Below are 64,407 nucleotides of genomic sequence, written 5' to 3' on the forward strand. Positions count from 1 at the left end.
ATGGAGGTGAATTCCTCCAGTCACAATAGTTTCCCAAATAACATCCACTCAGCGTATTTCTGCCGGCTGACTTGCCTTTAATCCCCGCAACTCCGGCAATGATGAAATGAGTCAGTACGGTCATGTGGGATGAAGGATGGTTAGTAGTTAATGAATGAAACTGTTGTACCTACGCCTCTGCATCAACATCATCGTTAAGAAGCAGCAGTGTTGATTTTAACACCAAATATAGAAGCAATACACAACGTAATGTGCCCGCTTTAGAAACCGCCGTTTGAGGTCACCACTGTGACGACGGGGTGGTATGACATCTTTGCCAGCCAACCGGTTTCAGCAGATTCTCTTTTTTTTTCTGCCCAATATGGCCAATAGTGAAAGAAGGGAAGGCTGTGAAACTATGATCTCACTGCGCTACTGTGTAGTGTTTCAGCAGCCTTCGCCAACGCACTCAATGGTTAAAAGGGGAAGTCTACTGTATCTCCTTAGTAACACTTCCTGCTAAATAACGTAAAACAAACAGCTGAATGACAATGTGGTGGCAAAGAGACCAAATACTGGACTGAAATCTGCGACTGGGACACAAACATGCGCGTTCTCTTTTAAGTGTCTCGTACTTGCACACAATGTCCAAAGTCATACCGTGTTCCTAAAGTACTGTTTCACTTCACTTCCTCAATTCACACAATTGTTTATAACCGTCGTCACCGTAGCAACCGCATAACAATCACACCAAAAACAAGCAAACACACACACACACACACACACACACACACAAGAAATAAGATGCAAAAATATTCTTTGCATTGTAAGTGAAACAAGTCCCCTGGAATGAGCAGCTCAACAACAGATGTAGCCCATTTGATATTCAAAGCTGCTTCTTGTTCAGGTGTTTATGTCCCGTCCAGAAACAAAGGGCAGTTTGCACTTGACATTTTACAGGCCAGACAGCCCCTCACAATTTTAACAGGGAAGGGACTGAGGAGAATTTCAGTCTGGCTCTCTTCCTAGTGGTGACTCAGACTGAGGGAAGTAGGAGTGGGGGTTTCCCAGTCCATCATCTATGTTGTTGTTTTTTCCCCCCTCTTTATGTTAATGTTACTTTCTGTCATTCTTTAAAGATTTCGTCAGAACCCTTTCGGTTCTATTTTCTCTCCAAGCCCTCTGTGTGTGTGTCCCTACTGGTTTTCCTCAGAAGTGGGAGCCAGCGGGGGTCTGTCCTTATATAGCCTTGTAAGGGGTCTGGTGACAATATGCCTGCTGTTGACATTTACTCCCTCTCCTGGGGAGTGGAGCAGTAGGTGTTTCCCGACGCTCTCGCTGACAGATGCAGACACGGGAGTGGGTAAACAGGAAGCAGATAAAAAAAAAAAAAAAAAAAGCTGAGCTCCCAGGGTTGACATCATCATCTGTTTTCCAGTTCTTTTCTAAGGTTGAAGGAGTTGAAGGAGTTGAAGGAGTTTTGTCTGCTACAGCAGTCTGGAGAAAGGCGCTTGCACAACAGAAAGGTGACCTGCTCAGTAGAATGGGTCTGTTATCAACACAGATAACACACACACATTATCCCAGTTTTCCTTTCTGGATTCTATCATTGTTTTAATATTGTGCCTGCCAGATGTTTCTAAATCATATTTCCATCATAGTAGTCTCATTTTCCATTTTTCACTCCAAGGTCTCAAAGTCTCACATTTCCAGGTTTTTTCAGGTCTCCATATGAATTTGATGTTACCATTTTTGCCCAGTAATCCCAGTAATACACATATTACTGGGATTTTCAGTAGCTTTTAAAAGGGAAAACCTGCCTTTGTTTTCTCCTGAAAGCTGAATATCAACTTCAAGGCCTGAAGTTATATACAATGCCTTTCAAGATCTTTAATTTAAGTTTTCATGTTCAAGCCTGACACACATGCCTCCCATATTATAAATATTGATATGCAAAACCCAAATATCTTAGTGTATAATATCCCTAAGAAATCCCTTGATTCCCCTTGATTATATTTCCTTTGTTCCCTCAAGGTTGCATAAAGCTAAGTAGAGAAGATGAAAGAAGCTCCTCATCTATTGTATCTCCCATCGTATTAGGAGATGCTTTGTTTTATTTTGTAATGATAACTTACATATTTTATAAGTATAGTTGGTCGCTAAAATGAAAGACAAATTATTGCCACTGTGTTTACAGTGCAAAGTTGCATAGCATTAAAGTTCCACCTTTTATCATGAACCTGTGTTCAGAGTTGCTGTATCCAGCAAGAACTCAAACCCATGCATCCATCAATCAAGTGGTTCTTGCTTTTCCCAGTTTGACCACAGTCTGTGTGAGCATTTGGAATTCAGTCAATAACTCACCTTTAAGATATGACAGTGTAATGCTCGGGATTTATCATTTTGCATAGCTATTGCATCAACTTTGCAGCTTAGAGCAAAGAACAGTGGCGTACCAAAAGAAAAACTCACAAACAAGACGTGTGAGAAAATGAGAGAGGGCAGGGAGAGAGATACAAAGTGTGATGAGAGCACAGAACATGCAGTCTTAGGAAGTAGAAGAGATATGTTGTTATGTTGTGTTTCACAGTAACAGGGGTGATTTCTTAGATGTTGTGTGTCCTGTATTTTTTCTTAGAAACAATGGAACCTCCCTACATTTGCTTTACGAAGTTGAGCCACCATGAGTACATACAGTTGCCATGGAGCAGCATGGTGCTGTTATTGGTAACCAGACTTGTAGAGTAAAACAGTGTCTGAGTCATACTTACAGTGACTCTCTTATCCTTCCCTGCCTACAACAGAGATGAAGAAATGATTCCACAATCTTCATTTGAATGTTCTCTGCACAGTTTCTACTCTGACAAGTTATAGTTACCATAGTAACGGCTGTAATTACACCACCGTAGTGTTTTTTTGTGGTTTCTTTGATATATGACGCCTGAGTTGAAGTGTGACGCCGGACTTCGGATTTCATTATACAATGAATAATCTTGTCCAAACACACCTCACTTATGCCAAATAATATCTAACAATAAATGATTGATTAGTATTGTAATAACTACTAATATTAACTACATTAATTAGTTTAATTGTTTTAATAACTAAATTAAGTTGAACGATAACAATATAAAATACACCCAATAAAGGCCAGCAAAGCATTACACAAAAAACTTGCCAGTCATCAGTGGTGAACACAGTAAACGGAGCCAGATGGCACTGACAACATATTTCAGCATGTGCAGCAACTGGCACCGAAACAAAACTCTCAACGACACAGGTTAAATTTTCTTACAGTTACTGCAAAGCTGCATCTGCAGTACTTGAACGCATGCTGCTTAGCTTTGCCAGGGATGTGTCCACTCCTGTTTCAGGAGTCTGTTTCGTGTTTACTAAGGACTAGTCAGCCTGCCACCATGTATCATGTTGAGGTGAAGGCCATATGGTGCACAGTCACAGCTGTGACACTGGTGCCATCACAGCCTCGTGGTGTACTGCAGCACTGTCTCCTTAAAGGAAGCTCAGTGGCTGTGGTCTGCTGAGCCAATGTAGGGCAATGTGCTAGATTACATAAGCTGTTGTGTAGTGAAAAAAAAAAGGAACTGCTCATGTTGTTGAATTAACAACCACTGGAAAGAAATGTTTCATTCTGTTTTGCAGACAGCGGAAGAGGATTCTTTCCCAAGGAGAGTTACACAACACAGCATGCATTTTTAATTTGCATTTCATTGAAATCTTGGAACTGTCTTTCTACTTGATTATGTCTTGGCATGTAACATTTCTGTAATCTGTCATTCTGTCAGCATCGTTTTAAACATGCAAATTTTTACATTGGTCCTCTGCACCATTACAACCATCAAAGGAAACTGCATGATTTATGTGGCATGGGAAATTATCTGCAAATACAAAATCTAAGAATTGGTTTTGTGAATGGTAATAATAAAGAAACATACAGGAATTAGTTTTCTATTAGTTGGCAGAACAGAGACAGACGTATATGGTCAGTCTCAGTGACTGTGATATATGAGGATGGCCGGATCACTGCTTGTGTGATTACCTAATTACCCATTCCTTTCTCCAAAACTAAAAAGAACAGAGATTACACATCCTCTTTTACAAACCCTGTATTTTCTCACACCAACCATAGTAATCCTGTTGCATGTTTAGTGCCAGACATTACCTTTGCATATTTGCATTCCCATCTGTTTGCAGTCAGACATGCCACACACAGGCAAAGGCCTGCTCAAGGCCATGCACTCTGACAAGTGTGTCTGGTATATATCAAGCAGCAGTCACACATATGCATGCTCATCTCAGCGAGCAGGTGTATTTTGTTTGGTTAAGAAAATGCTTTCTGTACCATTTAGGATTATGCACTACACGTTTTGTTATTTTACCAAAAGATTATTTTGCAAACTAAATCTACAAGCAGCTGGAAGTATAAAACTGTTCAGTTGAGATGAATCATTTCCTTATCACAAACTGATAAGGTGATGAACATAATTTTACATGTAGATATGTTCCCAAAGCATAAATGATCACTGGTAAATGATCTATATAATGATTTTTGATAATTGTAGTATATGGTAAATTGTACATTAGAATAATAAAGTGCAGCTCAGGGAAAAAAACTACAGTATGTGCATCATGCATTGCATGTAATTGTTAATGTATGTGTGTAAATACTATTAGAATGATAACATGTCAACACAATCTCACATTCTAATAAAATCTCTCGAATGAGTCTGTGTAGACAATGACCAATTTAGTGTCTCTATATTTAAGTGTACGCAGTTTGAGGATATCTGTGGTATTCTGAGTGGAAGCACTGAACACATCCGCAGAAGTAATACATCACATCACAAACGAACCCAGCTCCATGACTCAAGGTCGTGTTTCAACCATGACAATTACCATCCTGTGACAAACCAAAAATTAGCTTTGTAGCAACTGTATCATGATGTAATGGAATGTATTTTTGGAATGAATGAAGTAATAAATATAGTAACAGAGAGCGAGTGACAAGGAGGCGGTTGAGGTGAATGCAGATCATCTAGTGTGCTTGACTGACAAGCTACACACCTGGGTTTGAGTCCACATTCCTGAGCGAGTAGGTTTAGGCAGGAAAGTACTAGGGTTAGGGTTTTGGTTTAAATTTTAATACAGATGTTGAATGTGAAATACAACAGAGTTTTCTCTAGGAGAAGTATTAACAAATCTGCAGCTTGACATTTAAGGTTGTGATCAAATGGTCATATTTATAGAAGACGTAATCCAGTTGCAATTACGTGTATGTATGTATTTGTGAATGTAGTAGTAGTTGTATATAAACATCATTTTTAGGAGACTGCGTTACATGTTTTATATATAGATGTGAGCTCGTTTCCTTTCCTGTTTGGTACTAGGCAACCATCCCGCCCATCTGTAAAGCAAATCGTCTCAAGAGTGATCATGTGTAGCAAGTAGATCTTTTGTTGACGCCACTCTGTATGTCTGTCTGCACATACAAGGAAAAAAAGATGATGTGAAATAGAGCCCGGTTGTTGATGAGACGCCCACGGAAAAGAGAAATCATCCTGGGACAACCAGTGCAAACAAGTGTGTCAGTGTTTAGATTCCTTTCCTTTATCCACACCTAGTTTCAGTGTGCGACATTAAGACATAACTCACTCTCTGCCTGGGGGTGGGCTAGTTTTGGACTAATGACTGAAACACGGTTGACTCCTAATTTCCTTTCATCTACCACATCTCTCTGTCACCAACTGTGTTTGTGTGTCTCAGATCTCCATGGTAACAGCAGTAGAGGGAAACCCATAATCAAGAGACTAATTCTGACTAAGAAATTCCTCTGCTGCTCAGCAAATCATCAGTGTCCCAGAATAGAAGCCGTTGAGCCCAAAGGCTTGGTTTGTTCCCTCCTGTACTGAATCACAGAGTGGGAAAGGGAAAGGAGCGAGCCGTGGTGTTGAGCTGTGACACTTGGACATGGGTTTATCGCACACTTTTTCCCACGCCTCTAACAGGGGGAGAAATTTAAAAAAGAGAAGGAAGTGGGTCACGCCCTGGTCAGCTGTGGAAATCCAACTTAGAGCAGATGTGTGTCAACAGGAGTCCTGGCACGGTTTCTTTCAATAGAAAAGCTGGACAAAGTTGATACACACTCAGTGCCGGGTGGCCTTTGTCCAAAGAGTGCTGGTGGCCAGAAACAAAGTAATTCCTTTGTGTAGTTAAGACAGCGGGGAGGTGTGCTCGGCTGCATTAAAACACCTTGATTTTTTGCAGGCAGCAAGAAGACAGGTGGATTCTGACAGCTGCTATGCAGCACAGCACAGACCTTGTTGCATAATTCGATGTTTAGGCACTAGCATTGCTTCTGTCGATCTGTAAGAACAGCTCAAATAAGTGCAATATGGTCAGGTGAAAGAACCTAAAGTAAATACAATTCAGATAAAATTTACAATATGTAAAACCATCCCAGTAGATATTTAATGTAGCATTTGTTGTGTGTGTGTGTGTGTGTGCGCACATATTGTGGCTAATAAAACCCATGTTATTGTTGTCAGTGTTGACAATGCCATGTTTTAACATCACTAAGGCAGAGTTATTTCATTTTCTGTGCAATTGGTAATAAAAAAGCTCATGTCAAACCAAACACGCACAGACATATGTCAGCTTATGACACATGACAGCTTATCTCTCTCTCTCTCTTTCTATATATACATATATGTGTGTGTGTGTGTGTGTGTGTGTGTGTGCGACGTTTTTAATTAAACTCTGAAGAAGGCATGTTAAATGTCACCTTACGTAATAGTGTTTGCTACCTAGCTGTCAAAAGCACTCCTGTCTCGTTGCTACTAATTTTGTTTGCTGCCTGCAGAGTAATTCCACTTATACAAAGTGAAACAAGCAAATGGATTACCTCTATTACTGCAAAGAACCTATGATGAAGACAACGCTCCTCAGACTGGGGTCAGAAGTGTGTTATACAATAAAGTAGGAAAATGCAGTGGATTTACTTAATCTGTAATAACCCTGGAGTATAGTTGAGACGGGGCTAACGTCTGCAGCTGTCTAAATAGCCAGTGAGGCCTTGAAGCGTCAGTGAGGGCAGTCTCCCTCTGTGTACCACTGCAGGGAAATTTACAAAGCTGCAGCCTGCATGGGAAACACAATACATAAACGTACCACCATTTCTTGCTTGCATAAGCTGACATGAACTCTCTTGTCCTGCGTGTGTGACGGTAACAAACACTGGGAAGTCTTTTAGTAGATTTCTGGTAAAAACATAATTACTCATTCCCGAAAAGCGGTGAAATCGCTCTCCAGAGAAAGTTGGATCAAGCAGTGTTACATCACAATGTGACGATCAAAGACTGGCAGGTTGGTAAATATGTCATGTGCAATATGCAATTTACTGTACTGGTGTCGCAGAACATGGTTTTGGGGTTTTAAGGGCCTTAAATTTCAGACGATTAAACTGTCACTCTTGTTTTGGGCCACCAACATGCAAAACACTAGCGAGGTTTAAAATTAACCTGTAGCATTTTTTGAAATTACAGATCGCTGCCTTTCTTGAGAGAAGATTAAGCCCTGCTAGACCAACAGACCAAAGGCACGGATGAAATGCTGGGTGTTCTTCTTTGCAAAGAATTATGGGATTTCCCTCAGTGCCGGGCTACTCCTGAAATCCCTGAAGAGGAAAGAAGAGACAGTCCAATAAGATGTCTGAATTTTCTATAATGTTTCTATTGATGTTAGTTTGAGAGTATGAAAATTGTGTCAAGCTTCAATTATATAATTATTAAACTATACAATTATAGAGATTATAGTCACAAAATGTGTTGAACAATGCAGTTTAGTTACATTTTAACTTTTCATTATTATAGCAAATCAGATTTTATGCTTCAAATTCAGTTGTTAACAATGTATTTTGAGACAAATGAGTCACAACTGGTTTGCATGAAAACATAAAAGAGCCATGTAATCATCACACCCATACCCAGATCTAGCTGGATCTGGCAGCTTTAGCTGTGCCAAGCAGGTTAAGCGTATTGACAGCTGGTAGTGATGCAAGTTGTTCCTTCAGCGGCCAGAGACCGAAAGGTGCACGCTAAAGCCCCAACACCACCAGTCTCTGACAAGCTCCCCACTAGTGTTGAAGCCAGTCCAACAGCCTTGTTCATTTGACTAATCCTCACAGCTTCACAAGCAGAAATAGAAGCTCTTATATAAGGAGGATGTAGTCTACTCTACTCTACTGTTTACCCTGAATGTTTCACAAAAGGATCATTAGTTATTTTATAGTAAAATATGACTAAACATGGCGTACAGAGAACAACAAGCCCATACGGTTTGTTGTTCTCTCCCTTTTCTCACAGAATAAGATTCCCACTGCATTCCTGCAACAAAATCCTATTTGTTGTTTTGGTGACCAAAGCCAATGCTTCACTTGTTTTATTTGTGTCCTTTTTTTTGGTTGTTTATTTGTTTGTTAAGACAAAGCAACATTTCATGCACAATCAGACAGTGAGTCATCTTAGCTTACGTAATGGTATCTTTAAGTGGGCATGTGACATTATCGGACAGCTAGCAGCACCTCCCAACAACGCAGTCACAGCCGGGATGAACAAGAGCCTCCACTGTTGCATTATGAAGGCACTCCTACATAAGCACAGTCCAATAACATGCAATGCCATTTTGAACAAGGGTCGCATTCTCTGTGTGTGCGCGCTATGACCGCATTTTGTCTGTGTCGTGACAACTTTGCATCAAGTCCCCGCATCTTCGATGTGGCTCACAACAAACCAGTTTCCATAAGGATCATTTTCCCAACAGCTCTCTGAGAGTGTCGGATTCTGCAGTTAATTATACGGTGGAGTAAAATGAGAGGTGAACTTAATGAGAAATAAGACGTTTACTGCTGTTCAGGCGGTGGCACACAAACCGTTTTACTGAGTACATGTTGGATCCAAGACCAGATTTAGATTTTCGTAAAAAAAAAAAAAATCTGTTTTCTATCAGTTCAGCCGTTGTTTTCATTCACTGAAAAGGCACAGTATATAAATGGCCCACATAGTTTGACACTGTGAGCTTATTTAAGTCTGGTGTCATCATTCAACATCTGTTGTGTTAGTTTTAGCAACCAACAAAGTCATTTAAATGAATGCTCATGCGTTCAATGCCAAATGAAACCATACTTTCATATGACAGGTTTATACACATGACCAGAGTCAATTAACCACGACTGGTTAAAAACATTTACAACACTTGTGACGTTTTGGTGTGTTAGTGCTCAGTCTACAGTTCTAATTGCTGCACAGTACTGCACCATGGGAAAGTGTCACGGTTATTTACAAAGTAACTTATTTGCAGCAATACGCGCATTTGAGCGCCTTACACCGGTCTTAGAGAGAGATAAACTTTGTGCTGATCCGCTTTCAAGTTTTCATTTGGATTATACCCAACAGCACAGAATGCTGGGAGTTTAATTCTTCTATACCAGCGTGTACTACTGCCGCCCAAAAGCAGTGAACCTCAAACCAAAATCTGCTGCTTAACATCTGACCTGTACAAAGTAGTCAAAATGTTTGCTTTACTTGGAGTCTGAAATGAACTTTGTTCGTTTATACAGTTATTCTCATCCAAAAGTTTTTCTCACTGTGATTTTGCAGCCCGACTTTGGCTGTATTACAGATTTGAACCATTATGAAAAAGCACAGGCGTGTCTGTGACTCCAATTTCTTCCTTTGAACAGAGCAATAGGAGATGTTTCTGCTGGTTGTCAGTCTTATCGCTAAGCTAAGCTGAGTGTCTGCTGGCTGTGTTACACTGTCACCGAGATTCAGTGTTTTTTGAGGAGAGACCGTATCACCGTCAGAGGCAGAGGCTCTGCAGCAGATACAGGAAACATCTGGGCCCTAAGCCTACTCTACCTCGACTGCATTACGATTGGGCGTTAACCCACTCTTCACCGGCTGACCGGTGCGGTGACAGCTGAGAGGAAGACTGGTGATCCTCCCTGTCCAACGTACAGCAACACCAGTCCCTGTGGCTGCACAAGAGAAAAGACAAAGCATATTTGTTTTGTCAGTGAGCCAGAATAGCTTTCCCTCAGGAAACTCCTTGAAATGCAAACTCAGACCTGGACAGCGCTCTGTGAGTCCCACAGCTCAGCTGAGGCAGCACGAGAAAAAGCCAGGAGGGTTTCAAATCTTTTCTCATGTTTATTTTCAACAGGAGGAGTAGCTGGTACCATGTCAAGCAAAATGTGACTGGCACCAAGGTTTGAGTCACTGGTGTGATGTGTGAAAGAGAACTGGTCTATTTTTATTATATATATTAATGCATCAAAGCAGACAAAATGTAAAAAAAGTAAGTGAGACTAAAGCATACACACACATACACACATCTCATGGACACACACAAACCCTGCGGCCGGGGACTTGCGTGTAAAGATGCATGCTGTCTGCAGAGCTCTGTCTGCCTCGGAGGTTATGCAACTCAGGCTCGGTCACACCACATGCTGCGTTCTCATTGGCTTCGTGGAACTGGCTGATTTGAATACCCTTCCCCCGTAAGAGCTGATGTTTGGAGTTCAACCGAGACAGTCGAGCAGTTTTGAATGAATGACTGTGCCTCTTCTTCTTCTTCTAAAAGCAGTTAGAAGCAGTTAAAATCCTGAAGAAAAGCAAAAACAGTTGTGAGAGGGAGTGAACCGCATGAACTGAAAGAAGGAAAAAAAAAAAGGGGAAGGAACTTGATGTGGAATAAACAGAGTCGAACATCTTCTGGGTTCTGGTTTCAATAGTGTAATCAAATGTGGGAGGGTTAATTCCAATGCGTGACAAGTCAAAAATGGAAGAAAAAAAAAAAACAGCCTTACATAACAATGTGGACTCTAGCTATGCCTGCTATGAGATGCATGGGAAAGACATTCTTTACCCGTTCGACCTCCTCATTCAAGACCAAATATAGAGCAAACAATGCTAAGCAGGGTCTCAGCAAAACCCTCACCGATGGGAAGAAAAAGTTTGCATGATGCAGACATTTCACATGATTCTTGGAATATGTGCAATTAATCCTGGAATGCATTTGATAGTTTTAGCACTGCATCCTTCCAAAGGATGTAAACATTTTATTTTTCCCTTTTAATCTTGGACTAAAATTAGTCCGATTCTACTTTGCATAGAAAGACATGCTTCGGGTGCAATGGTCTACACAAGTCTAGTGCTGTCCATTAGAGAGGAAAAGAACAGAATATGGTTTCAATTCAAAATCCTTTCACTCAAACACAGTCCCGACACGTGTTGCATTAACCCCATTTTTTTTACGCTTTGAGAAAGGTGTTTAAAAGTCTTCTGTGCTTGGGCTTTGGCACACACACGCGCATCAACGCTGAATCATGCCACGGTTCATTTTCAGTGCAACCGTGAATGTTGCATAAGAAAACATCAACCGTGTAAGCAGATGGCGTTACGGTACATTTCCAAAAGTGTGTTTTTCATGTTGTTTGGACATTGCCACAAAAAAAAAACACAAACATCACTTCTGCTGACAAGTAAAAGACGCAGGCACAGATAGGGTGTAGCACGTACACCAGCCTCCTTCCACCCCTGTCTGACCTTCTGTCCTCGTTCTAGTCAACATGTCAGTATCAATCCACGGCCTGGCTGCAGCCTGCATCACACAGAGAGTAGCACAATGAACCAGACAGCAACATGATGCTTACCTAGCTTCTCTGGATCAAAGGTGAAAACGAATCCAACACTGTCATTAGGGCATCTACACAGCTGTACATGATAGAGTTGGAGGGCAGCGACCTGTCTGGCATCACTCTCTGTACAGGTTGTCTCTGCTGGCGAGGCAATGTTCTTGGAAATGTTTGAAAATTGCATCATATATTGATTTTCTATGCTTAGCGATGGGGTCGTCCAGTGGATTGTGCTCCGTTTGACTGCTGTTAGTTTGACTAGTCTGTCTGTTCCGTCTCTTGCAGCATATAGTTGTTTTTGTCCTATAGTGGACAATATAGAGGTTAAAGTTTTCTACACCAGCCAAGACAATGTGAAACCCGTTATTTCAGACTTAGCTGCATCTTGCCACTTGAAAGTAAACAGGTTGCAGCTTTTAAGTACTTGTCACTGTGAATAGCTGTTAGCTTGTGTTCGCCGTGCTTAACGGCTACTTGAGACGCCATGTGAAAACACTTGAAACAGGCAGTTCTGAAGGGAGCGTTGTTGTGACAGACAGATGCGACGACGCGCATCAGTGCGGGAGACACTGAGGAGTCATCTACTTTGTCACGGCAATGAACACCTTCATGTCATCTGAAGTTGGAAAGAATTCGCTGTGGGGGATAATCGCACACATTTATGTAACCATTGAAGCCTAAAGCATCTATGTGCGTCTCGTTGCGTGCACGTCTGTGATGTGTATTTGAACCAGCAGGCCGTGTGTTTGTTTGTCTTTCAGACTCTGGTTCCGCTGGTTTCGTAAGTGCAGTGTTCCTTCAGTGGATTCCGCCCCACCTCATTAATCTTTTACTGGTTAGTTAGTTTTCTATGTAACTAGAACCATATTCTCAGTATCATATTATCTCAACTGAGGAATATTAAAAATTATTGTGCAAAGAGGCAGCGAACGTCTGCACCTCCTGATCACCTGAACCCAGGAGAACGTGTTTGGATTTGAGCATGTGTGTTTGTGATAATCAAAACAAATGTTCAAAGGTGAAGGTCAGTTCGCGACACCGCAGAAATGAGCTGCGTGCTGGTGACCTTTGTGCATAAGCAACTAATCCAGGTGAATTTTCACCAGCAGGGTCGCGTTTCCGTGTTTGCTTTGTTGTAGGTGTGTAGTTGGGACGTGGTGGTACAGTCGTGTTTGACTTGAATACACTGTTAGTTTATTTTTATTACGCCTATGTTTTCTCCCCTGTTGCCGTGCGTTCGCAAGAATGGCGTCACCTTTCCTGTTTAACTGAGAGCTGACACAGCAGGACGAGTAGACTGGGAGGCTCGGGTTGACCGCAGAAACACTTAATGAAGAAAAGTAAATAACAATGTCATCATCACATTGTTTGTTTGCTTTTGTCTTTTTGCTGAAACAGACATATTGCTGCTGATACTGAGCAGCACAATATACACGTTTTATCTGCATGATTATGTGTCCAACACATTGATCTCAAGATTTCAGTCCCACCTCGGTGTGTTTCAGTGTGAATTGATTGTTCGTTCCCTCTTGTAGTAATAGGGTTTCATTCTGCATTACAGGACTGTGTATTTAAAATTTTAGAGTATATGTGCTTCTTGCGTAAGGATGACTGTCTGCCCCAGAAACAGTTTATCTGTCTGGCCTTCTTTCACTCACACTCACCTGATCCCAAGCAGCTGAGAATGTTGTTTGCTGATGAGCCTCTTCTGCAAATCGACACTTCGTGGTCTCAAAGCTCACCGACACCGCTTGACAACAAATTATTTACAGATCATAGAGGCCGTGTACGTGTGCATGTTTATGACTGGTAAATTACCCAGCTTGAATGACATTTCATTTAAGGCACTAAATCTATTTTTAAAGAACAATTTCTGCTGTAGTTCCAACATCCTCTAAATAACTTTCTTTGCATTTAGCAGGTGTTGTGATTGGCAGTAAAATATCAGAGCAATTGCTCTGAGGGCATCATTTAAAACACAATCAGAGATAAATGCATGCTCTTTAACACTCACAGAGCTTGAGAAATTATGTGGGTGTGTTAATTTGTGTTTGGGCAGCAATGAAATTTGTAATATGTAATAAATGAAGGGTGTAATTTTCAGAACTGCACTAAAGAAAGACACAATCATCTGCGTAAAGTTCAGTTAAGGTAAAGTCATTATATAATTCACAAATTTGATTGAAACTTTGTTTCAACCCTGTATTGTTAATCACTTGTACACAGAATTTAAAAAATTAAGACTAGAAAGATTTAACATGTAAAAATGAATAAGGCGGCTGTCATCACAATTGTACTACAGATGAATGAAAAGTCACATTTTCATAATGCTATGTAATTAGGAAGGATTATAATCTGAAATGATTAATGTCATTAGCCATTAAAATCAAAAGTAGAGGCAAATGCTAAAAAATCTTAATTAAAAGCAAATGCAGATTTTTATGAGAGCTCCAATCAATTCATACAATGTTTAATAGTTTAATTTGGATTTGATTAGATATAGTACACAGTTGTGTGTACCATTTATTATTTTATTATTTTAGTTATGATGACTGGTCTGATCTGAGAAATGAAGAAAACCTTTAGCTTCAGTTGGTTGTTACAAGGTAATAAAATATGGTATGAAGGTGAATGCGTGTCAGTCAGTCATTAAGTTAAACAAACAGCAGTTTAAAGCAAGCTTGAAAAAGACAATTGGTTGGTTGCAATTGAAAAAAAAAAAGAATCATGTATCCCCCAACATAGGAAGATTTTGCACACCACTGAACAGTCCTATCTGATGCAAAGTAGCTCTGCACAGCTGGGGACAGAATAAATGGCTGTAAAGCAACCCTCATAAAGTTCACAACCCCGGAAAACCACAGGAAGCAATAAACCATCAGAACATACTGTTCTGCCATCTAAAAGGTGGCCGCCTCCTAAACTGGAAGCAGAACGGGACAGGTGTGAACTTTAAGGATGCCTCAAACTCCCTTTTCTGTCTGGTACCCAGTGTGCAATTATGATCTAATTATATGTGTCTAGTAATGGGATTCAACTATGTACTGATTCAATATTAACAGGTCATAAACAAATACTGACTTGTTATTCTTACCATGGTGCAACAGCTGAAATATGATCTCTAAGCTAAAGTTAAATCAAATTATATACTGGATATTTAAAACAAGTAAAAGATTGAACATGAGACCACATAAATGTAAAGTATAAATAAAATAGTTTCTACAATTCTGTATGCTGTTAACAATACTGTTACCTAAGCTTAACTGAGTGAATGCTGTGTTGAAAGAAAGTTGGACATGGCCTGTGTCTGGTTCACGATCTGGGACAAGATTAAACTGGATCATTGTGGATGTCAGACTCTATATTGCGTAAGGCTTTGGCATCACCTGGCTGACGTGCATGTTGTCTCTGGAAAGTGGAACATGAAATGTTTTTGGTTGATAGCGTGTCCTCGCTGGCGTGCTGCACCACGCTCTGTCTGCCGCACAAGATCCTGCTCGTGCAACGGCAGGCCACTCGTTTTCATTATATGGTTTGGAAATGTATTTGAGCAAGATGAGTTGAGAAACTGGAAAGCAATGGGAGAGGGAATTGCCGAGTCAGTTCATTTCCCTTGAGGATTTTTAAGAATTTGCTGTGGAAACTTTAAGTTGTCACAAGGCAGCAATACTGACAGGCCACTTAAAAACATAAACCATGAGTAAGAATGAGTCTTCAGATCATGGGGCACACTGAGTAGATACAGTATGATAAAACCGTTTTCTTATTAAATATAAGGGGATAAAAACATGTTTTATACCCACTGTTTTCCTCAAGTAATGTTTAACTGAATTCCACAGATGTTTTTCTAAGTCTGCTAACGAGGAATCTGTGTGAGTGTGACAAAGGACAGGTTGGGGTGGGGCAAGAAAACTGTCCTACTTCAACCTGTGGGAATTGCATAATGGTTTATTGTGCTGACAAGTGAGACTTAAGTAAACACTAGAGAATGAAAATATATCTAGTATCTAGAACAACATGTAGGCTGCAACAAACAGTTAAACTATGAAGAAATATTTGATATCTAGACAGCAAAGTTGCAAAGTCTTTTTTATGGTTGGTTCATAACCCCAGTGTTTGTTTTGCCTAAACCCAACCTCGCACAGGACTCTGGACTCAGTTTAGTTGCACAGGAATGTGATTTTCAGGAGACAGGGTAGGCCAGTTCTAGAACCTGGTATTGTGCATGACTCACTAGCACTCAGTGGAATGAAGCCATGATTTGTGTTATTAGTTCCACCCATCAGGGTGGTATTGTCTGTCTACATTTCTGCCATAAACACTTCATTGAACCACCAATAGCTGTCAGTCTTATAGAAAAAGCTGGCGGATCCATTCTTCATCCTGATGTAGAATCTCTGGTAAGGACAGGGACTGCTGTTGCAGAAGCAACAACTAATATCACAACCAATCACTAATCTCACTCTCTGTTTAATTAAATAAGGATTATAACAGATAACAGCCTGCTTTTATCGACATATTGCAATGGGTGGTGTCTGTAGGGCTCTGCTTCACATTACGTTCATCACATGACTAGCATCACGTGACTGGATTACAACCATGCAAACAAAACAATATGGTTTTGATTAGGAGTAAAAGCATCTGGGTTAGGTTTAGGCACTAAACAAACTTGGTGATGTTACTAAAAATGTAGTCTTTAGACTTAAAAATATCTTTCACACAACATTCATCTTCTACTATTATGGAAATGTGTTTTTCCATGCTGGCATGCCACGTGCCAACAAAGTAATGGTTCTGCTTATTACTTTTCCTGATATGACTTGTGCTGTGGCCACCTAGCCACTCCTACCCCACAGCACACAATAAAAAGAGACTAAATGTGGATTTGGGAACATTGTGCTGATGTCAAGAAAGTATAACAGCTCATGAGCGCTGTAATCCCACTAAAGGCTCCACATTAAAATGTATCAAACTTCTCAGTTGGATCTGATTCACTTCATAATCTTAAAATCTGTCTACCTCAAGGGTGATATATGAGCATGTTCATGTGTAAGAGATGGTTTTATCACATTATTAGTCAAGTGAACAGCCATTGTTCAACTGTGTATGATTGGCCTAAGAGGAAAGTTTCTTTATAACACAAATCTTTTCCCAAGGTTTTACAGATTTCATGCGGCTCTGTTTACATTGCAAACTTCCTTCATCGCACTGGCAGCTCTCTTCAGATGGAGCAGAGGATGAGGGATGTTTACCACAGTTAAACCACAGCAGAGGAGGGACTGTTGCATAATGCCTCACAAACGCCACAAGAACTTTTATCTGTGCTTCTGCCTTTAAACAGTCATACAGAACAACCCGCCTCCCAAATCTGGGGATGTCTGACCATCTCTCTCTGCGGCCAATTCCAGAATACATCCCCCTCAGAAGAAGTACCGGGCTAGCCATGAAAACTGTCACAATCTGGCCGGAGGGAGCACTTTGCCAGTTGCAGGACTGCTTTATAACCCCTGAGTGGACATAAAGTCATGCACTGACGATGTCCACAGTGGATACGTGCAACAGGGTTTAGAGAAACCATGAAAATCAGCAGAGGTACAGTCTCTCCTGAGAGCCAGAAACTCTGCCTTCAATGCAGGTGACAGAAACCAATACAGTGAGGCCAGGGCAAACCTGAGGAGAGGCATTAAGGCAGCCAAATAGAATTACAAATAAAAGTAGAGAATCATCACACATCATCATCTGGCAGTAACCCGAGGCAGGTGTGGCAGGGACAGTGAGTACTGAACTGTAAGGTGGACGCTTTGTTGTTACAAGACCTGACCCGTTGGCTCTGACTGGCTCTGAACGGCCTTCAAACCTCCACCCACTCACCCTGCAGAAGCATCAAGTGAGAGCTGTTTTAAAGGCTGTGAACCCAAAGGAGCTGCAGGACCTGACGGAGTACTGGGGCAGTTAGTGGAAGCCTGTGCTGACCAGTTACCAGGAGTCCTGACAAGGATTTTTAACCCCTCCCTGCAGTTGGCTGGTGTTCCATCGTGCCTGAAAGCAACTACAATTATCCTAGTCCCGAAGAGAACAGCCATAACTAGCCCAAGTGCTGTTCTTATTACCCTCTACAATACATAGACAAGGTCCGGCTGTCTCAGCAGAGCCAGGAAAATTCTTAGGGACGACTCTCACCCCAGACCACTTCTCTTCACTCTTCTGCCCCCGGGAAAGAGATACAGAAGTATAAAAAGCCGGACTAACAGGCTGAAAAATAGTTTTTATCCATTGGCTGTCAGACTCCTAAACACCACATATCAGAGACTCTGTTATGACTCTGTTATACAGATCTGTACAATATGTATGTGTGGGACTGAGTGATTAATAAATATGTGTCTATTGTATGAATCTATTATTGTATTGTATTATTAGTTCTTTATATATATATATATATATATATATATATATATATATATATATATATATATATATATATATATATATATATATATATATATATATATATATATATATATATATATATATATATATATATATATATATATACATTGGTTTGCACCAGTGGAGCTCAACCTATTTCATTGCATACATCATGTACAATGACAACAAAGGCTATTCTATTCTATTCTATTCTATCTGTGCTAGAAAGAAAAATGACCATTAAAACACTGAAGCCTTAGCTGCCACCCACATGTTTAATCTTTCATTTGCAATCGAATAGCTTCTGTCATATTTACAAGAGTTTAATTATAGATCAAAGAGCCTTTTCCACTCTTACAGCTTTAAGTCACTGTATTGCAGTGTTTAAAAGAACAATGTGGCTCTTCTGTGTATTGCAAATGAATTCAATTTTCCAATTACTACAACTCTTTACAATTGTGTGTAAATAAAGTCACACCCAGTAACCATAAAGAAATACAGGCTTTGCACTAGCACCTCATGGTTTTTTAAACGTTCTTCATTTCAGCTACTCCAAAAACTATTTTAATCAAACCACAAACTTTTATTATAGTAGAGTCACAGCAGCAGTAAAATTCTCCTTATTATACAAATGAAAAAGTGTCCATGTGTTAAGAAGACAATCTTGTGATTGGTGGTTATTGTTATGAAGAAACTTGGGAAATACTCGTTGTTGTGTAGATTATGCAATCATGTCTTTTGACCTTATGGGTGTCACATGTTAGGTTAGAGCTCAGTGGCCTAAACATTATGTGCACATATTTGCTGTGTCAAAGGTGCCATGAGCCGGGGCATCACCATAATTCTGAACCCAGTGCCTCCTGACCTTTCGATGCCCCGAGCAGGCTGCAGGCCTACATTTTGTGGACATTTTCATGAACATGCAAACCTATCTCCAGATTTTCCCACCATTTAGCACACAAGTTCAATAAAGTCAACAAAGTATAACTGGGAGATGTTGTGTTGGGGGGTGAGGACACTCTTTTTACCAGACATAGAGAAGTCATGCAAAACATGAGCAAAACCTGAGCAAGCACATCTTAGCGCCAGAAGCCCACTTGCATCGACCCCCTGGCTTCACTTCTAATGTTGTCAATTTAGAGGTTTATTGTTTGGATCACTGTGTCGAATGTAGGCCTAGCAAAAGAGTAATTTGATTATGTATGATTCAGAGCATAACCATAAAGCATATGGAGGCAGCAATAAAGGAATCTGACAAGTTGCAGTCAACCCCTGACCTTGAGTTTTGTTTTTTTGATCTTTGCCCTTCTCTCTCTCTCTCTCTCTTACTTCTGGATCTTAATATTAATACTTTACCACTTTAAATTGGCCAACAGATAAATGATTGATGTGAGGAAGCTATCAATGAAGTAATGTTTTAAGAGGTGTAAAGTGTTGTGCCCCTGAAGCCAGTAAACACGTTTTTTTTCTTTCCTTTTTGCAAGTGTAAAAGCAATAGTGGCACAATTTTCCTGTTACATAAGCACTTGTCATAAACAATCTGCAGCTCCTTTGAACATAATCAGAGTGACTCCTTGTTTATAGTACAGCCAATATGTAGTGTGTGACACCGCAGAGCAGCATGACATAAGTCAAAGTCTGACTTTTTCCCTTTGCCCTGAAGGGAAATGCTGATGTTCAGAATATACACAAGTTTTGTATGTATGGCTGAAAAGCAGTCAAACCAAATGATTCCTCTGCAGGCGAACCCAACCACACTGAGGCAGAGCTCACTTATCCCAGCACAACCCTTGAATTTCCATCTGAAACAGATGTTCTCTTTTCATTGCATAACACTGGTAATCCAACACAAACTCTTCTCTTGCTGCCTGGGTTCAAGCCGGCTCCGCACCTAAGGCTCCTCACACGCTTTCATTTGACTGCACTGTATGGGAAGTGAAGTCCTTTTGTCTTTTTTTTTTTTTTTTTTAATCCAGTGAAAGCAATAAATGCATGCAAGTTTTTAGTCAGTAACAATTAAAAGAATCCGAACACACTCTGCATGTCAGCTGGTGAGATTTTAACTGGGAGGTTTTATATAGTTGCTTCAGGCAGGGTTTAGACAGTCTGTACCTCATTTCAAATGGATAAAGTAACATATCCCATGCACCAAACTGCAGTGAAATGCAGCCTGTTTGCTTTAATTATCGTTAATGTGCGTAGAGCTTGACTAGAGTCCATCTGTGACAAATTGAATTGATTGGGCCTCACAATCCACACTGCACGTCAGGAACAAAAAAATGTGCAAGGAACACTCCTCTGCAATAAAACTGTGGTGAGACACAGGTGGTGTTCCTAGAACCACGGTGAACCTAATAATTGTGAAATAGATCAATCACTTGTCACTTGAGTTAGACATCCAGTCAAACTGAGTAAGAAAGGCCTTAATCAGGAATGTGATCAATAACCCAAAGGTCATTCTAGCAAATGAAAAGAGAGGATGCAGAAGGATTAACATCTAGACAGAAACATTAGAAATAGGCAGGGCAGAAAAGTCCTTGAGGGAAATGTGCTTCAGAATCCATGCAACCTGAGACTGCGGTAACAATTTGCCTCTCAGCCTCACAGTGACCGTCAGCATATAAACAAGACTGTGCTGAGGTGACTTGAGAACAAGTGCCTGACAAGTACTTGAATAACCACATTACACCACATAGTACAGAGACCTGAAGTTGGTAGTTTACAGACTATTCCCCATCCAGCTGATGGAGAATCTGCCGAGAAAAAAGGGATGAACTGTCCAAGTCCAGTTGTTAGAAGCTTGTGTAGAATATAAACTTAAAGAGGACTTGAAGCTGTAGTTGAAACAAGCGTATGTATCTGAATGCATAATCACATATACCTCGATTTCATTTAGAACATCTTGTTCAGATGTGGAGATACGTAATAAACAAAAAGGGCTGAGGACATCTCTGAACACCATGCTCGATGTTGGCAAAGAGAGAAATATCCCCTCCGAAGTATTTTCCTAAATTCCTTAATGACTTCACTTAACAACTGGAGATTTATGGTGAATGAAATAAAAAGCTGATGTGACTCAAGAACACTGAGTTGCTAAACTGGTCCCAAAATAGAACGACGGACTGATGAACTGTTTTGATTGAACAAACTCCTAATTAATTGTCCTCCGACGTGTGTGCTGTCTTTAATCATCGGCATGCTAGCTATGCTGCATGACGAATTTTTTTCTGTGCTTGAGGCTGGGTTAGCCACTACCACAACTATGATAAAAGTGCAGCGCCCTACCCTCTCTTCAAGAACACACAGCAGGTGTTCAGGTATCTGGATTGGAAGCATAAAATCGAGCGGATACACGCTCGTCCTTCTGCTCCGTTACAATACACAAATGTTCTTTTCAGTCCCTCCTGCCACTAATTAAATCCAGAATGTATTTCAGAGCAGTTGTATCGATCAGGAACATTGGTTTTACATAATGTCGATTGTTTTGATACTCGACACTAGAAGAAACCAAAGCTGCATGTGTAGAAGTGAGCAGTGGGAAAAGACAATGTGTTTACCCTTGTGTTATTTGATCTGTGGTGGTGGTTGTGGGGCCTGAGCGGAGTCTCTCTGTTGTCAGTGATAGATGGATGTGAGGCTGGTCTACGCACCAGTGAAGCCACAACATATCTCATTACACACAGGCTGAACTGACTGGCTGCCAATCTGTCTGAACAGAAATGCTACTTTGACAAACTGTTTTTTTCCTCTGGCAACCGATGATTACTTCACTTTTATTAGTGGTCACCCTGGGAATGACTTTGAGTGGGGAAAAAAAAAACCCAAAAAGATTTGCACGAGCAAAAACACTGGACTTTTTGTCTAATTACGTAATGAAACGATAAAGATGCTGCACGCAAAACTAGAAAATGCCTTTGAACTGCGAGGCTTGGTGTCACATTGCACCATTGTGCTGGATTTTACCAATCATATGGTCATCATGCTGGTCTAGTAAACGTAAACAAGGCTCACAAAGCTGAACAGAAATCCGCAAACATTCACAGATGTTGTGACGCAGTTGCTCCAACTTATTACTTTTTATGAAATTTAGTGGAGATGGATTTAACAGATGTCATCTTATTTTAGCAGCAGAAAGTGAAATCCTCCGGGATGTTGTTAAAACACATCTCATTTGATTTCCAGTGAATACATCGATCCATTGTATAGAAAATATAAACTTGCCAAACACTATCATTAGAGAAAACACTAATCTGCTGTGTTTTTAGCATTATTTTTCTACTTCTACAGCATTTTACTGCATTAAGTTTAAGGGAAATTAAGCAGCAGCACTATGTAGTAGTGACACATTTGTGTGTTGTTTGCTGTCTAAAAATACATTTTGCATTCATTACTTATACATAAAAAAATAAACTGTTGGGTTTATTGTTCCAGGTCTTCACATATTCCAAATATTGTAAAATCACAAAGCAGTGTGTGATTTATTGTCTCCTTTCCTTCCATTATTTTAGTCTCTGAGTGTAAACAAAGTGAACAGAAAACACTGTCTCCGTACGCCATATTATGTAAACATAAGGTTTATTGCAAATGTGCAGCCGTATCCAAAACACAATAGTGAACAAACTGTTCGAGGATACAGTACAGCAACAACACCGTTATCTTTACAAAACACCTAAAAACGTAGCACTAGCTACAAACAAGACTTCTCCCTGTGAAATCTCACACAAGGTCCTGATTTGCTTGGCTTCTGCTGTGAGAAAAAAAAAACAAAAATAACAAAAAAAGAAAAAGGCAAAGTCTTTGGTAGCTACAAAACAACAACAATGACAACAGAGCTCAGTGTGGAAATGTGTTCCTCTCTTACTACGGACAGGCACTGTTGTCATGCCATCGTTTTCAAGTTGGCATTTGAACATTAAAAAAAACAGACCAGATACTGGATAACGCTGCAAAAAATCAGGAGTGCGTCTGCAGCGAGACATGCGAACGTCTGCATGCTCCACGTCCCCAACTGTTTATCTCCAGGATCTCTCACCTTTATGTACATTGTAGTTATCCTTTACTGTGACGAGCAAGGCAGACGAGGTGGGCAGATATGCCAGTCCCCCAGTATACATACAAAACATGACTGTACACTCTCCTATTTTACAAACAACTGATTTTTGTTCATAATCACAAACAAAAACAGAAGATATAGCAGGATTAATTTCCCCCACAAAGCAGCAAGCCCCAACGTCAGACGATACAAGATTACATGTCAGGAATCAATACAGTATTCGGATCAGTCTACTGCAGCGGTCCACCTGCTCTAATAGGCTATACTGTATCAACCTCCACCTCTGTAGCATTAGCTTATCCTGTTGATTATTCTTGTTATGCATGAACAAATGTACATGAATGCATGAGTAATACGTTGTAGGTACAGGAAAAGTCTGTAATGTGGCTGAAATGTGTGACTGGGAGGCATCAAGAAGTCTATTTCACGACCGGACGAAGTCTGCACGACGGGGCTCCTCTCACAGACTTGGAGGACCATTGCAGATGGGTCTCCTATGGGTGCGCAGGAAACAAACTCCCCCCACATTTGCCATGTTAGCACCTGCAGGTCCAGCCCGATCAACGCCTCATCACCCCGCTCCCTCTGGAGCCAAGGGGTGCTTGTTGGATGGGTTTTCGCTTGGCGGGGAAAGCCCCCCTCTGTCTGAAAGCAAGCGCTCATTGGTGTCTAGTCAGCCTTCTCTCTCTATTCTTAGCGCTTTTGTCTACAAATAAAAAAAAGACTACGACAAAGTGTTGGACGATTTCAGAGGATGGTCCTGACACCGCACTGGTCAGAGCGTCTTCAGTTCTGTTTTGTGCTTATCAGTGTCAGCAGTTCGATTGTGTCCCATCGATCATTTACAGCCCCGATGCTTCGCCTTCATCAATTCGAAGGGTTCTCGGCAGCAGCGATTTTGTAACACTTCTTCATTCAAATGGAGGTCTATCATTACAAGGAGACAGTGGCTCTGCCCGCCTCAAGGCAGAGCCACTTATACAGCAGAGCCAGCGCTGTGGTTGCAGGTCTGCTGCTGCTGCTGCTGCTGCTGCTGCTGCTGCTGCTGGTTGTCCGGGGTCATCTGGGCGTTCTGGTTGTCCAGGGGTAACAGCACGTCCGTCGGGATGCGAGACTGGAACTTCTCCAGCTGCTCTGGACTGGCCAGGTTCTTCAACAGGTAGTTCTCCCTCTCGAGCTGGTTGTTCTTCTCCGCCAGCTCTTTGATCTGCTCTTTGAGAATCTCCACCTCCTCGCGAACGGCGTACATCAGGTGGTTCTTGACGAGATCCTGTCGAACAACAACAACAACAAAACAGGACAAAGATCAGTTAAGATCCAAGAAGAAGCGGAGCGGTCTCAAGACCTGCAGCGCTGATCTGCTTGGTTGCACAGCTGATGCACGCGTTGGTTGAATGAATGACGGGTTTTGCCAGGAAAGGCTGCAGTGTCTGTTACACAACGTTGACTCAGAGGTTTATAATAAATTTGTGCTGCAACAATGGTAATGGGTTTTTTTTGGGACTTCCTGTCGTCATCTCCTGTCCTCTTTGGAACAAATAAAGCAAACTGTACAGTACCACGTGCTACCTCTCACATAACAGACTTCCCAGTACATTCATAGAGAGCTGGCTTTGTGCAGAATGCAGTAGGGAAATGGTGTTTAGAGGTGGTCAGTCAGTTGCAACTGAACCATACGTTGGTTATATACAGTTATAATAGTCACTAGTTTGATACTTGTAATAGATCTACCCATAATCACTGCAAGTTTTTAGAAATTCCTCTGAATTTACTTTAGATTTGGGAGAATTTTGTCCATTTGGAACTCAACACACTTTCTTTGCGAACACATGCACGCACTGCAGAAGTGTGTGTTATGTCAGCTTACCATCGCCTGTTCAATCTTGTTGTCAATGGCCACCACGCTAGCACCTGAGGCACTGCAGAAGAGAAGAAAGAGAGGCCGTAAGTTGAGATGTCAGAACCAACACCACCGCTCAGGTGAAGCCAACTCGGCTCCAGGCGATCAACATGAGACACAGGCTTCCTGTAAATATTGGTCAACGGGGTGCGAAACAGAAAGTCTGACAGAAGGAAGAGAAAGGAAAACTAAAGCACCCGTTATCTAGTTTGGCTTTTTGTGCTATAAACTGGGAGTTCAGAGCGAGATTAGGCTTTTTATTTGGGTTACAGAGTAACGAGCACAGATCACAGAGGGGCCAAGTGATACATGAGGAATATTTGTCCAAAGTCCAAACGCCACCAGGGCAGACAGCTGAGCAGACAGTGTGTGGGAGTGATTACAGTCAAATCAGACATTGCACACATTCTCATTAATGTTCAATCCCCACATGTAACACTGACTACAATGTTTTGAGGCCTGCAGGGGAAGAAAAACAAGAATCTAGGCGTGTGCTCGGTTTGAGGTTTTCTGTTTTTGTTTTTATATGTGTGTGTGTAACAAATCAAACACATTAACAACAACAACAATGCTGAACTCAAGCGTGTGTCGGCTGCATCGCGTAAATTACCTGTTGTCAAGTTTGACCGATACAACGTCTCCTCCGAGGAGAGAGGAGAAGAAAGAGATCGAGAAGTTATGCAACTGGTAGACGGCCACCTCCATTGGGCTTTTGGCGAACATCTCCGTGCTCATGTTGAGTACCAGACTCGTTTGGATTATACTTCTCGCCACGTTTGCGTTTTTTTTGGCGGGGGGTCACCTCGCTATAAATCCGGATGGGGTTTTATTCTTCAGTAGCGATGCACTGAGTGGCTGCTGCAGGGCTGCGCGCAGTGCAGTGCTGTGTCCGAGCGGGAGCTTCGCCGGTTTCTACGAGCGACTGTCTGATGCTATTTCTGCCACCGGCTTCTATTTGAACGAGTCGCCGCGTGACGTCGTCTGACGCGCGCATATATTATTCAAATGAGGTGGTGGGTTCGGCTTTCTGTGGTGCCTTCCCGTGCATAAACAGCGTTAAGGAAATTACACACACCCCTGCACCTCCTCAGCTTTTTTTTTTTTTTTTTTTTTTTTTTTACATAATAAACCCAGCAGAGGAAACAACGAGGTAAATGTGGTCACACACTAATTGGCTAATTGGCCTATTTTTGTATATTTTCACGAGGCCTGATTGGTGTTTTGTGAAAACAGGACTTTTATTTTACTATAATCTACTAAAAATACTATCTCAAGCAGCAGATGTGCCCCATCATCTCTAGAAACACTCATTTTAACGCACAGACCCATGTAACGGGGTAAAAATGAGTTTACAACCAAGTGTGACTGTGAAATGCTTCATAGTTGATTCATTAATGTCAGAGGAACTAGTGTTGTGCTGTTTTGTGGAATAAATAATGCCGTTAAGCCTACTTGACATACATTATTACTGATAAGAATAAACAGAATTTATCACTTATAGTACTAGATGTTGTCTTTTTAAAAGTAATTCACATGAGCACTTTTGCACAAACGGCATATTTGTAAAGAAGGGCGCTCCTCAGAATACCGACTTTCAGAGAAGCATTTGAACGCAGCATTGTTTGTGCCCTGCTTCTGAACCTCGCTGTCACCGGCCTCTGCAGTGACCGATCAAAGCGAAAATCCGCGCACATTGCAGCCAACAACATCACAACAACCCAGAGAAAACGTCGAACCACAGTGGTTCTGCACAAACAAGCCAAAGGCGTTGCTAATAACAAAAAACAAACAAACAAACAAACAAACAAACTAGATGTGGAGAGCAGCAGGGTCCCACACCACGAGGTCCCGCCTCAGCTGTCTTCATATGAATCCCTGAACTTACTCAATGACACAATGTGGGGTGAGATTTTGAAATGTGACTTGGCAGGTGAAACACTTCTGCAACTTGAAAATCACTGTGCAACCTGCGCTTCATTGCTTCCGTCAATCAGCAGTAACACTTTGTCTTTATTGTTGTTTGCTGCACAGCTCTGTATAACGGAATGTCCTGCACTGTGGACACATATGCACAACTTTTCTTACAAAACAACAACAACGTACTTTTCCATTCTTCCACTGCAGCTGAACTCTACTGGTCTCTAGTGGTGAACAAGTATAAGACGCCTGCCCGCAGGGGGACAATATTCATTACAAGGGCTCTGTTCTTGGACACTGCACTGTTTACCAAGACATTTATCCTGCAGCCTTTTTTGGCAACAGAGAACATATGGGAAATTCTTAAATAACACTTCATACTATCATCCTATGTCTATTCTGCTATTTTTATCATTGCAGTTCACCCACATCCTGCATGAGCATGGACAACACATATTAAGTACTTATTACGGTAACACAGCCTCTTTGTTGTGTACATCACATTTATATTTAGTATCAGTATGATGGTGTTTGTCTCCAAAACTGAAGAGCTTGTTCCATAGTGTTTGAACTCCTGACATTCAGATAACCTTTTAACTTGCGTGTTATTACTTGTGACACAAGTGCACTGATCGCCCTGCAAAGTGTAATAAACAATCACTGGTGGAAGCCGACCACGAAAGACGCAGAGAGAGAGAGAGAGAGAGAGAGAGAGAGAGAGAGAGAGAGAGAGAAAAAAGCAATGTAGTAATCTGTAGTTATCTTTTTGTACGTGTAAGTGTTTTCTACTGAGTACTGACAGCGGTTGTTATTGTGCAATAGAGCTTGTTTTGACTGAGGCGTCGACACAGGTTTTAATAACTTGAGTGTAATTGTGCAGCACCTCTCAGCTGTCACATTATCTGCGTTGTTGTAATTGTCTGTTTTATTACTGATAACAAGCATATTGAATTTCTACTCAGAAATCTTCTGTTGCATAATATGTGTTTTTTCCAGGACACCGGTTAGCATTATCATAGCCGTTCAGCAGCTTACATGCAAACTTAATGCTAAATTAAACTCCTTAAAGTGATATCTGTGCGATTCGGTTCATACTTATGAGATATTAGCTATGTTTTATTATAATATAATGCTGTTGTTACATTGCAGTCCACACTTACAGCATAATGGAAAGTAGTTTTCGTTGTTTTTTTGAGCACCTCACATAGAAAGAGCATTTGAAATATTAACAAATGACCCAGGGCCCACAGACGACTGATTTCTGCATAGAAAAACATGCACAGAGTTCAGTTATGTAACAAAACAATTAAGAGTGAAGAGGCTGACTTTTTGTAGAAAAGAAAGCACTCCCTAGGCCTATAGTCCCTGTCGTGTCAGATGTTGTGCTGTGCCACCACAGCTGCCAGGTTTTATATCAAGCCCTGTTCTGGTGGCGAGGGGATGACAATTCACCTCGCCCCTCCTAGTAAAAGGGAGTTGCACCGCTTGGCTGTGGCTCTCGGCTGAGCTGAGATGCACAGATAGAAACTGCAGACAGTATGGAGCCATTCTACACGTATTCATGGTCATGTGTCAGTATAAATGAGGACAGTCACAATCGTTCTGCTTTGCCTGGTTATTCAGTTCAATCACTCCTCAAATACAAATCTTACAAAATCAGACATATTTACAGGAAATTCTAGTTTAAATTATATAAAATATGATTGTATCCTACAGTCCCTCTTATTTCAATATAACACCGACTCCCTGACCATGTTTGGTGTGTGTCAAATCCAGTGAGTCATTGCAAAGTTAGGTGATAGGCCAGTGTTTCCATCAGATGTCCCCTGCGCAAGAGCCATCTGTATTATATAATACTGTGATTCATCTGCACCAATGTCTCAAGACGAATTAGGCCCGGACACGCAGAAGCCTCCCGATTTTTTAGGAGGAGCACTTGGTAGCAGATTTAAGAATAGATAGATCTAAACGCAGCCCAGAAAGAATCTGGAGTTAAAATCCACACAGAGAGAGAGAGAGAGAAAGCAGTTTCCATTAGTTTGAGTTGACCTCTTAGTGTTTTCTTTCTCCTGTTTTCAACATCTATGTCTCACCTGCACTCATTAGGAATGTATGACATGTGTGAAAATGTGGCCTGAAAACAGCGGTCTGTAATTGCAGCCAGTGGCTGTCTCAGAGGAAGCTGTCAGTGTGGGCAGCAGGACCGGATGCACGCAAAGAATACTGAGCACCCCAGCATACACTAGGACACCCGGAGGCCATCATTATTATAACATCACATATAAGTCTCCCAAACCATGAATAGCAATAAGGCCTTGTTCTTGCTCATGAGGTTTTTCAAGAAATTTATCAGGCTGACAATTTCTGCCCTCGGATTGGAGATAATAATACAATACAGTAGGTTGCATCATATATGTAGCACAGGATACATTCATTGTTAACATGACTTTCAACTACCTGAAATGTTTATAAAGAGCAGTGAAGATGTGTTTCTATGGCATAACATCTTTCAAACAAAGCCCATACAGAGAATATCATCCTTTCTATTTGCTATGTTAATGCCTCAAACAATGACAAATACAGCATCCGCAGCTAGACACTGATCCAGTGCTGTTGTCATCCGTCTTCTCCTGTCTTGAATGCTCACATTTGTCACTGACATTCCACTAAACGCGATCGTGCCTGTCTCACACAACGCAAACTTTGTCTCGTCTCCTCTATCTGTCAGTCAAACTCTCCACACTTACCGACGATCTGGCCTCTTGAACAGACTTGGTGAGTAAGGGGGAGAGTAGCTCATGGGTCTCTCGGGGTAGGTGAAGTGCTGGTAGTGACAGCAGTATCTCTGGGACGGCTCTGCCAGGCGGAGTGCACACAACGTTCTGGGAGAAGGCGGCTTAGCCCCAATAGGGGCAACTTCAGTAGGGCGCGTGTGAGACTGTCCCATGTTGGCTTCCAAATGAAGGGGCTGTTCGAGAGGCAGGAGCCCTTGTTCTGCTGTTTGTTTGCTTTCAACAACTGTGTTCTCACAGCACAAAGAGGCGATTGAGCTCTGGCAATACCTCTGAATATGCAGCCATAAGTATGAGTGCCATGCTCAGACTGGCACTTGTATGATGCGTCTCCAATCCAGTGGAACGCAGTGGCCCCGGAGTCACAATGAAAATGACAGCTTCTTGAAAACGTCTCATCTTTCCGACGCTGGAGACAAAGTAAAAAATCTGACTGTGCGTGAAGGGATGAATCATCATGCCTCTCCGCATACCTCATTTAATCATGCTAATGTGTAATAAAACACACAGCTGAGCCTTTTGTTCCACAATGTGAAACAATCTAAGACCATTTGTTCTGGAAATAAACTCTGACGACACAAAAGGCAGCAAATATATTGATTGCTCACTTGCATGGTGTCTTATATGCAGATGAATTTGGAACTTTTCATCTTCAGTTGTTCTCAGAGATTGTGGTCTCGCCTGTATCTCTTCACATTACATGTGTGATAATGTTGAAACTGAACAGAATTGGCTCAAATTCTTCAGAGTCCTTAAATACTTTAAAATCCCAATGAGGTGGATTTGTCAGTTCGAGCAAGCCTCCTTTGTCATCAAGGGCGTAATCAGTGTACTTAAGTTGGGAGAGCTATTGGTGCTGTGAAAGGTGTAATTGCGAGCTTCTTTTTAATGTTTTGACAGTTCTCTGTAAATGTCTCATACCTCTGTCTCCATTTAATCCCGTCTTCTTGGCAAGCCGATGGCTTTGACATTTGAAACTGAAATGTGATGCACAGACATGTGAAAGACGGTAAAAAACTGTAAAACCAGTTCCTGCATGTTGTCTTTTCAACATCGATCTGCAACATTACACACTGGTATTTATCATTAGGTAGGATACACTGCCAGACCTACAAATGTTCATTGGAGAAAAAAACAATAACAAATGCATTTCTATTTTCTTCTATTTTCATTTAGCAGTGGAACCATCAGTTATCACAATCATTAGTCGGGTTATTTGCCTGCGACAGCAGCTCAGTTGCCTCTGAACAGACTTGCACAGCATAAGCAGAGAGGATGGATGACTGGCACTGGGCATGTTCACACCCATCATGTCGGGAACAATTCACTTGAAACTCTTTATTCCATTTAAAGTATTCGCCTTAGTCATTACAACTCAGCTGGATGATTCCTTTTTCTTTTCTTTTCTTTTGTCTTGCAGTACGTGATGTGTAATGTTAGCTAATCTTCCTAAACATGTGCACGTATTCGCAGCGTACATCCAGCGAGGGACAGCACTGCAGTGTAGAAACCTCTACTCTGAGGAAGCCACAGAGTGACATCATTGATGCTGTACAATATGTCCCTGTTAGTTTCCTCTACTGCTGTTCCAGCACAACTCACAATTTCATAACAAAACAATCGACTGAATGAAGGGTAAAGAAAAAAATAAAACATCACTTTTGCCATCACACTAATTTCTAGTAAGTGATGTGATATGATAATCTTGTGCGTATGTACAGAGGCCCTAACAACGCACACACTAACGTCTTTGTTCAATATCACTAGGAAAGCTCTCCTTGCTTGCCACGACTCAGTTGCTCAGTGCAACACAAAATACCCACTTTAATGTTTTTCTTGCAAGAAACAACTACATTTACTCTCATTTTAGACTAATACAGTTCATTTACATTAGCCTTAACTGGAACTAATGGCAGTTTAAAAAAGGGTAAGTAGTACTGTAGCAAATGGTGCTGTGCAGAATATTGCCTGTAACAAGCTCGGGGAATATGCAGCATCTGGCAACGAGCTGCAGTTCAGCAGAAGTCGGACAGCTTGGTCACGAAATGTGATCACATTTTTTACCAAAGTCCCAAATACTGCACATGATTCTCATCTGTGTTTTAGTACAAACATGTTTACACAAGTGAACACATACACAAACAACTGTCTGCTTTTAAAGATAAGGGATTAAACTGTCACCGTCCGAATGCACTTATTGCACTAATAGCTCTGGGGACTCTCTGCAAATTGACAAAGGTTGTGGACTCCGTAGACCACGCAGTGTTAAATAGCAGTGAACTTTGTCATCAGCTGTCAAAACCCTGTTATGGGTCATGTAGTTTAAGACAAGAGGCTGCTCATTATTTTTCCCGTTCTAGTGTGTGTGTAGGTGTGCACCACCACTTTCTCATTTGCTGAAATGAAAAAGGGTAGGATACACCTTAAGCTCATAAAGCATGACCATGCCTCATCCACTTTGCACAGACACTACAGCAGTGTACACATTCAGTATGATAAACTGTTGACTGGCTCACGTCCCAGAACAAAAGGTTACAGAGATCAGTGCCATCTGTCTACATTCATCCACCCATACTGTATACTGTATCTCAGCTGTCTGAGCTGATGTTGCTGTGTGTATCTGTGTCTAATTTGAGTCACCTTCAGCCATAGAATGCTAAATGGGTACATGCACTGAAATCCATCACAGGTCTGTTGTGACACTGGTAAATGGGTGTACCGTCGAAACTGATGGTTCTGGGGAAAAAGCAACAAGATCTAACACAACGCTGTCTTGTTGAGATGGGAGGTTTTATTTTAATTAACATTAACTAACATCACAGTGCTGTATATTTATCATAATCAAAAGGTTATCACTGTGATCAGCATCTTTTGTTGATGTGAGGGAACAGATCTGCTGAATGATCAGTGAGCTTTTTTAAATTATTTGTCTGGGAGACTTTTAATAAAATCACCTTATGTAGCTACTATTCAGAGATGAGATAATTCATTTGAGTTAACCAAAAACGAAATGATTGAAGTTGTCATCTGCCTCTCATCCACATGCAATATTTGATGTCACATCTCTTTCTTTCCATCTGCCATCACTTTTCCCATCTTCTTTTCCAGCTGCAGCTGTGTGACCCAAGTCACCAGCAACTGGGACATGGCTGGAGGGAACCGTCCCCCCGGTGCGCGTTTATGTGTGCGCCTGTGTTTTTGTTTGCCTATGCGCATGTTGATGTATGAGGTTGGCCACACGCTTGCATATGTGCATGATGTTCATGCACGTCTCGGCCCCTGCCGCCGCGATCTGGATTGGACTGGATGATCGGCACCCTGCTAACGCGCGCTGTCAGTGACATCCAAACACTGAATCATTCCCACGGACTCCAGCAGACTTTCACCGCTGGGCATTAAAGCTAATCCTTTGTCACCTGCAACATGATAATAGAGCAATGACAAAGTTCCCATGGATCATTTGACACAAGTTATTGGCAGTCGTTGATAAAGGGAAGTGCACTGAAAAGGCCACACAAGCTTTGAACACGCCTTCATGTCAAAATATTAGTCAGTCAGAAATACTAATTTAAGTTTAGTTCCTTGTAAAATCCCTTACAAACTCATCCTCCTCCAAAGTTAAGTACATCTGCGGCCTCCGAGACATAAATAGCAGCAGTGACCAGGGCTGCATTTCAACTGCATTACTCATACTAGCCTGAGGAAGTTTCTTCAGCCACATTTCACTGATCTCTACAAACCAAACAAATCACATTATTCTCCTTCAACAAGACCACTGGAATGACTCGGATCATAATTCAGTCAGCTTTCCTGTTTCCCCGCAGCTTGCTTTGACTTAAACAAAGGAGCTGTAAATCTAAGTGGTGATGATACAATAGCATGCGGTTAATCTGCAGAGGGTATATGTACAGCAACATCTACAGATAAAGATACAGGTTACATAACACTTGTTCAAAACAGGAATAGGAACATGAATAGAAAAAAGGGATTTATCACCACTTCTTGTCGGTGCTGAATGTGCTCTCCATGTGATTTAACACGAGGCAGCTCTATTAAAAATGTGGATTTATTGCTACAGATCCAGCATCTGTGCCGTTGAACTTCAAGCTAACACGTTTTCATATGTAAATATGCTCATCAATTTAGCCATGAAGTTTTCTTCACAGGCCACTTTTTTCTTTCTCTCTCCAAAAAGAACTGTACGGCTGTCAAGTGGTGCGACAAGAAACTCATGTATATTCAGCACCTCGTATAAATCTCCTTTCCAAAGAGCATCGCAGATTAAAGCCATTCAGCTTTGGAGTCGGAGAAAGCACTGGGGCAATAGGTCTGTGCAGTCCCACAGAGATACAGCGTGGACCACATGCAAACAGAGAGGAGGGCTGAAGCCTAAGAGAACACGGTGTACAAAATGTTTCCTCAGCCTGTCTGTGTGGTGAGGATCCCCTACTGACAGAGAACAGGCCAAGACAGACGAGGACAGGGCCAGATGTACAGGTTGTGTTCGACAGAGTCCTAAAAGGAAACATGTTTCGTGGAGTATTTCAAGTGTATATTTCTTATGCTCCTTACAAACACATTACTTTACACAACTTAAAAACAGATGAGTATGGCTCATAAGTCTGATTTAGAGGTGGAGTTGCCTTCACAGCTGTTGATTAACAAGGAATTACTCCACTTTCTGCCTCTATGCTCTGCTGTTGAGCTGTGTAGAATGTAATTTGTGGCTGCAGCACGCTCCGTAAAAGCCATTTGAACTTTTCGCTTATTGACTGATATCGGTCCAGTTGATTGTACGTGCACTGCCAGAGAACTGTTTCAGGATGTGACTTATCCAGGGGGAGGATCAGCATCAAAAGCTGAAAACTGGGAACACACTGTGGTGAGATCCAGCGCTGTGCGCTGCTGGGCTGAAAGGTTGTTTGGCTGTTTACAGGAACCCCAGCCTATCCTGTCTTCAAACAGCCAAGAAACCGGCCTCTCAGATAGATGGAGTCTTTTTAGGCCTCACCGACTGGTCGCTTCAGGGTTTCTTTTCATCTATTGTTGTGTTTATGGGGAGGAGGGGGTGTCGCAGCATTGTGAGGTCACCTCTTATCATGCACAGAGAATAATAATACTTTTAATACAATACGTATGGTTTTAGACAACTCTGAGCTTGTCTAACGAGTTGAGCATGCTGCTTTGTAACAAATGCAAATGTTAAAGTAATATACTATTCTGTAGCTGCTGAAAATCATACTGATGGAGTCACCACCTTGCATTTCACAAAACTGAAGTGGTTTCACATGGAAGATTTTGTTTTCAGTTTACATTGAAAACTGTGGTGAATTGAGTATAAGCTGAAATCCAGCATCAGTTTCAGCAAAAAAACATTCTCTTTAAATTTAAGGACAGCAGATGAATGTCTGATAACAAAGTTCAGGTTCATGCGCTTTTCCAAGAAACAAACAGGAAATCCTTCCACTTGAAGTGAGTGTCGAACTTGGAGTCGCTCGGAGCATTCATGGCTTTTTGAGATGTAATTTTCTTGGTCTCTAAGCTGCACAGACGAGTGAGTAAACACCATCAGCCATACCAGTCATTGTATAAAGGCTAAGGTAAACAATAGAAGGTGAATTGGCCTGCCTCCAGCGTGTACCCAAAGGGTCCAAAGTTCAGTTATGAAACCAAGGAACACTCTCGTATCTGTTTTGCTCACACGCAACACACAGGTACACAATCGCACTCCAATGCAAACTCCACTCCAAAGTACAGGTGTGCATTCATGCATGGATGCTAACAACACTGAGAGATTCAAACCTACGTATGCATGAGAAGAGGGCAAATATGTGCCATGACACGTAGACACGCACACGCAGAAATGGATATACATAAGCTCTCGCATTTGAGCTCTGTCTGGACGTGTAGATTTACAGTGTTTGGCAGGTGATTGTTCACATTAAGACGCTAAAACAGATCCTTTACTTTACTGGCACTTTTTGCAGGGCTGACCCCTTTTTTTTTAAAACACGTTAGAAAGAAATGTTCCTGGAAATATAAAGTCAAAAAGGAAAAACTCCCTGGCATCGATCACAAGAAAATACATTTCAGCAGTGCATTGAAAAAGAACAAGAACATCGTGATGGCTGCGTTTGAGGCTTGCTGGAATGAAATCTGAGGCTGACGCAAAATCTCTAATCAGATCTGGCCTCTCTGCAAGGAGAAGTGCGTAAGAGCTCTTTATTGTTTTGGAGATGGACAGATTTGCCCACATAAGCACTGTTTGGGAGCCAATAAGCTGTCACCTTATCTTCACGTTCAAATGACAGGGTTTGATGGACGAGGTCCCCAAAAGCATTGCAGTGTCTCAGCTTTGTGCTGGCACAGCGATGTGAAAGGTGTCAAAAAATGTTGAAATACAATGACCTATTAATTACTTATTACTTACTGCTATCACATATTACATTTAAGTGCTTTCCCAGAAAAGAAATCAAACGATGCAGAGATGATAATAGAGAGAGGAAGAGAGTAGGGGAGGTCGGAGAGGTCAAACATTCAGGCACTGCACTTCCAAGCAGCACACTGATCCAGAATTGTTTTTGGCTGTGACCCTATAAAAACATAGGAGCAGGCTGCAACAGGTCATGAAACGGGAGGAATACGCCTGGATTAGTTTCATTATTGGCACATTATTAGACACAAGTGCAGCAACGACATCCAGATATACTGTATATATGTCATTATATCCAAGTGTGTATCCAGAATATGGCTAATTATGACTAGATCTGTGTTGCCATATCTCTGGAATGATTACTATTATCCATGTCATGTGCATACAGCACAACACGTCCTTTAGTGAGATTTCTTGTCATCTCATTATATTTTAAGTACGTGCTTTATTATTTTAAAGCATCTTGCCTATTACATGTTACATTACCACAAATCCATCTATTCAAATAGGCCAAGTGTCAATGAGACAATCCATAAACGAAACTAATGTCAGTTAAGCAATATAAAGTATTTAGAGAAACTCTTTGCAGAATTTGCAGAAGTGAAATTAAATTGGGTTTTTCACAGGTTCTCAGAGACGCTGGAAAACTGCTGAAACGATACACACCCTCATACCAAGTACACGCAACGTTACTTTTATTAGAGTATTTGAAGCTATGTTGTACGATGCTAGTGCGAGGTTGATTTGGCTGTGTAACTTCTGTGTCTTGTCTGCCACCTTGTGCACAGTCATCTTTCCTGCTGTCTCTGTCATCTCCCGCCTTTGTTTCGCCCCCCCCCATCTTCTACTCTGTTGGTGCTGCACTCCTCCTCCTCTAACAGCTTTTGTTATTCTTGTCTTTTCTCACTGTCTCTGAGCAGTAAATCCTCTCTGACTGGCACACCTCAGGACAGCCTAACCCTGACTCCGCCTTTGAGGTAATCATCCTGTCTCTGACCTGTCTGTCTGACATAAGTAAGCGACTGCACTCCGTATATGTAACTGTGAATTGCATTGCTATGGATGCATCTACAGTAGGAGGGGTCACATTTTAACATTATCTCCTTGTGTTTACTTTGCAAGTGTGTCATGTCTGGGCCGACCTCCTAAATAAAGGTGAACACACTGATGTTGTCCAGTCATGCCTTTCCTTCATGTTGTTAAAACATAAAACAAAAAAAACAAAACAGAACAGAACATTAATCTGTAGCCCTGAAAGCAAAATACAAACTAGGCAGTCACACACAAACCATGCCACAACTTGTAAGTGTTTTCTTTTTAGGTGTAGGTGTTTTAGTGGGTGAGGTAGAAGAAACTACCTTTTGTGGGACACGATCCAAATACAATATATATATATATATTGAATATTGACTTAGCTTTTGAATTTACATAATGCTTATTGTGTCTGTGTAAGATTCAAAATGCCTCTCAGCATAAAGGTGCAAAATGATGCACAGACATGCAAATTAGGGCACCAGCAAGAATCCATGGTATCACTTTTCACCAGAGCATGTCTGCGCTCTGCAGCCTGAGGACAGCCTCTTTGCTTTGTATCAAAGACTAAGTAGAGCGCTACCAAACACCAAAACAGGAAAATGCAAAAAAAAAAAAAAAAAAAAAAAAAAAAATAGGAAAAGGAGAGGAGAAGAAAGAGGGAGGGAGGAGAGGGTTTTCACAGCTGTTGTTAAGCAGTTTCCTCTGATAGGAGGCTTTGGCTGTACTCCCAGTTCTTTAGGTAAACTGTCACAAAACATGGTTGCCTTGAGATATGACCAGGGCAAATTGGTGTGTTTGTAAAAGTAAAGCAGAATTAGAGTTGTAATATGACAAATACATAAAATCTGAATTCTAAAATAGTGTGCTTTTTGCTTGATGCTTATGCAATCAGCAAAAAAGTTTTCTGCCACCCATTATCTGGTGAAATTCCAATGAGAAGGTGTAACGTTTTCTTTGGCAACGACAGACAGGATCACTGAGCGCTAAGTAGACGAGGTAAACGATAACCAAGTATGCCGGATCAAACCCCCACCTGTGTTTCTAAGGTGACATTTCCTAAAGCTTGTTCGCGAGGATGTCCTGCAAGGTGTAATAGTGCAGACATCTGCAAAACTTGTTAGCCTCTAATCATAGGATCATGATAATAAGTACAATCTAAGTCTTTAATCTGTCCTACAGCATGTCCCTTTGTGTTTGTGACAGCAGGTGCTGTTAAGACCAGCACCGCAGGCCAGTGCTTTTTAGAAATATTCTACTTGATCCATTTTAGAATCACGGCCTTGGACAAAGTGGAGATCTGCTTTATACTAGCCTGTTCCAGCTTTATTCCCAGGGTATCGGTTAATGACGCTTTGTCAGATCCTTCTGCGTGTTGGTACGAGACACACAGGGTTGTCAGCCGACTACAATAACAACCCACACGCGTCAACATTTGATGCCTAGAGCAATGATGGAGCGCCTTAAAGAGGAGGAAGGGAGGGCGGGGGGGTTGGATGGATCAACAACACATACAGGACTTTCCCACAGGAGACAGATGTTTGAGTCCAGTGTGAGACATTGTGTGTTGTAACAAAGACCACTCCAGGAAGTACTTTTATTTTTTGTTGATCTTTTCACCTAACACGGTACTTTTCTGCCTCACCCTAAGCCAGCTGTATTTGTGCCTTAACTGAACTAAACCTTGATGTTTCAATGACTGTAACTGAGCAGTTCTGACTGCTGTCATGACAACAGGTCAGATCACAGCCAGCATCATTCCCGTGGCATCGACAAGGTGACACCGGCAGGTACCTATAGCGTTAGTATAAGTTGCCAAAGGACTACTAAGAAAGTAACAATAAATATGTAATCATGCAAAGTAAATAAGATGTGAAGGCCTTGACTTAAGTAATGAGCTTGGTTCCTGACTCACTGGTAAATTAAAAAAAAAAAATACTATGATGATGACAGTCAGAAATGATCAATTCAGGATATCTAAAATAGCCGTTTGTTCTTTTCATAATCTTGAGATTCCCAATAGATACACTTGAACAGATTGAAATCGCTTGTTGTTTTGACCGTCCAAATTGAACCAACGAATGTGTTTCCATCTGTTTTAATAAAATACAAATGCCATTGAAGATGCCAACATGAAAGGGAAAATGAGAGACTTTCCCAAGAAGACACGTCCCAGGAGAAGTTCTCAGTGATGCTGTTTTCAGTGCGATGGCCTAGATATTACTGCCATTTAATATTGCAAGAAAAAAAAAACACTCAAGGGTACTGCCTTGTCTCAATCTGATATCTCCTTGTAGAAGGCTTATTTAAATATGAATAGGAGGAAGTATCCTGTCTGTCTTTCAGTTTTTTTTTTTCCTTTTATATCCACCTCTTGCTGGCTGTCATAGAATAACAGTGGGACTTTGTTTTTTATCAGGGTGTTTCATTGAATTTCCCTCTGATATGAGCTACAATAGCATCCTTCCCCTTCAGAGGACTAGGAAGTGGGCCCATGAACAAAAACAACACTGAACCACTATGCATCGCATAAGAACACGTTCACTGCAGTTTGAACTCGTACTATTGACAAAATCCGGGACTAAGCATGGACGAATTGCCAGTGTTTTGCCAACATTTCCACCCCCTTGTGTTGTCTGTTTGTTATGTAACTGCGAAACCCAGACACTGTGTTGAAACTGTGTATGAAACGTTATGTATTATACCGTAAATGATTCTTGTCTCCCTCACACCATGACCCGGCCTATGTGAGCAGTGCTGAGAATGATGGATCATAATCATCTTTTAGCTTGTTTAGGACATGAGTTCATAGAGAAAGTGTGCTCTGTAAAGTCTTTACCAGATACAAAGAAACCATGACTGACGGAAAAAGGTTGTGACCTTGTGTGTACAAATGTACTTCATTCCTCTCAGTCTAGGCTCCACTTCCCCTTATATGACACCTTGCAGTCAGACTAGAAATAAATAGGCCTTTGGTGCATAAGGGAGAAAGAGAGTCAGCGCTGATCGACATTCTTTCAAGAGTCCCACACTTTGTTGGCAGTGTACTCGCTGGTCCAGCTTCAGAGCTGCGTTCATTTGCTCTAGAAGCATCTCCATGTTTTCAAATGTCTGTTGTTTAGCCTAATCCCACACTGTGAACAACAGCATGCAAACATAATGATGAATCTGTGACTGACTTATCTCTATGATACCATACTGGAAGGAATTCAGGAAGAGGTCATTTAAATGTCATTGGTGTTAATTGCTCCTCATGATGGCACAGTAACGTAGACAGGGAGAGAGGCGTAAAGCCCCATCAGATTTGACCAGCTCGGGTTGCTCCATGATACAGCTACCCCCTTTTTAAACACAGCGGCACAAAGACAGAAGTGAAGTCTTGGACAGGATACATCTTGTTATTTTGACTCATTGAGTCTGCTAGTGCCTCCCTCTCTGTCTCTGGGGACCAGTCAGAAACAATCACAGATTCACAGAAACTTGGCACATGCCTTCATTTTTCTGCTTTCTCTCTCTCCTCGCAGGCTTTTGTCTGCCAGAGACATCCAGGGAGGGAAGCAGGGCTTGGCAGGACAGGTCCACCTTTTCATTCCACTACTCTTGTCTGCCAGTGGAACCAAACTGGTCCTCATTGCAGCAAGCTTCTCTTTTCTTCTGTTGAAGCTTCAGTGACGAGAACCGACTTGAAAAGTCATAGTTTATTGTAATTTATTTTTCATGGGAGTGGAATGAACTAATAAACTGAAAATTATATTCTTCTTTTCCAGTTTATTGGTTTATTTTTATCCCAGAAAACCTCTCCAATTAGCGTCGGAGTGTTTGAAGCCTGTAAGAGTTTTGAAGAATTTTGAAGCACAACAAACAGGAAATCATATTCATTTGGCCTTTTTAAAGCAAGTATACGGTAAACTGTTATTCAGAGTGACAGTTATATTACATTGAATTCCTGGCAAGCTCTGTTTTTGCCTTCACAGGGGGAAAAAAATATTTTGTTGGTTTAGCAATGAAGTTTATTGCATCCTAAATTAATCTGGTGAAACAAATGCATTTCACCAGGGCATGAGCAGGTTGCCCAACACTGTGCTTGTTTAATTTTTTCCTTAAACCATTAATGCTTTGCAAAGGCTTAATGGCGCAATCACAGATGACAGCACAGCACACGAGTTCCCAGATGTTGTTGGAGTGGCACACCTTACAAAATGAGCTAAACGCATCAGAAAGCTTAAGCTTGAAGACGTGATTGTGTTATTTCATTCTTACATAATTGGTGTTTGTTTTACTGTGTACTTCTTAATACCAAACTCACAGTTTTGCCCCAGCTCATGACATTCATCAGTTCATTATACATCTACCAACCAACAACTACAGATGTCCAGTTACTTCCAAAGTGTGATGTGTGATTGCTCTCGGTGCTGTAATCTTTCCTGCATTCGGGGAAAAACCATGACTTCACGACCTGCAGAAGTTCAGAGATGCAATTGTTTTCCTTCCCAGAGACTCGAGGAACACTTCTCAGTAATGGGCTGTGGCAACACCATTGCTAAAGTATGTCTAATACTGCCTCCATGCCCTGCAGGGTAGAGTGTGTGTGTGTTTGTGTGCCTGTCTGTGTCTGTGTATGGTTTTGTGTGTGGGATTTCTGATAAGACTATATTCATTTACATGCACTTTAGGCTGAGCAGAGGTGAAATGTGATGTGTATCCATATTTTCCTGCATTTTTACTCTTTTTCGCTTGTGCCTCGTGTGTGTGTGCGCGCGCGTGTGTGTGTTGTGTACACCTAGGGTACATCATGTACTCAACCTGCGTGTGAATAGCGCCCAAGGAAAATATGATAGGCTAATGATAGGCCTGGTTCAAGACTGTTCCACAAAAGCGCTGTCTGACTGCACTGTGTAGACTATTGTGTTCAGAAAAAAAAAATAACTCAGTGTGGGATAACAAGCACTTGGCAATATCAAACTGGCATCCAGAGGCAATGAAAAGGTGGAATAAGCACCAGAATGAATGAAGTCTGGGTATAGTAGTTCTTTTTAAAGATGCTGCAATTCTAAAGAGAAGTTCAATTTATTTCAGAATCTCATTCTTTTTTTAATGTAAATGAGACTTCCACACACACATATGCAGGCAGCGCAATTGCTTGTTCCCCATGGATGCGGTGATGGGCACAGTATGCTCATGAAAAGCATGTGTTCCCACTCCAATCTACTGTTTTTACCTCAGCCAAACTTGGCTTTCGGGTTACCACATTCTCACTCCTCGCATGGAGTTAGAATAAGAGTGGGAAAACAGGATGTGTAAAGCTCCAACCATCAGTATGTAGTGTGTCATCTTCCACGTTCTGTCCATCTTCATCATGCTTTCTTGGAAAAACACATAGTTCCTCTTGTCTGACTAATACAATGGTACATCAGGTTGCTGTGCGCCAGGTAGACACGCATGAAAAGAACAAACCACAGAGTAATAACCCCTAATATCAATCTATTTAAAGAGTGCAATTATAACACGTTGACTGTTTGTGATATTACTCATTGTCAATTACAGGGCTGTATGTGTGTGCGTGTGTGTGCGTGGTTAGACGAGGAGGGGTTGCAAGTGTTGACGGGCTGGTTTATTATCTAAATAGGCGCCATAGCTGTGGTCCAAACAGATAAGGCCATGGTCACTCCAAACCTTCCTCGATCAAGACTTACATAAGCCCGACAGCTGCCAACTAGAACAGCTGAGATGGCTGCAGATAGAAAGAATGAAGAGAAATTAAAGGAGGAAACGACAAGAAATGGGAAATGGATACGGCCAATAAAATAGAAAAGGACAAAGCCCGTTGCATAAGCATGCGTGAAAGAAGAGAGAACTTGTGTGTGGTGCTGCTTCCCTCTTTGTTAAGTATTTGTGGAATCTTGTGTTTAAAAGAATGCGTCCTGCTTTTCGCTATTGAATTATTTCCAACTTTGCACTTTCCAGAACAATCTAACAGGTGTGTGTGTGTGTGTGTGTGTGTGCTCAGCTGTAGCAGCAGTGAGGTGTGTATCCTTGTGATTATTTTCCACTGCCTATTTACATGACTTCACCATTTTTAAGTTTCTGCGACAAAGTCACACACTGATTTTACGGCTTTAAGACACTATTTTTTAAACCTTTTTATGAAACTGATGGTTGTGTTGTGCTCAAAAACAAAGTTACATAACTTTACTGGGAGAGAGGGGAAAAAGTGAGATTTCCTGAGTCAAACAAACAAGAAGTTTTTTTTTTTTTTTTTTTTGCAGAAAAGACACATTTGCAACATTTGAGACAAAGTTCACAGAAAGCAGATATAGTGCAACACCAATGTGTAGATATTGTCTTCTGAACGTGTGACCACAGTGTTGTGTCGGTAAAGAAAGTGCTGCACACAGGAGGTTGCATCAATCTATGGTACAGGGTGTGTCTGTGGATTTCTGAGTTGACACACACACATTCTCTACTGTAATAATTACATGCATTACATGTGTCTGTGTGTGTGTTTGGGAGCTAAATGTATGCATGGTAGTCTAAAATGTGAGCATTTTTCCACAAGGACCATCAATAGAAGAGCACTGAAAAGCACTGACACAAACAGACATATACATACACACACACACACACACATACTTGCACACAAAGCATTCAACAGTGGTTCCAGGCGCCTTCTGGCACAGCACCAAGGGCAGCCTATTCACACAGTCACAAAAACAAGGCAGTAACTCAAGTGGTGCAGTAGAAAAGTCATTAGTGAACATCCCTCTTTAAATTGATAAAATCAAGTACAGGTCTGATTCCTGGTCAAACAGATCAGATACAGTAGAAACTGTAGCAGTGTATGTGTTTCCTAACCCTGAGAATAAATCTCTCTGAACGTCTCTGCTCAACACTGAAGTGTTAAAATCATCTGTTATTGAGGCAACTCATAAAAAGTACCGTAAAACAAACACTTTTATTTCTTCCCTCTGCTAAAATATGACTTCCTTTAGTGACAGAAAAAGGCTGTGCGCTTCAGCACAGACGTCTGCAGTCCATCTATATCTTAGATTTCTACGAAGTGTCAACAGCCCACTATTTTTAGCAAGTCCTGTCTATGTTTTGTCTTTGTTCTGGCCTCCTGTCTGGCTGTTTGTCTACGTCTAGCTATCACTCCCACTTCTTAGGGATTGGCTCGTAGGACTTGCCTCGCCATGAATCTGTTCTTCCAGTCCAACATCCTTCCCTTTGCCTCCTCGCCACTAACCACTGTTTACATCCGTCTCCCCTGCCACTTGCAACCCGTGAACTTATGTAACTCTCCTCAAACTTCCCTAGGACACTGAGTTTTTTCCTTTTTCCCGGGGACACAAAGTCACACTGGTTTGTTTTTATTGCAAATAAGAGCTTGGATTTCAAAATGTAATTGGATACTAGTTCTGCCATCTGCAAGGATGTGTTTGACATGAACGAGCCTTTTATGTGGGCAAAACTGGGACATACAGCAACAGCAACGAGGAGAATAATGTCAAACTCAGCATTTCTCCCCACTGTCACGCAGAATCCATGTCAACACAAAACATTGTAGAATTTAACGTCTTACCCTGCTTTCTCCCAGGACGTCTTAGCAGCTGAAAGGATGCGACATTTTAATTTCAGCTCTCGTAGTTTCTTTCTGATGCGTGTGCCTGTCACAGCTTGTGGCAGCTTATCATTTGCAAACATGCTGCTGTATGTACTGGAGAAAAAGTTTGCATTATGTTGCAATCCTCTGAAAGATGTGGCCAATTTAGTTTTGAGTTTTGTTTACCTTCTCCTGCGTCTATATATTCCTGACTTATCATCTATGCATTATTATGTGCACAATAAGGCTGAGTACACAGGTGCAAATAGACAGATGTCATTTGCCACAACTTTTTCCTCGTTCCCATTGTACTGTGTACATTATAACACAAAATTATAAAACCAGTGAAGTGTTTATACAAAAAAAAGAAAAAATAGAGACGCGCCGGGACAGGGCAACCTCTGTTATAACAAGTCTTATATGCAAATGATTAGCTCTCAAAGACTGAGCAGGCAGAACTGCCCTGTGTTCAGCTCAACTTTCAATTTAAAAATAGAAATTATTCACTTTTCATTTAGTTACGTTAGTAGAGAATTGATGTGATTTCACGTGCTAATGTGAAACTGCTTCATTATGCAGCGATGCAGAATGAGATGGAATCCCTTTCATCCTTTTCGTCTTGCTTTTTGGGGGCTGTTTGAGGGTTTTCAAAGCCGCGTTTGAATGGATTCCTGGATGTCTTATGCAAGGCGAATACACTTTCCATATTTTTTCCACATTGGATCTCTAAATATAGGTACTGTACTCCAAAAACTGTGACGTGCGCAGCAAAAATATTTTGTGGTTTATATATGGTTCACAGAGTGAAGCTTTACAACAGCATGGGGTGTTTCACACAGCTGGATCCTGTCTCCACTCCACTGTCGGGGGGGGGGGCTAGGTCATGTTCAGTAGTCAACTGACCGAACTCAGGGGCCGGAGGTCATCTCAGGCCAAAGAGGAGAGCGTTTACCGTAAAAATGGGGCCTAGGTTGCCAAGGCAATGAGGTGTCAGAGGGATAAAGAGTTATGTCAGAGAAGGAAGCCCACGCAGGGAGGTGTAAACTTCACCTACAATGTGGTTTTACAAAAAACATTTTTTCATCTGACAAAAAACACCAGTCTTTCCCAACCACGCCGGGACATTGTTCCTCTTTTTCATTTGACAGAACTGAACCAAGAGATGAAAGTTCTTTCATTCTAACCCATGCCATGCATCTTCTCACCTACAATGGGCTGACAGCTCGCTGTCATTTCTAACACGTCCTCAGTGAGTCAAACCAGTTATTTAGATGCTTCTGTCTTCCAGACAGGTATGAATGTCAGCGTACCGCAGAATTACTTAGTTATTGTCTCTCGTCAAGGATTTAATAGGTCATTGCTGTCTTGGAAAATGTACATTGTGCACAGTAGGTTGAAGAGCAGAGGCCTCTCTTCAGCAGAGAAAACAGAGAATAAACTGTTTTATCTTCTATCTTTTGTGCTTCCACTGGTTCTGCACATTACACTTGTGTTTGACTGATTACTGACTGAAGTCCTGTTTGTGTCATCGCTACAGGCTCTTCACCCTTCTTCACTATGGCATGTAATGGTGTTTAATCACTGCTAAGTGCTGACTGACTACCTGCGTTAAAGGTGCGCACCTCTCTAATTCCGGTAAAGTGTAACTCTTTCCGCCTCAAAGTAAATTAGCACGTTTACTTTGATTTGCAGAAATCACAGGTCATGTCACCCTCAGGGCCTTTTTTTTTTACCCTAAATACCAATATGAGTTGAAATTCTCCTCTCAGCACAGTTCTGTGATCCCTTAAACATTTACATAACACATTTGCTGGCTGCTGCCTCTGCCTCATACTGATATTCAACTAGTCCAAAAGATTTCCTGGCATCCTTCCTCAGGCTATGCTGAACTTCTTTCTTTTTTTTTCTGTTAAAAAGTGGCAAATGAGAATGATGGCTTCTTGGCACCATTGACCACCCAGGGTGAGGTCACAGTACAAACCTCAGCCAGGCTTTCATCAGAAGCCGGGGCCCTCCCGTAGTTAGCACTTGAAAAATGTATGAACTGCTGCAAACCACAGCTCAGCACGGCAGCTTTCTTTGTTTCAGCTGACAGGAATAGATTGTGAGTAGAAGTGTGAATGAATAAGCACATCTGTGTTTGTGCATGTGAATCTTGAAATCTTAGAATCTGGAATGAACGACATTAAGGCTGCACATTCAAAGTCAAATTTTAATCCTGCAAGTAAGGCTGACCATGCGTAATGCGTCACATTATCCATGTCTGTGATTCCCTCTTAAGAAGGGAAGGTACAGGGACAAAGTGTACTGGCTGAGGACTTTGTCAGGCAAACAGATAAACCTGCACAGACAGACACATGATCCCACTGGTCAAAACTGCTGGGACTTGATTTTTATCACCTACTGAGAGATGCCAGTCTCTCAGTAATACAAGTGTATAATTCAGTTATCTACCCTGTAGAAACATTGTTTACATCGAAAGTGAATTACAGTGAGTTACACATACATGATTGTTTTCATTGTACAAAACCATAAAAGTACAATTCATGAAAAAAATGCACTAAGTTGCAAAGTTGCAGCTGTGGCATCATGACTAAGGCTGATTAGACACCTAATAAAGCCCTGCCAGCATTGTTCAAGGGATGGACATAATGAATGACATCTCATGTGAACAATGTCCTGAACATTTTGTTTGACAGACACTATCTGTTCACTGATTTCTTCAGCTCTCCGTGCTGCAGAGGATCTCTGGCTAGAGCTGCAGCTGCAGTCCACAAGCCAAAAGTTTCTTCACCCACTTCAACTTCCTCCTACAGTTTCAAAACGGTACGCCCTGCCCATCACAAATAAATTAAGAACAGATTGTTCCTTCATTAGATAATGCAACTCCAGAGCAAGAACAATATCACCTAAACAGGTGTCAAACTAATGAGCATTAAAATAGCTGTAACATAACTTAACAGATGGAAAAAAAAGGTGAGGGAACGTTCTCCAAATAGCCTATATTTGGAGAAATTGGCCCTGTGTTACAGAGGTGGGAAAAACAAATGTAACTTTTTCTCATTCTCTCTGATTTTGTGGCTTTAACCGCCAAAAGTTTCAATTTAAACCCACTTACAGTCGAATCATTGCAGCCTCCTTCCTCATCATCATCACTTGTTGTGCACCATAAATGTTTTTAATCTTATTGAACTATCTCAAACTCAAATAGCATCTATCAATTTAGAGATAAGACTTTAAAAGACAGATTAAATTTTAACGAATTTCGATTCTGTGGAAGCTCGGCTTCTGGAGACGTTTCATAAAATACTGATAATACTGGTTGGCCAGAAACCATTACTGATATCGTTTTAACTCCAACTATATCAGTGGTAACAAATCCCATTGCTACGTTATTACAGATTTTTCAGATGTTTTGTCTGACTAAGGAAGGAAAGTAAGGATGGTGGTGATTTATATGAAATAGTTGCATATGCAACACATTTTTAAGAAAAATCTAAATTAGTTAGTATACATTGATTCAATAAGCTGATTTTTTTTTTTTACTTTATCACCAAAATCAAACCGAGGCGACTTGAAGCAGCTTCATCTAGAGTCAGTACAGATGGTTTAAAAGTCATCATGTTGGTTTGATTGTTCACTGAGTTCCAGATAAATGAAATGTTTCTTCCATACACTGCCATAAACAGAAAACCCTTCTTTTATTACCTAATTACCAGATATTAAATGTGAAGCACTGTCTGACATCGATGCCAGGATGATTTATCTCTGCTGCACTGACACAAATGAGGACAACTTCAGGATTGCTATACAAAGGTGGCTCTCGCTATGATAACAGGTTTGTGCTGTTTTACTGTTGTGTTGTTTTTAGTGTTTTAGAGCTCTGCATTTTACTGCTCAGGTAACCAGAGAGAGCCTAAGTAATTAGAGCTTTTTCAAGGAAGCGCCGTACAGCAACTGCTGGCTCGGGTTCAGGAGTTCAGTTACAGTCAAAAGTGTAGCCAACTGGAAAGATGGTCAATCTTTGAGTCATTTGACAGCAGCTGCCAAACCAACTATCCAACTGGCAGCAACTTTGTAGCGGGACATTCTCGTACGTACAAAGTGTGGAGGTGAGCTGCCAACCATGGTTTCATAAACACCATTTGGCAGATTCCGAGAGGGAGTTTTAATTGACCTCTAGCAATAAAAGATTGTTTTAATTAAGTCAATATGTCACAATGTTTCCTAAGTGTACTGTTTGGCTGTTTTCAAGTAAACACCTCTTAATTACAGTCGTGTCGTTCTCACAGTTCTTATGTTTTTGTTTTTACAAATATTAACGACCAGATTGTCAAAGAGGAAAAACATTCTGTGGTGTTAATACTGTGCAGCGCATGAAATACATTATCATCAGTGCCGTGTTATGTAACGTTTCAAATATGCTGCATGAACGGACAGTGTGATGTAAATAGACGGGACGAGCTGCGCAAATATTTGGACAAGTTTGGATCCATATGACAATGTGAAGTAACGCGGAGACACAATGTGCTTTGTGAAGCAAACAGAAACAATAATGCAACACAATCAAACCTGTGAATCTGCGTTTTAATCACAATTTCTTGCTCTGCACCTCCTTGTGAAGTGCTTTTGTGTGTTTTTTTTTTCTTTCCGACATGTAATCAAAATGAACACGCTCATCCTGCTCTATACTTAATCCATAACTGTTAACACTTGTGTCAGCCTTTTTGCCAAGAAACCTGATTAGTCCGCATTAACCATCTGGTTCATCTAAGCAAAAACATGATTATTAGGCAGTATTTCCACAGCATTTTGTTCTATTTGCTTGGTGCACATCCAAATGTGAAATGCTGGACTTTGGACTGAACATACCTAGGATGCATAAAGAATAACTTCCAGTTCAAATCAAAGACTTCTTATGCTCCCTTACCATGAGAGAGCAGCATGTACTTACAGAATAAGCAAACAGACATACCTGTGGAAGTAGAGCAGTATAGACAGCATGGTCTGGTCAATGTTGCTGTTGCAGATCCCCTCATTGAGAAGGAAGCAGGGGTCCCTCACCACCGACTCCAGGGAGTCCTGCCTCATGATGTTGTTCAGCTTGTCCGTGTTCAGGTTCTGGTAGACCAGCTGATTGCGGAGCTGCCGGAAGTGATTGACACTGGGGCTGGTGGGGCTTCCTGGCGGGCCCCTTGTAGTACCGAGGCCCTGGGCCTGGCTGGTGGACATGGATTCATTACAGCCATTAGCCAGGTCCAGGCAGCAACTGCAACAGTCTAGGCCTATTGGCGAGCGGCAGTCATCGTCTGACATCTTGGAGGACAGGTGGATCACAAGAGAGGATGCCCAGGCAGAGGGGCAGGTGCAGGAATCTCAGTAAAAGATGTCAGAGGTTGAAGTGTGTGAGTGAGAGACGACATGAAACACAAAAAATGTCAGTAAGAGCGTGTGTTCCTCAGAGAGACAGGCAGGTAGACTGGACTAGTCTAGTCTAGCGTCCTGTCTCCACTCCGGAGCTGGGATGACTAAATGGCAGGTTGAGTTCCTCCCTGAGAAGTGCAGTCACGCTGGGCCACTCTGTCTGCTGCTATCCCTGAGTTTTCCCTCCTGTGACTCTGCTGCGTTTAGCCTTTTGTTCGGGGCTGACGCTGCTGCAATGTTTTGCTACTATGGCAGGAGAAAGAGTGAACGCCCCACACACACACACACACATACACACACACACAAACATGTACTCACTCACACCGATTCAGCAGGAGTGCGCTTGAAAGAAAACCCAGAAGCTGCTTGCTGCTTATCACTTTTTTTCTCTGCACTTTTTTTTTTCTGGTGGCGTGCCTAGAGACAGAGGGAGGGGACAAAAAAAAGAGGGAGGGAGACAGAGGGTGGGGAAACCCTTGTGATTGGGAAAAAGCATCACCGGTTACATGTGCTAGGCCCTCCTACTTTTCAGCGTTACCATGCACACATTAGGGGAAAGGAACTAGACAGCAGTGCAGCTTTAGAGCATGCTTGAAACGTGCCACTCTACCAGCTCCACCCTGCCATGCTGACAGCACAACACAAGGAGTGGCTGAGAGGGAGGCTGCATGAACACGCATGAGCCAGCGATGACATGTCTGACCAGCTCATTTCTAAAACTATTAAATAGATTTTTTTTAGTAAATGTGCATTTAATGTGATTTTTAAATTAAAGGATATGTGTGTCTTATTAAGCTTAGAATAAACTTTTTCTTCATGCACTTATGTAAATACACACAGTGTACTACTACACACAGTGTCATAAACCTAGGATCTTATTCTCCACTATAAATTCAGTAATTAAGCCAAGCTGTCAGATTCATGGGGAACCTTCCGCTGAATATTTTGCTGATGAAGTGATAGCCGCTCATTCATCCTCCACATCGCAGCTTTCAGACCTGTCTTTGCTTAAGCTGGTTAGTCCAATTTTCTCTCACTTTCTACATGTTTCTTTAATGGAACTTTGTGATTTGGTTAATAAGCCTCCTCGCTCGACTTTGTTCCTTCAGAGATTATAAAAGCAGATTTTCCAATTATTGCTTTTCGGCCTTCCTTTAAGAAACAAGGTTTGGATAAAGGTTGCCCTAATATTTATCGACCTGTCTCTAAGCTATCTTTCTTATCCAAACTTTCAGAAAAGGTTGTGCAGTCACAATTGATTACATTTTTAAATGCAGCTCATCTATTAAAACCCTTTCAGTCTGGTTTTACTGCGCACCATAGCACTCTGCAGTCTGCTTTGCTAACGGTGTTAAATGACATTTTACTTGCAGTTGATGCTGGTAAAAATGCAGTATTGATTATGCTTGATTTGATAATGTACTGTACTGTTAGAACATCTAGTTGGTATCAGGGGTATGGCTTTACGGTGGTTCAGTTCATATCTTAAAGACAGGTCTTTCTTTAGCGTTAGGTAAGTTCTCTTCATCTTCGGCTCCTATTATTAGTGGAGTACCTCAAGGCTCTATATTAGTTCTGCTTCTTTTTACAGACCTTTTTACTTGCATACTTTTACATATGCATATACTGGGGAAAATTATTAGAAAACACCACAACAATTTCGTTTTTAAGCCAATGATACACAGCCAGTGTTATTCTGGACTCAGACTTATGTTTATCCAAACAGATTAATTATGTTGTTAAGCATAGTTTTTTATCAATTGCATATTATTTCCAAACCTAAATCTTTTTTGTCATTCCAAGATTTGGAGAAGATTATCCATGCTTTTTATTCTGTCACGCTTGGATTACTGTAATTCATTGAATTTTGGTTATCCCCAATCAGCTCTTGCACATCTCCAGATGGTACAAAATGCAACTGCAAGGCTGTTGACCAGGGCAAAACAACATGATCATGTTACCCCAATTTTAGCTTCTCTTCATTGGCTCCCGATCCAATATAGTTTAAAAACTTGTGTGTTTTAAAAACTCTGAATGATTAAGCTCCATTTTATCTGAAAGCCCTTTTTATTACTTTGCCATCTACCAGACTGTTAAGATATTTTAGCTGTTCCTTGTTTCAGGAAGGAAGATAAAGCTTTTTCTATTGCCACCCCCCCATCTATGGAATTCATTGACCACAGGACATCCACCTTGCACCCTCCATTAACATTTTTAAATCAAAATTGAAAACATATCTTTACTCCCTGGCATATTGAAATTTTCTTACTCTACATTTATTGTATGTATTCGTTGGTTTCATTATTTTATATTATTTTTACTCTAGCTTTGCTATGTTTAAATGTGCTATATAAATACAATTTACTTACTTGCCTACTTACACAGACATTTTGCTTTACATAACTGTTATTGGTGATGCATTGGATGGGACAGGCCACTTTACAGCAAGGGGGTTGTAGATTTTAATCCACTGCCTCTGTGCCTCTCCGTGCATTGTTTGCATATATTTCTTCTGAATGCTCGTATTTTCCTCCCCACAGCTCTGTTTAGAAACATTAAAATGTGTCATTTATGTTAATTCTGAAAATTATGGTTATTATGTTAATAGAAAACATAATTGGTTTGTAATTACATTCCCTAGGAAAATGTATCTGTGATTGCGGTTTAGTTGTATAGAAACTGAACTGAACTTTTTAGAAGACAGGGTTGGTAAATTGTCCATTTGTATGAATGCAAATGATTGTCTGAGTGTGTCTCTAGTGGCAGCCTTTCCTAGATTCGCCTCACTACAGTTCAGATATGTGTTGGTTGTAGTGGCTGGATAGTGCAGTGGTAAGATTGCTGGCCTCCATGTGGGAGACTGGGGTTAGAATCCCAGCTGTAGCCTACCTCCAGTAGGGGTCCTTAGGCAAGCCCCTTTTCACACCCTCTTCCTGCCTTTATACTTTGTAAATCTCTCTGGATAAAAGCATCTGCCAAATGACTAAATGTAAATGTTATAATAAAGGTCAAAAAACATAATGCATGTTGCAGGTGTTGTTTGTTTCATTATGCATATACTTGTAGTGAGAATTATACTCACAGACACCATGTGCTGTCAACCTTTGTTGTAAGCATAATCTTATCAGGTCTCCTCTGTTTGTCAGTCCATATATATTCCCCGATAGTTCAAGATTGGGGAATAGCATGCTGTGTTTTTGTCCTCCAGCCATGTGTTTCACATGCAATGGTAAAGACCAGGGCGGTATCATTACAGCCATACAGATGGCTCTAGGAGGAATGTACTGCCGAGACCCTGACCTCGGCCGCTGACCAACAAGTGTACTACATGCTGTCTACAGATGGCTGGTCACACAAGAACAGAACAACAAGGTAATTACAAATAGCATGTCATATTATGAGGCATGCTGCTGTTTCTGCAGCAGTAAGAAATGTCATAAAGTGCATTGTTGGGTAGCAGTGGGATCAATTAAGCAGAAAAAATGACTGACTATTGCTTTATTGAGTGTGTAATGATGTCCTCCGGCAGCAGGGCTGCTACACTTTGGCTGGTGGAAGAATGGGATCAAAGACTGATCGATGCTGCCCTCTAGTGGTCTCTCTAGCAGCATCTTGATGTTTCAAGTTATGTGGAACTACCCTTGTGATCATTGTTATGCCTTCCCTAAGTGCAAAATAAATGAAAGTCCCCTTGCAGTTTGCAAAAAAGCCTAAAGTACTAATCTGTAGATGAATTGCTTCTGTCTACTAGCTTCTCTGGAACTTTGTCCTATTTCCACACAGGCTCTCAGGGGTTCAGTCAGAGTGACCATCAGGTTTGTGGTCACCTCTCTTACTAATGCCCAATTGTTTAGTTTGGATGGGAGAGCATCTATTGTATGAGTCCTGGATCTGCCAAACATCTTCCATCTGAGAATTGTGCAGCTTTCTCCAGATCTGTGCAATTATTCTGTCTCTGAGGTTTGTAGGCAGTTCCTTTGACCTCAGGGTTTTTGGTTTCTGATACAGTCAGCATTGTCAGCTGTGAGACCTTCTGGGTTTCTTTCTTTCTGAATCATGGTCAATCAAAGTAATTTACCACAGGTGGACTCATGTCAAAGTGCACAAGGCTCCTCAGATACATTTTAAGTTTTGACTAAATGACTAAATGTGCATAAAACCTATATTTGTAGAGTTAATATGCACCAAAAAGTGCATCTGATACTTTCGCCACAGCAGGTGTTTAGCCTTAATAGAAAACACCTGACATGACATTACTGCTTGGGTGTGTGACCCTGCCTGCAAAATGTCTGAACGTTTTTACAGCCCAGAGAATTGTGTAGCAGCATAATCTCAACACTGTCATTATGATTTTTCATTTTAATTCTGGACGCCATGAAAATTGAGTTTCAGGTTTAGACTTATACTGGCAGCTACAAACGTGGAACACATGCTGGTCGTGGTTTTCTGGTAGCTTACACCATTTTGGGTGAAAGCATTGTCTCCAGAAATACAGACTGCCATGAGCTAAAAAAATGTGGACAGTCCATATAAATTATTAATTTGAGAAGAATTGCGTTTTACAGACAGACTCCCACAGCTGTCTAAACTAGGTCAGTGAAACTAGGATAGTGGAAGCTCTATGCGATTGTAGCACATTCCTCAAATCTGTTGAAATAACATTGATAAGTTCAGTCGGGCCACATGACCACATTTTGTTCTCATTTAGAGATAAGCTAGTGATAAGAGGCGTGCTTTATTGCTGCTGTAAGAATAATCACTTATTCCTACACCTGAATGATCTGAAAAACATCACAAATAAAACAGCACAGACACAAACTGCTCATTACTGTAAATCCAACGTGTCCTTACTGAAGCAAAATGAAGGCTAGTTATAAAGACCAGGTACTACTGTACTGTAAGCCTTTTTCTACAGTCTATCAATAAGCAGCATTAAAAGCTACACGTTGCTTGTTTAAGCATTTAAATGTTGACAAATGTATAAATCGCATTTGATCCCCAATGACAATAGTTGCTTTGGGCACATTCAGCATACTGTAGTTCATTTTGAATGCAATAAAGATTCTGCCTGTTGTGGGGAATGTGTTGAGGCCAGTGCTAATGCAGTGCGTGATTAAATGCTGGTCATTCACTCTCCTCAAGATGTGCATGTCCTTCTGAAATCTTTATTATGACTATTCAGAAAATGTCTCAATTTGCTGAATCGTACTTCAAATTATTGCACCATACAGTCAGAGCTTTCTGCAGATCAACAAAACAAACCTGAGTGCTCACTCTGTGATATTTAATAGAAATTCAACCTTGATAGAGAAGGACAAAGTTCAACTTGTGTCCTTCTGTATGCTTAATCTATGTATAAAATGAACTTTGATTTGTTTGTTTAAGTTTTATCTTATCGCAGGCATTTAAATTGCTGCACGTACATCGTGTTGCACCTCTTTCACAAGCCAACAGAATAAGATTAATCAATATATGTATATATATTAATCAATACATTGTGTAGTTCAGACAGGTCAGAAAGCTTCTTTTGATATGAGCACACATGCTGACAAATACACAGGAAACCTTTAACTAATAGGACTTCATACAGAGTTTGTGAGGAGCCATTTTTAATGATGTAATACCAGTTTTCTGACACTAGAGGGCAGTAAAAGCAAACAGGAGATGCACCTCCATGGTGAGAGGGGCCCTCATTCATCCTTTGTCAACTTGTGTTTGTGATGTAAGAATAGTGTAGAGTGGTGAAGCTTGATTACTATAAGTATGGAATTAAGTTGTTTTTCTGCTATGCAGCGAGGTTACTGCAAATAATTTGTGTCCAGTGTCATACTCAACAAACATTTAACATTTGTGTTCACGACTTTAGGTTGTTTTGGTGATTAGCAGTGCAACTTAGAGCTCTGTATGTACATGGACTGATAATAAGAACACGGTGGTGAGAAAAAAAAGAATCAAAGAAAGGAAAGAAACTGTTTTTGAAGCACTCTGACCAGGTCAGGCCTTACAGACGTGAAGGTAAAGAGCCGTGTCTTTACTCCATTGCTATCATAGTGCATCGTTTCATCACTGCTGCTCCCTCCCTTGTGTGTTTGATCCTCTGCCTCAGGCTCTGATTGGCCAAGACTTCGGGGGCCAGACAGGCCCAAATCCTCTCATTGGTTGGTGAGATATGGCACATAATCTTAAGCTCTCACCCTCTGAGGATTAAATTTGCTGTCCAGTTATCTTCAAGAAGTGTGCCCCACTGGTTAGCCCCGGATTGTGGCAAAGTAAAGCACAAACTCTTTACAGGAAATCTCTCATCACAGGGACATACAGCGCCGGAGCCAAGTGGTGAGCATTAGCTGGCTGTGAAGGAGATTCAGGCCATGACTTAAGCCATGGAAGTAATTACTGTTGTCAGGAAGCTGAGGTCTGAACTCTCTTCACTCCGACTCTCATGGCTTGATCTCTCACACACACTCGAATGCTCTATACCCTGCCATGTCCCTCTTCCTGTCTTTTTTCTGTTCCGCTCTCACTCCTCTCCTTTCTTTTTTTCCACTAACATATCTCCCACTTAGTCGGAAAGACAGTCTCTTCTCTCAGTCTGTCTTCCTGACTAACCTGTATTGACTCTGTGTCTGTACCAACCACTATTTGCCTTCGGCTTTTTACTCATCATCTATCTCCCATTTGCTTCTCCTCTACCTATTTGAGTTTTCTTCAGTGGAACTGGCAAAGAAAAACATACTTAGCTGTATCTGTCTTCTAAATGATTAAAGTCATACAAAAAAAATTAACAGCACATCTATTAATTATGCTTTTTGACAAGTTCTAGATGTGAATAAAGCTTTTTCGTTCATCTCAGACTGAGGGAAACTTCGAGTTTAGGCAAAAAATATGTCCTTCATCAGTCCATTACATTTTGCTTCAGCTCATTTGGAGTTCAGATAGTTTTCTACTTTCAACATTAACATGTAGATTGCCTCTCAGCAAAAACATCTCTTACTATGGTTGTATTTTTTTGTGGGAAACATTATACTTAAATGAGAATTTGGTTTTCAGCCTACATAATGAGAAGTGGTACTCAAATTCTAGCACTCATCAGTGGAAACATTCTCCATATTGCAACATCTGTTAGAAGAAAGAAACTACCAAAGACAAGTCTTCAGCTGCTGATGGTGAATTTGTAATGCTGTGCCGTGTCACATTATCACTATAAATAGCGTGCCTGTTACTTAAAAACGACCCGTATCTAATCATAAAAGCTTTATTAATATGTGCTGGGGCAAACTGTGACTATATGCAGTTTTAAGCGTTTCTGGAAATGAAATCTGAGGCGTGGATAAAAGTGAGAACAGTTTAACCACATTCATATTGACATATACACATAATCACCCAGCTGTGACTGTGCTTCCAGCTGCACCGTGTGCAGGGACCTCTCACACACAAAAAAAGAAAAGGGGGCAAAATGGAAGTAGGAATCAATAAAGTATAGATTTTCTTTAATGGAGGTGAAACAAATGAAAGAGCCACAGTTAAAAGTATGCAGTAAAATATCTGCCACATTTTATATTTAACTAATCTCACACAGTTTAGAGATGAAAAGCACTGGAACGGGATTATAGACCCAACAGCTAGGCTTGTTAATACAACAAAGTTTTGGATATGGTTGAATGGGAAAGAGTTTCACACCATTAAATACATTACCTGAGTGAGCTAAATTAACGCTTGGCACCCACAGTTAAGGACAAATGTATCCTCCCATTCACCTCCATCCATTTATGTTCAACTGCATTTAGACTGGAAATGGCAGGAGCACTATTCCTGATTGAGCCGCCTCAGTGACCTGTATTTAAGAGGAAGCCTCCATTGCTCACTGTCCTGTGGATCAAAATTGATTGGCCCTGTCTGTCCTCCTCCTCTTAGTTAATTAAAAGCACAGTCCTCACTAGACCTTTGGAACAATGTGTGTATTTATATCTTTTCAGTTTCATGTGTTTTTAGTGAGCGATGAGGGATCGGGGGTAAATTTAGATTTAAAAACAATCTGACGTGGGGTGAAACGGCTGCTCGTGTGTCTCTGAACGCTGCCTTGTTGTGACAGCTTAGAGACTGATTGACGCTGCTGATGAATGCGTGCGTGTTTGTTTGCTCCTGGGGCTGGTTGTAGCACTCAGCGTTTGTTTGGCCATTCGGAGAGGATGAGTGTCCTCAGTGGCAGGTTGATGGCGACCGCAGCAAAGTCTAAAAGCATCAACACGGCAAGCATAAGCATGGAGTATTTGGTGCCACTGACCCAGCAGTGGCTGCAGTGGTCACGTTCCCCAGCATCATGAATAATACTTGAGCAATTAAAACTAGGCTGTTTCTTGTGTTTCCACTTTACAAAAACAAATCTGCCACAACTAAATATGGAAACTTTCAGGTTTTTGCTGCAGCTAAAATGAAGCAGCTGCTGGGCCCTGTCACTCACTGTTAATTAAATCCCAGCGGTTGTTTCATAGTGAGGTACTTTTAATTTTTTGGATAAACACCATTAGACCGGAGACACAGGTGACAGCAGGTGGCCTGAACTCCATCCGCGTCCACATTCAAATTCACTTTTCAAAGGAAATGTTCACGGTAAAATCGTTTATTTTTTAAATGTTTCTCCTGTGCTTTGTTGCCTGTAATGTTTTCCCACGTCACTGGAAGATGAGAGGAAACAGTGATTTATCACGCAGTTCATTTGGTATCCATCCATCTGTCCATTATCTCAACCAATTTTCCTGTTGAGGAAAGCACTTGATGAAGTGCTGGAGCCAATCCCGGCTGTCACTAATCGAGAAACAGTGTACACCCTGGACAGTTGGCCACTTTATCACAGGGCGGACATATAGAGACAGACAACCACTTGCACCTGTGTTCAATTTAGAGTCACCCATTAACCTAATTTCATGCCTTTGGCCTGAGTACCTGGAGAAAAGCCACACAGCGACAGACAGAAAGGCTCGCAGCTGACTGAAACTAGCCATGATTATCAGCCAGACAGTTTTAAAACTGTCTTCTGTGGCTTTTTGTTTTGTTTTTTATTCCTTAAATAATACCACTCTGAATGTTAAATGAAATGGTATATGCCCTTAGATGAATCAAAGGCTCCTTGGAAAGGCAGAGCGCAAAATCCCAAGACTCTAAAAGCGTGAAAACATCCACACCTCTCTCCTCCCTTCTCCCTGTGTGGCTCCACTTCTATCGAGCTAACTTTAGTAACGAACACAGTGGTGTACATTTCCACAGATGTCATTCTGGGAAGGGCTGCACAGAGTTGGCGGTGCCACTGACATGTGGTGACCACAGGTTAGAGATCAAACGTCAAGACAACTGTGACAGATTTCCCCAACTGTGAAACTGTCTCCGGGTTTGTTGATTTTGGAAGCAAATAAAATGGCACTTCTTAGAAAGCAGCACAACAAGAGCTACTTAGGATGTGAAGGGTGTGTAACGTGCACGTGTTTGTGTGCGAGTGTGTGGGTCGGTGTATTTCATGCATGAGTTTTGTGGATATCAGCTTGTCTGTGTACATATGGAGGAAGCGAAGTGCTGCTGGGTCACCCAGTGTGACAGGGAAACTATGTGAAGCCTTCGCCTTTGATGTCTGTCCAAGCAGCGCAGCGTGATCTTCTTCTGTGAGCTGCTGGTTTAGTGGCAACAACATTTCTGGGCAGCACTATCATTTTAGTCACATTCGCAATTAGAGTCGCCGTGAAATTCTGCTCTTTTTGTTTCATTCTCCATGCCAATGACGAGCTGGCACCCGGCTCGAACGCACATGGAAATCTCACTTTGTGTGTTGCGAATGGATGAGAAGCCTACAGAAGCTGAGCACCTATCTAAATATGCAACTGCGTCATCTTTTACTTTCTTCTGTTAAAGTCTGTGCGATTTTTAGGGGGGCTCTCGCACTTCTGTGTAATGCACACGGGGAATTTCAGTCATTTCAATTTCGTTATTTGTGCTTGCAGGCTCGCGGATTTGCATGCGTTTCACGCTAAGTTTGTTTACTCACTATTATGCTAAAGATACTTTCTCCTCGCCTCACTTCCCCCTCTGAGCTCCGTCGTCCTGTTATGCCCCCAGACCAGCCGATGCTGTGACCCAGCTGAATGCAGCCAGTCCTTTTCTGGGGACTGCTGACAGTTTGGGAACCGTGACAATAAGTGGTCATGACCCTCGCATTTGGGCAGTGAGGACAAGTCTCCCCTGGAAGACATCATTTAAAGCCTGCAAAGTGGGAAGGGTAGGGTGAAGCAGATGGACAGCTGAGGAGGCACGACGCCAGGGAGTTCAACTTAATGTGCTGCTACTTTGTACCTTGCACTCTGAGGTCTCTCAACCAAACCTCTAGAAGCTAGAACCCTTTTGGATGTATTGATATCCTATAAATGCAATCCTACATTGGAAGATAATTGAGCACATTTTGTCTCTTTGATTTCCCTTCCATTCATTATAATGTTTATTTCTCTTTCATGTTGATCTGCTCTGTCCTCAGCAACCTGACATGGGTGTGAAATAGCATTTTGCACCATATCAAAAGCATGCCGGTTAGTATTTTCAGCTTTTTGTCTCACATCTGTGTGTCGGAGCTACAGGCCTGTTTGAGAGCAAACACAGAGAGAACAGAGAGCTAAATCCAGGGAACATACAGAAGATGTCAAAGCTACACATGCCTTTCCTTTCAGAGTAGGTTGTACGTACAGTACTGTACCACCTAAAATGCAGACTGATACTTAATTTGATACAATGCTTCTGTCACGCTTTGCTTTAAATCATATACACAAATCAGTTCACTTATTTCTATTTTCCCTTGGGAGACACCGTTTTTTTGTTTTACATAGATTAACTGTTATTTTTATGTTTGTCAAAATAGCTAAACTGTTTACTCTGGGGCCACAAAATGTGTTTTATTATTTTGGGGCCTTCATGTTGAAATATAGCATAAAAGGTTGAATTTTGTATACGTTTAAATAGAATAATAGGATAGAAAATTTCATATTAACAATATTTGGAGTCACTGAAGCTTCAGTTATAATAGAAACAGCAAGAATAGGTTCAAGCCAGCAAAGTACAGCAGATGTTTCTTTATCAGTTTACATGGTTTGTGAATATTATCACTGTTTACATCATTCCCTCCTGAAGGCAATAATGTGTTAATGCAAAACGTGTTGGATAAATCCAAATTGAAGCCACAACCTATAATGTCCCTTTCTATCTAAATCAGGAAAGCCACATTATAATTTGCTTTCACTGTGTCCACGTCTTTCTCTCTGTCTCCCTGCTCCACCGTCTGTCACAACTTCCTGGCATTTCCACCCCTATCTGATTCCATCGCACTGAAAGCCAAAGCCTTTATACCCATTTAATCCTTCCCAATTCAATTTCAGGTTGGCGACACTGCTTTGTGAGTCCCTGCCAACTAGGACTCTTGTCGTAGACAGGGCTTCAAGATAATCAGAGAGCCCTCCAGGTTTTCTAATCTGGCCATGCTTCCTGGGCAGGCGAGCACAGATGTTGGGTTATTCTGTTGGACTCTGCTGTGACACAAGACCGCGCCCACCCCCAGGCCTTTGCAGCTGGGAGATGTTTCGTCCTGCCTGCATCGGGGTGCCCTTAGGTGTCTTTATGTCCTTTTTAATAAGCTTAATTATTAATTCGAAAGTTTACATCACATTTGATGGGCCTCAAAGAAAACAAATAGGTTGATCAACCAGCTGGTCCCATTCACAGCCCCCCCACACACACATTCCAATCTAACACTGCATAATGTTTTTCATCATCATCTTTTAACAGTGAGAGAAGTTTATTGATTTTCCCTCTGAGCTGTTTTAACTATGACAAAGCGTTTTAGAGTTTGGTGCGTCCTTCTGAGCAACGCCTCACTTCATATCTCTGTTTAAATGGTCTGATGCATCCAGATTCCTGCCTGCGTCTTACCTGCTACGTATCAGTATGTAGCAGAATAGTGGGAGATGTCAGCAAGATAACCTTTTCCCCTGCTGACGAACCTTTGGGCTAATCTGATTACAATCTGTCGCCAAACAATCCACTTTTCTAACTTCACAGTTATTCCGATTTTGTGATTTAGAAATCCCTCCGGCAATGCTGACAACAAATCTGATCTAAATCTGCAGCAATTACAGAAGAAACTTCAACAAACAACTTGTGCCTACAGGTAGGGAAGATCATTTCAGACCACCGCTTCAGCGAAATGAAAAGCAAAAAACCTCTCTGACAAGCTTTGGAGTTAAGGAACGTTTTAAAATCTGTGATTTCGTTAAATAGTCCTAATGCCACATACTACAAACAGTGGATGCTACTTGTCAGATGTTGTTTTACTCTTAAAATACTGTTAGGGGCTTCAGTCCTGAGTCTTTCTCTCAGTGGCCTTGACGTTTTATTCATAGACAAAAAAGTCAAAACGTTTGACAGAGTGTTGTGAGATTGGGTTTAAAATAAATGGGAACTATTTGTAATGCTATAAAATTTCAAAAAAAGCACCGGGGACTGAAACTCTGTCAAGGTGTGAACAGTGTGGTTGATGGATTACACACAGATTTCATCAGCGGGTTCTACAGGCCTCCTGATCACCCGATCACCTTTTTCGGCTGCTTTAGCTCATCTACACAGTTTTACAGATGAGGTATCGAAACAGACAGCAGTCCCTGCGGTGCAATAGCTTAGCCTGCAAGCAAGCATCTAAGTGCTCAAGCATTTATGAGCCCTTGTCATTGCAGCATTTTATTTATGGCTGGCTCACAGGCTGAAAGACCCGACTGGACTGTGAGCTGAAAGACAGCAGCTGGCAACTATTTAGATCAACACAGAGCCTCAGAAACGTACAGACAGCTAACAAACACAGCCAAATCCTCAGAGCTGCTTAACATAAGAGTGATTTTAAAACTTGAAATGATAAAACTTCTGCAGTCGGACAACAGAGATTCAGCAACTGAAATAGGTTAATTATTATATAACGTACTGTATATACGGTATTACATTATTCAGCCATACAGCTGACAACTAACAGGAAGTTTCTGATTGTCTCCGTGTTTCTTTGCTGTTACCTTTTGGAACTGTAAGATTTTCTAATTTCATTGCAAAAACATATATTAATACATATATTACTCTAACACACTATAAACTAATACTTTAAATTAATTTTCTTCTATACAAAAAAGAGGCAGTCAGGTTTCAATTTCTTGAACATTTGAGTTATTTGAGCTAATTTTATACTGAACCATACTCCAAACTACTTGAAAAATGGGTCACTTCCCGGTGCCAAAATTTAATTAAGTATCCCATACTGTCCCATCTGCACCCAGCGTCATTAATTATTACTTTTCCCCAGCCTCAGTTAGCCCTCTCCAATTAACTATTCATAAGCCCTGTAATGATTAACAATATGTCTTGGGCTAATCTCTATGTAAATTAAAGAAGCTTTGTAAGAGATAATGCAATTTGCACTTATCTCCACTTATTACTTAGTACTCTTTATCGACCTCCAGGGATCAGGATTGGTGAGGGTCGATGATTTATTTGGAGGACAATATATGTTTATCTATTAAGTGGTAGCTGTAAAAACAAACAAAAAAAAAATAATACCAAGGTTAACAAACACCATTCATACAAACAACATACATACCATGGTGCTGCTAATAATTCAAACACAAATCTTCTATTTGTAAATATATGTAAAATTATCTGATTTATTTGACACCTCAACAGAGTAGTTAACATATTGTTGATCCTTTTAAAATCCCTTTAAATAAATAAAAACAAGTGATGGCTGACAGGAGGACAGGAGACTGACCTTATTTAAGATGATGTATATAATCCAAATGTAATTTATCCACTGACTTCTTTTTTTAATGCAGGGGACATTCATTATACTGTAAAGGGGGAACATAAAATGTTGTTTCTTATGTTAATTCACATGTGCTATGTGTGATTAAATAAATGTAATACTCTATACATTTAGTGACAGTGAGATCACATAGCGTCTCCAAAACAATTATGTCTGAAAAGCCAGGTCATTGGGTCAAGCATGGTTTCGGCATCTGTCAGTGTCCCGACATGGCTCATACCTTCACTGGGTGGAAACCTGTCTAGCTGGAACTGACATG

At 41.1% G+C, this 64,407-nt stretch overlaps 1 protein-coding gene across 2 annotated transcripts; it reads right to left on the bottom strand.

The window, feature by feature from the left end:
* Window positions 1–22,671: 22,671 nt before the first annotated feature.
* Window positions 22,672–50,653, bottom strand: tsc22d3 (TSC22 domain family, member 3). Of its 2 annotated transcripts, none has more exons than XM_026358512.1 (3): window positions 49,818–50,653; window positions 25,036–25,087; window positions 22,672–24,438 (listed from the first exon to the last, which is right to left on the bottom strand). In XM_026358512.1, the coding sequence occupies exons 1-3, from the start codon at window positions 50,156–50,158 to the stop codon at window positions 24,145–24,147; spliced, it is 687 nt and encodes a 228-aa protein (XP_026214297.1). In that variant the 5' UTR covers window positions 50,159–50,653; the 3' UTR covers window positions 22,672–24,144. The 2 variants fall into 2 exon arrangements, with proteins under 2 accessions (XP_026214297.1, XP_026214298.1); XM_026358513.1 differs by lacking the exon at window positions 49,818–50,653 and adding an exon at window positions 25,679–26,010.
* Window positions 50,654–64,407: the final 13,754 nt, after the last annotated feature.

This window comes from Anabas testudineus, chromosome 10, assembly GCF_900324465.2.
Source record: "Anabas testudineus chromosome 10, fAnaTes1.2, whole genome shotgun sequence".
NCBI lineage: Eukaryota > Metazoa > Chordata > Actinopteri > Anabantiformes > Anabantidae > Anabas > Anabas testudineus.

Excerpts from the sequence above, each read along its gene's own strand:
- tsc22d3 (XM_026358512.1), bottom strand. The coding sequence starts at position 50,158 with ATGTCAGACGATGACTGCCGCTCGCCAATAGGCCTAGACTGTTGCAGT. Across the intron at positions 25,088-49,817 it reads ATACTGCTCTACTTCCACAG|TGCCTCAGGTGCTAGCGTGG; the intron begins GTATGTCTGTTT and ends TCTCTTCTGCAG. Across the intron at positions 24,439-25,035 it reads ACAAGATTGAACAGGCGATG|GATCTCGTCAAGAACCACCT; the intron begins GTAAGCTGACAT and ends GTTGTTCGACAG.